This window comes from Oikopleura dioica, chromosome 2, assembly GCF_907165135.1.
Source record: "Oikopleura dioica chromosome 2, OKI2018_I68_1.0, whole genome shotgun sequence".
Taxonomy (NCBI): domain Eukaryota; kingdom Metazoa; phylum Chordata; class Appendicularia; order Copelata; family Oikopleuridae; genus Oikopleura; species Oikopleura dioica.
In genome coordinates this window covers 662,064-718,631 of record NC_137292.1, presented here as the reverse complement: position 1 = coordinate 718,631, position 56,568 = coordinate 662,064, and the positions used below count along the sequence as shown (strand labels likewise).

Sequence of the window (56,568 nt, the reverse complement as noted above, 5' to 3'; positions counted from 1 at the left end):
AACTAGGGGACCCCCTGATTTTTTAATAATATAATATTATATAAATAAAAAAAACTTCAAAAAATTTATTAAGAAAAAATAATTATTTGAAATAATTTATCTCTAATATTTCTTCTAGAATCTTTGTGTTTAAAATTCATTTTCTCATTATACTGTCAGTTATACCTTGATGACGTAACGGTGCGCCCACTTTTGTCTATTCAAATAGCAGAAACACATAAAAATCACGGCAAAAGAAAGAGAAAGAAGAGAAATCAGAGTCACGCTAACTTCCCCAAGACGCTTACTTCCCCAGACGCTGACTTCCCCAGACGCTAACTTCCCCAAGGTTGTGCAAATTAGCGTTTTGGGCAAGTTAGCGTCTTGGGCAAGTTAGCGTCGAAAGTGCGTGGGCGATCCGTGGAGCGTTGAATGGCTCTTTTACTGAATGCTGAGCATGTCTTAGTCTAGTAGACAGTCAGTTCCCTCTTAGAATCTAACCTCGACCTTTCCGTGTGAAAAGCGGTCATATTTTCCATTTCTTTTGAGCAAATTTAGTTTAACGTTTTGAAATAATATTTTTTGTACTCCGAGAGTACACTCATTTTGACAGTCGATTTCAAAATTTCTAAGCTCTTATTATTTATAATAAAATATTTTTGATTATTTCGAAGCGTCATTATTAGAACATTCATCCCAAAAAATGCCTGAATTCTCAAACCTCTGTCTAAATTACTTAGAAATAATGGCTCATTTAATTTCTGAATACTGTATTCAGTGTTCGATATAAAAATTTCGAGAAAAAAAATATTTTTTGCAACCGGCAACTTTGACGCTAACTTCCCCAGACGCTAACTTGCACAATGTTGGGGAAGTTAGCGTTTTGGGAAGTTAGCGTCTGGGGAAGTTAGCGTCTTGGGGAAGTTAGCGTGACTCGAGAAATCATGGAGGGCGGATACCAATCGCTCGATATTTTGCTGAGATTATTTCTGCTGGATTGTTATATCAACATCGCTGGTTGGGCAGTGTCCGCTGTGGCTAAAACACACAAGACCTACGATCTCGTTGGATCGATCGCTTACTTGACTTGCTGTGCTCTTTCGCTTTATCACTCCGACTTGACGGTTATGAACATCGTCCAGGTATTCCAAGTCAAGAAAACGCTTTGTGAATAAAATTCCAGAGCAGCTGTATCATGCTCTGGGCATTCCGCCTCGGCTCGTATTTGTTCTACAGAGCAATCAAACGCGGCGACGCTAGAATGGAAAAGTACGACAACGCACCAATCGCTTTTCTTGTCCCTTTTATTCTTCAAATCATATGGGTCTTCGTCATGTCCTGCCCGACGTATTTGGCTAATCGGACTCCGCAAACGGAAGTAACTCCGTATTCTTACGTTGGATGGGCGATTTTTCTTGTTGGGTTCATTTTCGAAGCTGTTTCCGATTTTCAGAAGGCGAGATTTCTGAATGACGAATCTAAACGAGGTAAAATATGGCGAGAAAAACTGGGCTTGGCAAAAGAAACCTGAGTCAGGGTTTTGAAGAAGGCCCTGACTCAGGTTTTCTGACAGGTTGCGTATCCCAGGATCAAACCCCCCCCTCCCTAGGGGCCTAAGGCTAGGGCCTTCAGAATCCTAGGTTTTCTGAAGGACATAAATTTTAATTCAGGTCAATTCATCAAAACCGGCTTATGGAGCATCTCCCGCCACCCGAACTACTTTGGTGAAGTCCTGCTTTGGAGTGGCCTCTACGTTTCCGCTGCTGGGTCGTTCACCTACTGGCCTGAATTTCTTTCCGGCTTGTCTATTTTCTTCATTTATGGACTTCTACGATTCGTTTCCGGAATCCCGATGTTGGAGGAAAATGGAAGAAGAAAGTGGGGAGAAACGTTGGAATACCAGCAGTACTGTGAGAAAGTACCGGTTTTTGTCCCCTTTGTGCCAATTTATAAATAAGTTCTTATTCCTCAAATTAACGGATAACTGCAAGGATGATTTATTTGAGCAAATAAACCAATTTTCATTTTTGTATATATTTTATTCAGCTTCGAACGCAGGTTGGCGATAAGATTTTAATTAGAGCTCATAAATTAAATATCATAAAATATTCTGTTTTATCTTCGTCCTCTTCTTCGTCGTCTCCGATTTTGCCTTCTACTCACTCTTCTTTCCACCCCTCTTTTTGCTGCTTCACCGCTTCCATGTTTCTTTTTCCTGTGACCGTTGACGCAGTTTGCTTTGTAGCAGAAACAGAAGTATGACCCAATCTACAAATGATATGAAAAATCCAATCAAACTTGATTATGAAAACAAAGTTTGAAATCTTTCCTGTGTGTAAAGATGGGATCCGATATAAATCCAGTCTTCCGGGGTAAAATCGTATTTGTTTGTAACAATCCAGTAGAAATTGCAGTAAATGATCACTGTCGACAGGAAAATTGTAATTACACTAGAAATTGTCGTTATCAGTAAAATATCCGAGCATTACCAGATGATGGAGTACTCAACATTTACCGGAAAAATTGCAAATCCGATAAATCCAACGGGGACTGAGAGAACAAGATAGATGATCAAGGTGATATTCTTCTTTTTAATGATATCAAAATTAAGGAACATCATCAAAATGACACTTATGATCAAATTCAGAGCCACTCCAGCTTCAGCAAAAACCATGATCGCTGAATTTCGTCCAATTTTATGTGAGCTTGAAGCTTCATTTACTGAAAGTATTTTGAACGCAGGAATTCGCCTTTTCGCACCATTTTTCCATTTCATCTGACGTATATTTTCCGCTCGAGCAATCGTATTTCGCCGCTCTTAAATTTTTAAGCTCATGAATATTTTCTCAAAAATCATACTCGCAATAAGTTTTGACCTCGCACTCGGTCGAATCGTCGATCATACCAAGAAAAATTCCAGATGAAAGCAATGCGATCGAAACAAAAAGGACTGTCACGATTTAAGTGACGATTGGATGGAGAATAACAGGTGCAGGCTTTCTTCTCATGACATGCTCGCAGCAGCAAAAATATCCAGAAACGAACCAGAGAAGTAGAAGACAAGAAGTTATGAGAACCCAATAGAGCCACCATTCTCTATTGGCAAGAGTTCCCATTTGGATAAAAACTTATTTTTAGATTGCTTTACTTTATAAAAATTTACCGATTAAGCAGACTTGAACCAAGAATAATCGTCGATTGTCCTCATCAAAAGCGCCCTCCTCGTCTTCCTCGTTGATTTCATCAATCGCCGTCTCGAAACTCGTGCATTTATCTCTGCATCGAAGTTTCCGACTTGTTCCTTGGAGCAATTTATGGATATGGAATCAGCGGCGAGTTCTTCCCCCGCTTTTGGAATATATTGCGCTTCTAGGTCAAAAGCTGCGTTCTCTTTGCCGTCCATTTTCTTAGCTGACCCTTATTTATGAGAGAAAAACAGCGTAGAAATATGTAAGTTGGCTTGATATTTGCTGATCATAAATTCAGTCTGGCGAACAAGTTTCCCTCATTTTCCTTGAAGAAGAATTTCTTTACGAATTTTGCTTTAATTCGCATGATAACTAAAATTTAAATAAAATTAAATTCCGAGCAGAATTGCGAAAATCAACGATAAATATCATCGTTCCTCGTTTAGATTCTTGTGTCAAATGTCAATTTTTTCTGTCCTTAATCACGGAACCGGCGAGCAATAGTATTTACTTTGCATTTTAAAAGTTTATATTCAAGATAAAACAGGCAGATTCTCTCGTAAGACCGTCATTCGAGCAGAAGTATGTTTTTTACTTGGTTTTTTGCACTTTTGTGTATTCTTCCGAGTGATCCAGTTTATGGAACGACGGTTTTTTCCCGACTGCTTGGACAAAGAGATGAGTTATGCATGTGAGTATGCAAAAGAGCGATTTAAGGACCCCCGTCAACAATTTTCCTCAAAAACTCGAAAATTTTAGAACAGCCATATTTTGGCTTCTGAGTGTACCTGGAAGTTTAATACATCAGATAAACTTGTTCGGAGCAATTTTTGCCCAAGAAAAACTGATTTTCTAGCGAAAATAGACCATTTTCATCATTTTTCGTCAAAAACTCCAATTTTCAAAGGCGATTTTGAGGGTGTTAGAGTCGAGATAGACCCCCAAAAAATGAAGCCTCAAAATCGTTTTTTTACCCGTAGAATCCATTTCCGGGGTCAAAATTTTGAAATTCCGAAAATAGATTTTTCGAAAATTGTTGACGGGGGGGTCCTTAATATGAGGTCTTGATATTAATGCTTGTTAATTAAATGCTTGTAAATTTTTATAATTATTAATTATTATTATTATAATTAAGTCCTCTTCAGTTGGGGCCTCTAAAGATGGAAAAAACTGTTCACACTTATTTTAAAAATATATTATAGGCTATAATATATAATTTATAGCGATCGGCCTCTCTATGAGGAATGCTTGGCAAGTTGCAGAGTATCATACCTGGACTGTTTATCCTCATGCGACTCTTCCTTATGTCACTCGAATTGCCTAAGCAGTTTTTCCGGTAAAGCCGATTTGTACAATAAAAAGGCAAGAAAGTCTTTAAGCTTGCGATAACTCGTGTCCTTGCGGAGGTGACTGCCAAACTGGATGCGTGGAATGCGGTGAGCACCCCTTATGTCTCGGACAATGCGAAGATGCGGAGCAAAACAATGCCGAGTACAAATCATGTCTCAATGACTCTCTTGATGAGCTGGTTTGATTTAAAGTTATCAGTGAGCTGATTTGCATTAAGACTTCCTGCATGAAAATTTGTGAACCGACGGGACTTTGTCATGAAACTTGCTGTTCTGGACATCAAGAAAGAATGGCTTCTTGTCCTTGCTTTCAGTCTCAGGTTTCTCTAAATCGGAATGAATTTTTCGCAATTGGCTTCTAGGGATCAGGGACCTCGACTGTCTCTCCAACTACTCAACATCCGTCTGATCCGGTAGTTTGTAACTATTTCTTCTTAAATAAAGTATATTTTGAAGAACGGAATGTTCATTCTTGTTGTACGCTACTCGATCACAGACTCATACGTTATCTCGGGAGACGGAAGCTCACAACTTTCCGCAAAATCTCAGCTCCTGCGGATAATTATGCTAAAAATGCACAACATGCGGTTATTGAAAATCAATTTTTTATTTTTGGTGGTGATTCTGACAAGAAAAAGGTTTGATTGAGCGAAAAATTGTAATCAATTTACAAAGATTGCCGTTCTTGATGGATGTCAATTTGTTGAATCATCCGTCAGACTTCTCAATGACATCGATTATTCGAGTGCTGCACTTCCGATTGAAAATGATTCTCGAGGTAAAGATCAATATAAAAAACCGTTGAACAAAGTCGTCATTTTTATTAAAGCTCTCATCTGTTTTTCTGACGGAACCGACAAAAGACATTGCGAAATTTTTGATGGTTCGAGTTCTTCTCCCGCTTCTTCAACGATATGTGGACATAAATCTGGGAAGCTGGGCATCTACAAAAATCAACCGACAACAGTTGGTTCTCATGGTTTTGGAGACCTCAGAAAAGTCGAGACACTCACACAAAGTGGATGGAGTGTTATTGGAGACCCTCCAATAAGGTTACTGAAATTTAAAAACGTCTTGAAAATTATTTTTTATAATAATTTTTCATAAGCGATATTCGTGCACATGTTTTGGTTGGACTTGAAAGCGGAAACCTTCTTTTGCTTGGTGGGATCGCAAACGGAAGCACAGTTCTTAATCACATTTGGCTCCTTTCTGAAGACTCATGGTCACGATCTGGATCACTTAAAAGCGTACGTTATTATTTTCTCTATTTAGGCTTGTTTAAATTGAGTTATATATCGGAAAAATTGTTTGCTCAAAGATTTATCATCATAAATAGTATTGCCGTTATTTATCTTCAATTATAATTATTATTAATAATATTATTCAAATTTCAAAATTTTTCAGGCTGTTTCGCAACATTCTTCGCTCAAAATTAATGATTCTATCTTTCTTGTGGCTGGTTATAACTATGGCAATCCACTCCAACGTCTTGAAGTAGAAGGAGATCAAATAAAAAGCTCGGAAATTATTGGAAGTCATAGTACAGGCGAGTCAGGTCCCGTTTTATTTCAAGTCTCTTCAGGTTACTGTGCTTGATTTATTTTTTCGATAATAAAAAAACAATTGATTTATTTTTTCGATAATAAAAAAACAATTGATTTATTTTTTCGATAATAAAAAAACAATTAAAGACAAAATGTATGTTCGTAACTCGCATATACCTTATAATTTATAAGGTTGTAGTAACAGTTTGAGGCTTGAATTAGCGCAGAGTTAACTGTTATAACTCAAAATTTCCTTCAGGGGAAAAAGAGAAAAATAACAAGAGCTTTTATAAAATTCTCCTCAAGAACTCGTAGTCATAGTGCAAATAAGGATCCCTGAAAATATTGAAAATTTTGGTCAAATTTGACGGACTAGAAACAATATTTTTACTTTAAATTTTGAAGAAAGCTCTTGTGAATAGTAAAAACAAGGATAGATCTTCAACAAAGGCATAATGCCAATGAATTTCAAGGACTTCGTTACCATTTACAGATACCGAGGAATTCAAGCTCAAAGTAGGGCTCAGCGATGACTTTACCCTTAAATTCGTCGAAACGAAGCATTTTGATCCTAAAGTAGCTGCAGTTACCATGCAGCATATTTATCATTTTTACTGCATTTCAAGTGACTACCAGACGGTCTGGTCGGGTGGCGGGCGGCCCCATTCGAAATCGGTTTTTGGGCCCATTTTTCGAACAGCGTTCGAAATTTCCGAAAAATCTTGACCTAAGAATGAGCTTAAATCAATGTCATCGTGTAAGTAGATGAAGTTGACTTACAGGCGCGGAGCGCATACGAGCTCATTTTTATAAGCAAATTCAGAAATTTTTCGAACGGCGTTCGAAAAATCTCGAACGGCGTTCGAAATTTCGAACGTAGCCGCCCTACACCCGTCTGGTCCAGAAATTAAAGACACTAAAATAAATAATTTGCAATGGCGTGAGAAACAATTTTTAACTATGGTTTAAGAAAAATCTCTGCGGAAAAATTTATTAAATATATTCGGCTTATAAGGTCAGATTTTTCGTTACGAATAGTCGCATTCTCGGCGTATTTTCAATTTCTCATATCGAGTTGGAAGTCTTCCAAGCGCCTGCCTTCTTGCTTTGCAAAATTTGTTATTCACGAAATTTCTAAAAAGATTATTTTCACCTCTTCGACAAGCCTTTGATTTTTCATAAGCCCTCCAAATTCTCTGTATCTGATTGTTCACCGAGAACGGAGAAAGGGCAAAAGCCCCGATAAAAAATAATCCTAAAATAAAAAACTTCATTTTTTCGACTTTTTTAAAAAATGTTTTAGCTTTGTTCGAGGCAAAGTCCGCATTATTTATTGAAGTTAATGCTTTTGCAGTTTCTTTTTATTTTTTTGACGCAATTTGCTTTCAAGCTAATTGATGAATTAAACGAGCCGGAAATTCAATTTTCTCATGCAGTTTTGATGAACTTTTCGAATCGAAAGTCCTTGTTGATTTTCATAATAAAAAGGTCGCATTGTAGGCGGAACTCAATTAGCAACGAAATCACGAAAATCAGCGGCTTGAAAAAATACTGGAAAATTTACGGATAATTATTTCTTATCATTTTCTTTTTTTCGATTCTTGGTCGAATTTGAATAAGTAGGTGAACGGTTGAGTGAGTCGAGCATTTCCTGACGAAGAAGAAATGCGCGGCGCGCGTATTCCTTCCTGAGTGTGGTGTTGGTGCGCGGTGTGGTGGTGCAAAAGTGCGTGGGTGGCCAACACTCCTACGCTCCTCCGCGGTCCAGCGCAAGAAGAAATTCACATTTCCTCATTTTCCCGGAAGAAGTGAGATTCTAACGCAACAGATTCAATCAGAAATCTTGTTTTGCCAAAGTGCTTTACAATTTTTAAACTCTCTTGTGGTGCAAAAGAAATAACATACAATAGTTAAATATTCTAAGCTTTGAATATAATTTTTATTAAGGGTACTACCTTCGATTTCCACAACTTTAACCGTTGAATAACTCTAAAAATGTCAATGATAAACTATCATTGATAGTAAGGGTCTGTGGTTAAAAACGATGTTTGAAATGTTGACGAATTTCGGGAATTTTCAAAAAACATAACATATGTAAATCGCCAGGGAAACACTTGCAGGGCAGGAAATAAAGAAAATCATTCTTCTAAATCATATTGATCAAAATTTTCTGAAAATCATCGGACTGATGCAATTTATGGTCCTTCTCAGTTTCTCATTTATTGTTACGAAAACGCGGTTTGTCTTTCAGATCAAAATCTGTGAGATTCTTTTATAAAGGAAAAAGGAAAAAAATTCTATTTGTGACAAAAAAGGATCAAGACTGAAGAAGTACAAAAATTCTCGTTTTTAAGCAAAAAGTGCGAATTGTGCTTACGCCTGCAAATTGACTAATAGTAGGTCGAAAATTGCGCCATAGGAAAATTGCTCAGTAGAATTGAATCGGCGCAGCTCCGGTGTGGTGGTGCTGTGCGCGCTGGTGTGGTGCCGAGGAGTCCGTATAGACGCCGCGTTCGGCCAAACTTTCACCCACGTTGAGCTCGGCTCTTCCTGCTTCATGGCCATGCTCATTTCTATTAGAAAGCTAAAATCTAAAAAAAAGAAAAGAAAAGTCGAAAATTTTTCGATTTTCAAATTCGCTCTTCAAATCCACTAACAACCAACATTTTTTTTAACAAATTAAAAAATCAAATAAAGAGAAAAAAATGGAGAATATTTCCTTTGAAGTGCCATGTGTGCCGACAGAGATAGACCTCGAAAATTGTGACATAAGAAAATTCGCCGAAGAGATTTTGGCGAAAAAATTCGACACAGACTCGAGCGAAGAGGATGAAATCAGCCCGACTCATTCGCCGAAACGAGCGAGGTAAATATAGGCAACGATGTTTTATCTGTTTTGTTATCTTGTAAGCTGAAGAAAAGGGTAAATAAAGGGTATCTTATTAGGTTAAACAAGAAAGAATGAACACTTTGACTTGGTTAAAAGCGAGACAAAGTTTATTTGAGACATTTCTTTTTGAAGAATTTGATTAAGGGTACGGGATTGGGTTACGAAATAAGGGTAGGAAACGGATAAAGACAAGGGTAGGGCATAGGGATTAGGGTTAGGGGGTAAGGGTTGTCTTTTTGAGAAATCTAATGATTTTTTATTGGTTGAAGGGGCGAAGATTATTGATTTTTTATTAATTATTTTTATTTTTGGGAAAAAATATTTTATTTTTTTTTGTTATTGTTTTTAAGTAGAAGTGAAACGGAAAATATCTTTTTTTTTTCATCCTGAAAGCCTGTTTTTTTGTGCTGTGCTTTCAATTTCGCGCGTAATCCTGTTCACTTTTTCAAGCTCAAATTCAGGTGCTGGAACGACTCGGGTGTCGAACTTGCAGAGAGCGATAACTCCGCACGTCAAATCAGCAAAAGCAAGTCGCGAATTCTCGCCAAGCTCGCCGCCGATCCAATTCATCATAACACCAATCGTTTTCCCAGGTAAGCAAAAGCCCCAAATAACCCTTTTTTCAATAGCCATTACAAAATCGAACGGTCTAGCGCGTGTTTTCGCCGAAACAAGCGCTAGAATGAACCCGCCTGGACTCACAAAAGTTAATCTCGTTTCACATTGATCAATTATTTATAAAAAACATGAAATAATTCCGTTTTTTTGGAAAATAACGATATTTTTAGTCATGATTCTTACGATAGCGAGGATAGTGAGCAAAATGATGTAACCCTAAGATCAGTGCATAACAGATACAATGGTGGAAACAAAACTTGGTACAAGGTAATTTAATTACATTTACAATTACAATCGCATGTTTTTCATCATAAATATGTCTGAAAGACATTTCTTAGCATCGTAATTTGAAGTTATAATAATAATTTATTGTTATTAATAATAAATTATTACCCCTGCTTTAAGTCTTAAGTTGGGCGGTCCCTTTATCAAGAATAAGGGGTAGCTCTCATAATAATTAATTGATATTTATAATTTATTAATTAATTTATTAATAATAATTATAATAATAACTTAATATAAAAACAACCCCTAATTCTTAGTTAAGGGACCCCCCACTTAGGATCTTTAGCAAGGAGCTTCTCCGCAGACACCCTTAAAAATGGCCCAAAATGGGGTTTTTCGCGAGAATCAATGTTTTCAGTCCGTCTTTTCAAGGTGTTTCCCCTTATGAAAATTAATTTCTGTACTAGAGTTTGTTCATTAAGAAACGGGCTTCAAAATGAGCCCTCATACTTGTAAAAAAACTCAGCCCTAAAGAAAGTAGTTCGAAGTCAAAGTTGACGAAATCGGGGGAGGGGAATCCCTTAAGTCTCTTTTCAATAATTTTTGTCTACAATTGAAACTAGTAGAATGAGAAAAATTTTGTTGATGAAAAACATCATCTTTTATCAACATTCACTCAGAATTCAGGCGTCTAGTGGCTGTTTACGCCGTCAATACGAAGAGATTCGAACCGCAAAGCCAGCTGGTTGTTTCGCCTTCTCCCGGGCGCGGCCAAATCAAGTGCGGAATCGCTACTCCGATGTCCCCTGCTACGATCACACTCGCGTCAGACTGGAAGACACTCGACTTTCTGGTAGAATTCGTGAAAAACAACTTTCTTTATCGAAAAAATCAAGAATTTTTTTTTCAATATTTTCATTTTTTTCGAGAAATTCAACCTGTTTTTAGACGAAAATGACTATATAAATGCTAGTCACTGTGACGGCTTTGAAATGAAGAAAAAGTACATCTGCACTCAAGGCCCAAAAGAAAACACGATGGCGCACTTTTGGCAAATGGTTTGGGAGTCGAACTCGAGGGTGATTGTCATGACCACGAAGCTCTTTGAAAACGACAAGAAAAAGTGCGATTTGTACTGGCCGCTCGAGGGTGAGCGGAAGATTGCCGGGCACTTCGTGCTTTACAATCAAGACGAAACGGTGGAAGAAGAGCATTTTACGAGGACAACCATCCAGATTGAATTCGAGTGCCAGACCAGGACAATTTATCACTTTGCCTTCAAAAAGGTATGAAAAAAATCAAATTTAAGCAAATTTTTTTCGATTTCATGCGGCTTTTTCTTCGACTTTTTTCTTCCGAAAGCCGCGAGCGGCTTTTTTTTCATTTGAAAGCAATTATAATGCCCTAACTATCGATTCTAGTGGCCCGATTTCGATGTGCCCGAATGCCCGGAAATGCTCCTCGACTTCCAGGACCAAGTAAACGAGTGCCACGCTAGAATCAGAAGCCAGCTGATTTCGCCCTACGGCCCGCCAACTCCTCCCGACGAAGACGCCTTCGAAATATCCCCTATTGTTGTACACTGCAGCGCTGGAATTGGCAGAACTGGTTTGTTTCACTCCAGAATTTGCGTTCTGGCGCTTTCTGGAAACGGTTTTTTGAACAGAGAAGTAATTGGTTTTTCCTAGGAACATATTTGGGAATTGATATCTGCCGAGCCTGGCTCGATGTTGACGTAGAAATCGACTTGTACGCGACTATTAGAAGGATACGAGAGCAGCGCGCGTTCTCCGTCCAGACTCACGCTCAATACCAGGTAAGCCCCTAACCGTATTTTCAAGAAAAAAAAATATTCAAAAAAATTTTTGGAAATTTAAAATTTTAGAAATTAAGCTTATCATTTTAGTTCTGCCTTATCGCCCTACGCGAAATTCTCCGCCGCAAAGTCGTCGCTCTTGAAGCCACTCAAGAAGCTGAAATGCAAGATTCTGACGAAGAGGAGTAACTCCAACCACGTGACTAATCATCAGCTAATAAGATAAAATCTCAAGGTGAAAATCTCGTTAAATTCGACAAATTCAATTCCAGTCGATGTTTAACGCGACTAAAACCCAAGCTTGCTTTGTACACAAATAATTTTTTCCTGCTCTCTCTGAATTACTGTTAAATAGAAGTTCTAAAAAAGATGAATCTCTTTTGAATCGCCCGGTTTCGCGGTACACTTTTACCTGACCGGGGTCCTCCCGAATTCGCATCCTCCGATTGACGTCATTCCGTCACGTTGTTCCGTAAAATGTACCGCACCCTGCATCTACTGCACTTGGCGCTAGAATTATGTAACGCGTTATTGAAGCGAAAAGAAGGATGAGCAATATAAAACGTTATACGAGACTCATGAACTACTCTCAAACCCCACTACTCAGTTAAAAAAGTCAGCTTTTTTTAACCTCTTGCTCACTTCATCGCATTTTATTGGAATTAGAGAGTTTTAGAGATAGTTGCAGATCAGGCTCAATAAATGATTTACGGTTGCAAAAGTCATTGAAACAATTTAAATTGCACAGCTCATGATCAAAATCTATTCTCTGAGGGGCACCATCTTCATCTCTGACTGTGTCTCCTTCCTGATAAAACGAGCATCCAGTTTTTGTTTGATCATTACTCGTAAGACAACCTTTTGTGATAGTTTCCACTAAAAATAAGAATCATTAGACTCCATGAGTGAATGCTATTTTTTTTACAATATCCGCCGTCGTAGTTTTCGGAAAAATATATAAAATCTTTCGTATAGCATCCGATATCGCTTTCACACGAAGAAATATCTTCAAGTTTCTCAATGGAGCCGCATGTATTGACACCGTTGTACGTGATTGAAGAACACTCGTAGCATTTGAAATCCTTTTCAGCTACGCAACTACCGAGGGAAAAAATAATCGCGATTCTCTGACTATGTTTTATCATGTTTTTTCAGAAGTGCAATTTCCTTGACATTGGCTTTCTTCATGGACTTGAGCTCTTCTGACCAGGGCTCGAAAATCTTTAAGAAGCGTTGGTTCGGATATTTTGATGCAAGTTTTATTCGTAATTTTAGGATAGTTCAACGAAGATTTACAACAGTAAATTTTCTTAAAAGTATTTTTCTTTCGCATCATTCGCTTGATCGTTAATCCTTAACCGGTCGAAAAGAAATCTAAAATTAATGACGAGACAACCAAGAAGAACCACAACCATAGTCCAATAGATCTAAAAAAGCTCAAATGCTTGCTCAGTTTTTAAATTTTCATACAATAGGGTGGATTCGTCGACTTTTTCATCCGCAATATTTTCCTTTCTTTCGATTTTTCGTGGATATTTTTCTTTGCAAGCCTCTCGCTGACAAGATCCATCTTCAACCAGAATGTATTCTGCTCTGCTCCCGCTCATGACTGATTTCAAATAGACGGCAAGGTGAAGTGCAGGTCTTTATTTTAAATATTATTGCGCTGGTAGATCAATGTCAGCAGTTCGAGATCTTTCTATTTATTCTTCTTTTTGGAAGAGCAGATCAAAATCTTCATATTAGCCATGAAAGTATAAGGGTAGCGTCTATTGTTGAGTCGAATTAATGAAGTTCAAGGAAACGAAACATTTGCGCGATGAAAATCATTTGTTAAAAAAAGAAGATGGCACAGCTGATTCACGCTCTTGATCCCTTTTTGTCACTCGCTCAAGGTGAGGAGGCGATAACGCCAGGGACTCCTGGCCGCAACGTACTTTTTATTTTGGCCTCACTCTTTTATCAACTCGGGTAATAGAAAGATTTATATTTCATTTCACAGAGATTGGCGTTTCTAGGGAGAGAAGAAGTCACAAAACAAAACAAAAAAGATGCCAAACCTGAACACCGCTAAATACACTGGGGATGAGGAGATGCCCGATCTCTCCAAGGAAAGGTCCAAAACGACAGGCTTTTTTTAATAAAAATAGAAATTTCCGCCAATTTTGAAAAAATGTATAATAAAGGCAACATTTTTGCTTGAAAATCATTCTCCTCAAATAATGATTTTTCTTCCTTGATTTCACTCAACAGAGCTCATTTTTCGACCTTGTAAAAGCACAACAACTGGATGTCAAAAGTCATGACCCCTGAGCTCTACAAGCGAATGCGAGCCCGACAGACCAAATCCGGCTTCACCATCGACGATGCCATCCAGACTGGCGTCGACAACCCCGGCCACCCATTCATCATGACCGTCGGCTGCGTTGCTGGCGATGAAGATTCCTACGATGCCTTTGCTGAATTCTTCGATCAAATTATCGAGGGACGACATGGTGGATACAAGCCCACTGACATGCACAAGACCGATCTCTCCGACAACCTCGTCATGGAAGAGCCCTTCGATCCCGAGTACGTCTTCTCTGTCCGAGTCCGAACCGGCCGATCTATCCGAGGATATGCTCTTCCTCCATGGTGCTCCCGAGCTGAGCGAAGAAAGGTCGAGAGCATTTCTATCGGCGCTCTCGATCGATTCGACGGCGATCTTAAGGGTATCCCCTCAAATTATATTTTCTCTCTAATCATTCTTCTAAGGCAAGTACTTCCCCCTCTACGAAATGACCGACGCCGCCCAGGAGCAGCTCATCGCCGATCACTTCCTCTTCGACAAGCCCGTCTCTCCCCTTCTCACCGCCGCTGGTATGGCTCGAGACTGGCCCGATGCCCGAGGAATCTGGCACAATGACAACAAGGACTTCTTGGTAAGCCCGAAAATTTCATTCGTCCCAAATTACCTGTTTCTAGGTCTGGATCAACGAGGAAGATCATCTCCGAGTCATTTCCATGCAGAAGGACGGAGACATGCAGTCCTGCTGGCGACGATGGATCGACGGACTCAACAAGTTCGAGACCTATGTCAAGGAGCAGGGAGCGGACTTCATGCACAGCGACCATCTTGGCTACATTCTTACCTGCCCATCCAACCTTGGTAAAACCCTTTTTCTCAACTTGCGCTGACAGTTTTTTAGGAACTGGTGTCCGAGCTGGTGTCCACATGAAACTCGAGAAGCTCTCCGAGCACTCCAAGTTCGACGAGCTCCTTGGCAAGCTTCGACTCCAGAAGCGAGGAACTGGTAAGTCATCAAGCTCTAGAACTTTTCAAAACACTTGATCCAGGCGGCGTCGACACTGCCTCCGAGGGCGGTATGTTCGACATCTCCAACGCCGACCGACTTGGCTTCTCCGAGCTAGAGCTCGTCCAAATGGTCGTCGACGGTGTCAACACCCTGATCGCCATCGAGAAGAAACTCCAGGCTGGCGAGAACGCCGATTCTGACATCTCTGCCGTCGCCCAGAAGTAAAGTTTCCTACCCTGATTTGTAACGACATGTAGTCTATCCTCTCTCATCTCACGTGATTTTTACTGTAAATACTCATCGAGTGATTCTGTATCTTAGAAAAACGATCGTAGGGCGAATAAACGTTTATCTCTCTCTTAGCAAAATTTGGTAGAAGAATCAGAAAGCATGCGAGTTTACAGGATATCCAGTTGTTCCATGGTTATAAGGTGTCGCTGTATTGAAGTCTTTGAAAATTTGACATAAACGAATCGAAAATTTTTTACCTGAATTATAAGCTGTCGAACCCGCTACTGGATATTGTCCATAAGGAGGAGGATATGCAGAAGCTCAATGATTATATGGAGCTGAGGGATTGAAAGTAGGGTCTAAAGAAAAATTTACTGGAAATTAGGCTCAACAGAGACTCTACTTGATTGATGAAAAGTAGACGCAGGTGTATTTTGTTGTGGACGCCTGTTTCGTTCTCTGTATTCGCGGAGCTGTCGAATCGCGAAAAATGAGCCGCAACATCCAAAAGCGCAAAGCCCAAGAATAGTCAAAAACACAATTGCTGCAATTGTACTGCTGATCGCGATAATGATTTTTCTCGAGGTGTCGAACTCCGAGTCAAAATCTTCCAAAAAGTCCTCACGCCAGTCGCTCATTTTTATTTCTCTTGAACCAAGAGTCTTGGTTCTTAATTTATGAATACGAGACTTCAAAACAATAAAAAGATGGACACAATGAGATAGTCAGCGTGAACTCATCACGGTTGATTTAACTGCAGGACAATTAGCCTACGATGCGTTGTCATGATAACATAAAAACTCGGAGACCAATTTTTCAAGAGCAAAAGTGTAGAGCAAGTCGTATGCGTGCAGAAAATAGGTAAATTTATTGAAGATGGGTATTTTGTTGCTTGAGTTCAGAGGAAAGAAGGCATTTTCGGTGAATTTAAAAGTCCCATTCAAAAGTTTCAACTTCTTCTCCTTCTTCCTCCTCAACTTCCCGACATTCGAGTCGCTCACAGATATTGTTGGGACAATAATTGGCAGCTTGGCAAGAAGAATCCCGTTGCATGTTTGTGGCGAATCGACTATCTTTGCTTTTTCCTGGCTTGATAGTTGAACTTCAAGAATTTGAGGAAATTGAATTTGTCAGAATTTGGAAAATTGAATTTACCACCTTGCGCAACTTTGACAAGCGGTTCACGAAAGATTCAAGAGAATCTTCGAACTTACGCAAATTGACCGCAGAGCTGGGGCGCGTTTGGCCCGCGAAATACCTTTAGCGGTTTCAGCTCGGTCTCTTTATCTGTTCTAAGAAGAGTGGATACTATCAAGCCTCTTTCCTGCAGTTCATTCGGATTTCCTCGTCGGAGGCTTCCTTGTCGGAAATGAAAAGTGCTGTTCCTTCGGGACAGCTGATCGAGCAGTCATAAGTGAGTTCAGTCGAAGCGAGATCTTCAAGTTCTTCAGCTGCTGACGCCGGGATTTCGACCCATTGGCACTCGCCGAGGTTAACATTCGAGCTTGAAAAATGTTAGTCTTCAATGATTAGCTATGGAACTCACTTTTTGTTGAAGTATCTTTGAATAGCCTCACTATCTTGTGGCCATCGACGTTCGGCAATTTGACTGAACGGGTTCATCAACTCTTCGTTTTCTTCAAATTCCTCAATTTCTTCTTCCTCGATCAAATCTCCATCGTTTTGGGCGAAGAGTTTGTCGTTGCAGTTCTCCAACCCATCGGCGTGGTTCGTTGTTACGGCTTCTGGAGCGTTGAACTCGTTCGTAAACCAGCCAAACTCGGAAAAGAGGACCTCTTCTGCTTCTCGGCGATTTCGAACATTGGAGTTCTTGAGAATCGACTCGATCGCGGAAACGATGACTTCTCGCTTTTCAAGTGGGATGGCCGATCGTCGCCTTCTCCACCAGGTGTTTGAGTGTTCTGCATCTCCTCCGCTGAAGAATTGACAGAACCAATCACATTCTTCTTCCTCTCCTTCGTCTTCTTCTTCTTCCGCTTCATCAATGGCTGGTGATTCTGTTGAAGCTGGTCCTTCAGTGGTAGTTTCTTCACCAAGTCCGTAATCAAAGACGTTCTGGATTTTGTTCTCCCCGGCAAGAAGTGTCATGATATTGTTGTGAGCATTCACGCATGAGTTGTGAACATCATCGGACGTCTGATCGTTGCAGTATCCGCAGGTGAACTGGCAGTACTCGTTTGGCATGCCAGTCAACAGGATGCTAGCGTCTTCGTAATGGAGAGTCAGCTGATCCCATGAATCGCAAAGGCCGTTGTTGAAAACGTCCAAGCAAAACTTCGAAATGCTGCTTTCTTCGAAGGGGAAACCCTCTCGGCTCTCAAGTTCCTTCAGAGCGGGGAAGGAGTTCTGGCCGTTCTGGTTGCCGATTGTTGGCCACATCGCGCGGACCGGGGCGTTATCCTCGTAGAGCTTGACATGTGGCACCGGAATTCGATCGTAGCAAGCGCTGGAGGAGCATTGACCGCAGGTTCGATCGCAGCCGATGTTGGCGAAGCACTCGCCTCGGGTGTAGGCAGTGATACAGCTGAGCCAAGGTTTCGTGTCCTGAATATTTTCTTAAGAAAAATTTCCTTCAAACCCTAGCCTTTGAGGAATTCATAAAGAAAAGGACAAAAGACAATTTGACTGCCTTTCCAAAAATGACTGTATATCTCTGTACTTACTCGGCAATTGACGAGGTCTTGTTGGGCATCTCGCGCAGTTCGTGAGCCAGCCACGACGGCAGCAAGGGCAAATTTAAAAGCCATAGCGAAAAAGTTGAGTTTTCTCAATCACAAATGTCACTTGTGAAAATATTTCTCTTCCAAGCGTAGTATTACACCAGGAAAGGTCTATTCTCCGGGCGGCCCGCGCGTTGCTTATAAACGCGAAGGAAAGTGGGGGCGCTCGTACGAAGCACACTAAGCATTTCACGAGAAAAATTCGTTCACGTTATAACGAATCATGTTTTCTGTCGGAAAATGGAATCTTGTGATGTCAGAAGAACGATGATGTCAGAATTTAACTTGTGACGTCACGATTTTGAGCTGAATTCTAGTGCTGAAATCGAGTACTCAAAAATCGAAAAATATTTATATTTATGGGTCAAAATTTAAGGGTGTCAACAACGATTTTCACCCAACTTTTGACCCCCGGTTTGGTCCCAAATTTCAAAGCTAGAAGGGCAAATTTCGCATTTTTTTTCGGAATTTTATTGAAATAATCGGTAAAACACAGACTGTGGAAATCGATTATTCCTCCAGTATGTGTCCATTTACAAATAAACAAGAAGAAAGAAGGCACAAATTGCGAGATCAAAGAAACCGCCTTCCACAACCCAAGTTAATCGACCCTCTCTCAGAAGATAGAGCCTGATAATTGGAGTCCAAATTGAACAAGATTTGCGGGCACAAATTGAAGATCAAGACGAATGAATCGTGTGGGAAATCGAGGCTTAGCGGTACTACCGCAGTGACGATTTTAATTGAGCACGACTCTTGCAACTTGCAACTTGAAGATTTTTCTAGAGCAGAATTCTGAATCGGAATTGGCATCATTACGCTATTAATAACCCAATTACGTTTGTTGTGTTCTAGAAAGGTTGATGCGCGTTATCAACGTAAATAGATTCATGACGCCATTTTCTGCGAAGAAAAAAGAAACCGTATCGAAATCTACTTTATCACTCTTGGATGTCGCCAGGCACCCTTATCGCTCTTGCGTAATCCGAGTTGGTAAATCCGGCACTTAGTTCAGCCTTTCCATAATCATGTCGCCTCTTGAGATACATTTTCTTACGTGAAGGGTGGCTTCTAGGTTTTTCCGGTTATTTCAGAAGACGAAAATAAATTTATTTCAGGAAAAAAGTGGCAAAAAATCAGAAAAAGGGGGCTAAATTCGAGAAGCTCCAACAATCTTGGCGACGATGAAAAGGTAGAAAGAAATGAGAATCGTGAAGTATGCGTACCAGTGAGCATCGCCATCGTTTGACAGGGGCCAGAACATTGAGTGAACAACCATGCTTGCAGAAGGGAATAAACCGCCACCGGAAGAGGTCTATTTCAAGATAATAATTGGGTGATGCCAGGAACCGACAAAAAAATCGACAATTTTTCCGTGGAAATCTTGAACCAATCAGAAGCCTAAGTTCGGTTTACTTGCCAATCAGCAGCCGAGTAACCGCCCATGCAAAATTTGTCGAAATTTTTGTCGGTTCCTGAGACAACCTCAAAGTAATATTGGAGAATTTTATTTTTACTGACCATCTTTTAGCTCTTTGAATATCTACCTTTATTTTGTGAGAAAAATACGCTGAAAAATAGTTCTAGAATTTTCTCGGAAAAATGCATGAAACAAGCGAAAGTTTTTTCGTTTTTTTTTATTCGTTTATTGATAACTGAATAATAAGCGCTTCTTATGAACGCAGTACAAGAATAAAGATAGTATAGTTTTTTTTAAATTATAATATGTTAAAATTGAAAAATCTGGGCAGTGTACAGAATAATTTTTTAAAATATGTCTTAATGTTTTTTGTACAGATTAAAGTAAGGGTAAGTACGGTAATATAATATTTATCTAGAAGTTTTGTTTTATAACGAGTCCAGGCCAAAGTCCCATCCGAAACTGGGTCGACCGAGGACTTTTTTAGCGAAGTAGTCGTCGAAAGGTTGGAAGAGCTTTTTTGTGATATTCAACGAGTTAAAGTTTCATCGATTTTTTCGCGCTAAAATTCGATAAATAAGAAAATTCTTCGTCTCGATCACATTCCTTGTGAAGTCCAAGCGTGACCTCTTTATGAAATCGCTTGTCCAGCGTTCTTCCTTTTCCAGATCCCAGACAGTCCACTTGCTCTTTTGATTTTCCAGGCTCGATGAAGCAGGGAAGTCCTCCAGGATTGACCATGAAGTTGTCTTTTGTGATGTATTCTTGAACTCCGATGTACTGTTGAATTGCCTTGAGTGGTATCCACGGCTCAGTCACTAGAAAACGTTATGGTTTTCTTTATGATATTTTGACTTACAGTATTTCGATCCATCAAGCACAAGCATTTGTTCTTTGGGAAAGACTTCCATCCATCGCTGGTGGAAAACGGCGTAGAATCCGTCAGAAAGAATCAATTCGATTGGATCCTTAGTAGCGTGGATTCCGAATGGTCGCATTCGTCGCTTGAATCGGACAAGAAGAGCATTCACAAGACCTAAAAAGATGAAAAAGAAGAAAAGAGGGGTTGAACTGTACCTTCCATTGTTCCATGACCTTCATTTTGCTTGACATCTTCCAAGAAATCGCCGAATTTTTTGAGAGTGATCTTCAGATTTCTAGAAGAAAATTTCCTATAACGCTCAAACTGAACAGACCAACCTGTTGAATTCATCAAGAGTGTGACCAAAACCATCAAGCTTGTCTTCCTTGAACTTTTCAATTCCAACACCGTGTTGCAAGTGCAAAAATCGAGAAAGAGTTCTTCGGACGTTATCGCAAACGATGTTGACAAGTTTGACGGTTTCGTTCATTGCTTTGATTCGAGGCTGAGCGCGGACGCTTTTGTAGTAAGTCGGAGTCTTTTCGTAGTTCATCTGGCCGTCGTGAGTTGGGAAGCGGTAGAGGTTGAGGTACCAGTCGTAGCCGAGCTCGAGATATTTGTGGTCGTTGTTGAAGAAATATGTTTCTTGTTTGGCTTGTTGCAGGTCGGGGTGGTTGTGCAGGAAGTGCTAAAAGTAAATTTGGGATAAGATTTATATGTATGAAGATACTTGACGAAAATACATCAAGTCAACTCCATTAAAGAGAAAATCTGACGAAAAATATACTTAATGGGCCATTAATAATGGCTCATCGAAAATCACAATTGATAGAATGCATATATCTGAGATATACACAATTCCAGAAGAACATGAAAGCTTTTTCAGAAGAATAACTATCCACTATAACGGAGAACACTCAATTAGAATCACTGGTCCCTCTCAGACTTTCGTTAATTCTGGAACATACACATTTATAGACAAAACAATATGGCTCCTTTCTGAAGAAGACGCGATAAACGCACTTTCCTATAATTTTTGCCGTTTTAAATTCTTAAATGCCTTGGTGGACTTTCAAAAACACTTAAAACTTGAAGGCAAATTTTCGTTTGTGGATTCAAAAGTGCACGATCTTTCGAAAAGAAGAGAATGTATTTATGTTTGTTTCGGCTTTTCTTATCAGATCGAAGATGTGACTGGAATGATTGAGCTCAAAATTTGTGGAGAAAATCATTATACAGTTATTTTTCAATTCAAATTCGACGAAGATCAGAAAATAATCTGGGATGCAAAAATCAATAATCATTATAGCTATGAGTAAATTTTCTTCAATGTATAGTTATAAAAATATTTAGGCTTCAAAACAAAATATCTGAAGCAACAAGACCTCACTCTTACGAAACTAAAGGATCCCTTCTTCATTGCTTTTATCTGGAATGTTACAAGGATTTTCAAGAAAAAATCAAGTCACACCTTCAGGATATCAAAGAAGTTCATTCTCTAGTAGTCGCTGAAAAGAAAACATACAAAATTCTTAGCAAAGAGCTTGAGGATCTGGATGAGAAAAACGACGATTTACGATTATATATCGCTTATCTCGTAGACCAAAGGGAATCATTTAAAAGACTTCTGGAGATGCTGAAAGAAAAAATTAAAGATTCCGGCGAGTATATTGATAAACTAGAAAAAATTTACAAAGAACGCGAAGCAATTAATGAAAATAAGTTCTCTGAGATAAGAAAATTCTTCAAAAATCAAGAACACGATGAAGAAGATAACTTTTCTCAATGCCCAGTTTGCTTTGAAAAGTATAAAAAAGGAAAAATTCAAAGAGGATGCATCATAGTTTGCGGTCATCAGTTGATGGTTTAATAAAAAAAATTCAGTGTTCGGATAGTATAACGAGCTCACTTCTTAGTTAAAGAACCACATCGAAGTTCTGTATTGGCTGTATTTCAAAATTATCTGGATCATGTCCCACATGCCGGAAACCATTCAAAAACACGAAGCAATCAAACTTTTCTGATCATGTTCTTACCTGTGTCGCTCCTGTTCCACATTTCATCACGCCAACAACAATAAACTTGGGCAATCTCGGGTCGTCCTTCGGTATATCCGGCTGATTCTTCGCCGAAATCATCAAATCCGCATGATTCGCTCTGTCTCCCGCAGCTTGAGGTTCCTTATTCATGCTTTCAGCAACAGCAGCAAGTTCTGCAGCATCTTGTTTAACATTTTCCTCAATTTCTTCTTCCTCAGGAACGAGTTCCTTTACTTCTCTAGGGGCGTCATCCTTGATGTCTTCTTTCAACTCGACTTTTTTCTGCTCAACAGATTTTTCCTAAAAAATTTTTGATGGAAAGGACTTGAAATCAAGGAGGAATACCTTGGGAGCCGGATCAGCTTTGAGATCCTTGCCGATCTCGTCAAATTTCACGTGATCGTAGTCGAAGCCCATGAATTTGATGTATTTGCTTCGCATCGAGCCGTAGTATTCGCCCAATTGCTCGTCACTAGAATTTGATTTTGAAAATTTTTTTCCTCAGAAAGTTGTTTTATTACCCATCATCCAACATCCTCTCAGCCCGATTGGCATCGAAATCAAAGAAGGTGCCTAATCCAATAATCAGCAGTCCCATAATTATGAGCTTCTTCGCAGTTAATCTCATACTGAATCTTGACGGGGATGAATTTTTTAATAGGCGTAAAATTATCCATTTTGGAAACGAAATAGCAAGATTCTTCCTTTTCCTTTCGTACTTCATCTTCTGCCACAGGTTGTACAGACATAGTGTCGTGATGGATACCAGCACGTAGCCTGAAAGAGAGAATTTTTAAAGAGCCTTTTTCGGCAAGAAAAAAATATTAAAATGGATAAAGGGACTTCTGGTCAAAAAACAACTCGATAGAAAAGCAAGCTTATTTATGCTTATCCAACCTTATTTGCATAAAACAGCCCTTATGGGCTATAAAGTTAGAGGCTCTAACGCTGAATCTTAGGGTTAGGGTTAAGGTTAGGGTTAGGTTTTTGCTTTGTTGAAAAAAATTTTGCCCGATTCATAATTTGAATTCATAATTTTTATCAAAAATTTCACAAATTATTTTTTTTTTCGAATTTTTATCGTCAAAAAACCATTCTTACTTAAAATTCTGACCATAAACTCCACAAAATCGTCTCTATCAAAACTCCACTTCATTCAAAGTCAAACTAATCCGCCTCCCCTTGAATCCTAATAATCGTAAAAAGAACCCTTTATCCATCATCATTTCTTTCACCAAGCTCGCCGGCTATTTTTAGATCGCGTTTTTGAATTGAAGAATTCAAGAGCGCCGATTTTCATTTTGACTCACTGAGAAATCTCATCTTGTCTTCTCAATTCAGCTGATTGTCTCTGATGCCAGCTTAGTGAACGTAAATCAAGAAGGCGAAAACGGTGTGTTACGCTTAACCTGGAGCTCGAGGAGCGCGGACCGGTAAAGCCCGCGCGCATTGGTGCTGCTGCAGATTCAAAACCACCCGCGGCAGGTTCGATGTGAACCACCACCACCGCCGCGGGAGATTCACTGACTCAGCCAGCGCTTTTTGACCTCCGCATTATGCGAAGATCCTGGGGGATGAAGGAGCGATTTTGACATTCCGTTTCGGCATTTTCAAGATGGTCCGATGAAGATTGAAATCAATGAAGAGACTCACTTCAAAATCGAACTGCTGACTTACTTAAATATTTTCCAAAATGAAACAAAATCTTGAAATGGATCTAGGCATATTGCACAAGAATTGTCAATAATATGTGAATAAAAATACGCTGATTAAACAAGTTAAAATGATCTACTCCAATAACTCTACTTCGTGGATAGTTGAAAAGTTTTACGATACCATTCAAAACTGTGAAAAATGATTTAATAAACATAAAATGATCACAAATTTTAAAAATTGTTTCTCATAGATGCAATATTAATTCTTGAAAAGATGCACAAAGAGAGAGAGAGAGAGAGATCTCAGTTTTCAGGCAAATACAGTTGTTTTAAGGGACACGGGCGAGCAGCGCGGAGCCGAACTTCACGCGCTCGCCATTATTCTTGAAAATGAGATTTTTCAAAATTTTTTTGCAAATATCATCTACAACTCTTCAGCTTTCTATTACAGTTCTCAGTTTGTCTCTATCATTACTGACTGACGAGCTAGCGAGAAAAAGAGACGCGCAACTTCAAAAGGCATCAAGTCCTTCAATCTTTATAATAATTTCATGAAATTAGCACCATTGAAAAGCCCATTAAATTCTGAGCAGATCATACGTATAGCGCTAAGCTGAAAATATACTAATTGGCGATAAAGATCAGATAAACAAGGTAACCTAGCGCGCGCCCAGCGGGAATCATGTCGAAAGAGCCCAAAATAGTTAAATCGGAGCGCCCTGCCGTGCGGAGCGCGCTAAGTTCCTAGGTTTATCAGCGCGTCCTGCGCAAGTAGTGCATTTTCAGCTTAGCGCTATACGTATGATCTGCTCAAAATTTAATGGGCTTTTCAATGGTGCTAATTTCATGAAATTATTATAAAGATTGAAGGACCTGATGCGTTTTCTAAGTTGCGCGTCTTTTTCTCGCTAGCTCGTCAGTCAGTAATGATAGAGACAAACTGAGAACTGGAATAGAAAGCTGAAGAGTTGTAGATGATATTTGCAAAAGAAATTTTGAAAATCTCATTTTCAAGAATAATGGCGAGCGCGTGAAGTTCGGCTCCGCGCTGCTCGCCCGTGTCCCTTAATATACTGAAAAGGGCCTGGCATCCTGAGTAAAAACCTGAGTCAGAATATTGACCAATTTCAATAAGAAATTATTATTGAAAATTGGTCAATAAATAAGATATTGAAATAAAACTTACGCGAAAAAAATCGGTAATATCGGGAATATTTCGAATTTATTACGTCACAGCCTCGGTAGCTCGAGAGGTTGACAGATGCTCAGAATGAAAAGTTTTGGTCCTTTTTGAAGTTCAGTCATGTGCTTTGACGTAATAAATTCGAAGTTTTCCCCGTACTACCGATTTTCTTGCATATGTTTTTGCGCACTTTTTAATGAGCATAAGAAAGGAGGTAAGAGTTCGACTCGGAATTTGTAATGAAATTCGTTAATATTCTAACTCAGGTTTTTTCCACGGGATGCCGGGCTCACTTCAGCCGGGCCAGATCTAGTGAAGTTCAGCATGAATTGAGCCATGAATTTGAGTCTGCGCGCCAGAGCTCAGTATGTTGGGCGCGGCCAATCAGCGATCATAATTTTTCTGAGAAAGGTAGCTTTGTGGTGTCTTTTTGCGCTGATTAGAGAAGTTTGGAAATGAAGTCGCTCAGAGTCTATTTTTATTTCTAGACAGAAAGTTTAATTTTTCATTAGTGAGAAGAATCTTCTCGAAGAAAAATCAATACAAATGTTGTAAAAATTATATTTTATTCAGATAATAATGGTCGACTCAAATGGGCAGATACCACCTTGAAACTGTCTAGAAATGAAACTACAGTCGGTTTCTCTTCTAGCAAATCGGAAATAGAGAGAAAAGAATGGAGAATAAAAATGAAAAGAAGAGGGCAAGAAAAGTCACTCTTATTGAAAAATTGAGAGACAGAAAAAATGACGGAAGAAGAATGAAATACAATGACAGATGGGCAATTCGGTCAAAAATATGCAAAAACTTTCAAGATTCTCTTTTCTAAGATTCGCGCAAATATATGAACTCTTTCTCAGATTCGATCCGCAAGCAAGTGCACAGTTGTGCTTGAGAATCTGCGTAGAAACCTGAGTCAGGGTTGGGAAAGAGCATGAAGATTTGATGGAAGCTCTCTCGGTACGCTGACTCAGGTTTCTGTACAGGTTCTCGAGTCTAGCGTTTGGGGCTTCGAATCTACGAAAATAATCATTGATTTGCTCGGAGGCGGAACCCGCCTCTCGATTTTCGAAAATCTTATTTGTTTCAAATAAATAATTTTGACCGTATAAAAGATTTTCGATCACAACTTCAGGTTCCAAAAAGCTCATGAAACGAATCAACTTATGTTTGAAGAAATTTCCTTCACTCAATCGACCATGAAGCCGACATCAGATATCCTCGTCATCGGTACTTGCTCTCCTCAATTTCATCTTCTTCATCCTTTTTAGGCACGACCTGTGGGAGGCTGAATTTGATGAAAACAACGCGTTTCGACAAACCTTCTTTCTGCGCAAGAGTCAATATTTCGCCGACTGAAGAAGGAAGCATCTGCGTCTTGAACATGGAATGGATTGGCGACTATTTTCACTCTTTGCCACGGATTTTCAAAACAAAACTAAAACTAAAAAAACCTAAATTTCCATTTTTTATTTTTGAAAATCCCTATCTTCCAGTCGAACCTGTACTACCATCGCTGGGACCCGACTGCGCTCTGCTTCAACAGAAAAATCGATCTCACCTCTTTCTCTCAATGCCGACTCAACTTCATGGCTTCTTCCGTCTCGCCCGACGGAAACCTCGGCCTCTTAGCCGGTTACGCCGGCGTCTACTCGCTCGACTTTCGTTCTGGAAACGACATCATCGATCTTTCCCACGGAGCGCAACAGGAAAATCGACAGCGAGTCTACCCGCCGAAGATCAATTCCGTCAAGTTTTCTCGATCCGGAGCACTTTTTGCGATCACACACGAAAATGAAAAGCGTCAAAATGCGATGAGCGTTTATGATCTACGGAACTACATGAGACCTTTATATACTGCACAAGTTGAAGACTCACTCGGTAAGAGGCAATTTTTTCGTAAAAAATTACATGATCCCCTAGATGCATCGTACCCAAACTCGATCTTCTGGGGCCCATCGGACGACTACATCTCTTTTACCTCCTTGTGCAAGTATGAGTGCAACTCCTGGGCCAGAGTTCGACTTCAAGGGCGATTCGCGTCCAAAACGCCGAACATCTTCTTTTACCGAAAGAAAAGCGACAAGGACGAGCTTGAACAATTTGACTCCATCGAACTTGGTGAGCAACTTTTCTGACAATTTTTAGAACGATTTTATTGGGCCTGTTTCATAAATTGAGTCTCATTTTCAGGTTTCTGGGGAAAAGACAGCTTGGGCGACTTCGAACAAAGAGTGAAGCTTCTTGGGAAGGATTTCTTCAGTATCACTGGCAGTAGATCAACGCAGATTTACAGATTGAGCGATAGAACATTGTTTCAAGATTTGAAACAGGGAAAACACAAGGTACTAACGAGAGAAGGCGCTTACGACACCCTTTTAGGATCGAATCTGCGGAATCGAGTATGTCGAAGGCGACCGCTCCCTGATCACTTACGACGATCTCGGCGACATCTTCCGCTGGAAAAAGACGATAGAAAGTGTCGCCGATCTAACAAGCTATTCTTAATAAAAAAGGGCGAAATCTTCAAGTTCCGCGGCGCCATCTTCCCAAAGAAGAATTCATAGAATTTCAAATTTTCAAGAATCTTTTTCAGTTATGCATTTTGTTACAAATCTACAGCTCGTTCAGTTACATTTACCGCTCTTTCCTCGTACCGTTAATAATTATGTTCACTTTATCAATATGTATTTTACGAACATTCGAATCTGGGCTCGGCAACCTGTGTTGAAAACCTGAGTCAGGGTCTGAAAGATCTTAATAACCCTCTCTCAGACCCTGACTCAGGTTTTCAACACAGGTAGCCGAGTACACATTCTAATTATTTTTTGTTCCCTGCAATGTGCTTCTTTACGGATAGAAAATCGTCGAAATAAATCTCAACAAAGAATCAAATTAAAAGTCTCTGATTTGAATGTATTCGATCCCCAACAGACAGGTCTATTATAAGAACACTATGAGGCGATCAGAAAAGCTGCGTGAAAGATGCGAAAGAGTCGCGCCAGAAGTACTCATGGAAAAAAATCCTGCGAATGATGGAAAAGGACGCACTGTCAAAGAGATCTTTGAAGCAGAAGCGAAGGCGCTCGGAGGTGTTCCAGAAGACATAATTCCAGACTCGTGCATCACTATTTTTTACCACATTTCATTCTTTCTCGAAAGCGATTTTGATGAGAAAAAACCCTTTGATACCACTTTCACATCAAGGTAGGACCCCAGCCCAGCCACTTTTCCAGTATCATTCTACCTTTTTGTAAACTAGAATTCTAGTCCTTCGAAATATCGAGTCGGCCAGCAAGAACTCCCGGGCCTCGTTTCCTGCCTTCTTCAACTATCCCTCGGCGACTCTTGCTACGCGATCATTTCTCCTGAAAAAGCGTTTGGAAAGATCGGCGTTCCTCCGAAAGTCCCGCCGAATTCAGAGCTCTTCTTGCAGCTTGAAATTGTAGACATCGAATCTAACTTCATCCCCCGTTTCTTGGCTCATCCGCCAGGACTGACCAAGTGCATCGGCCCCGAATACGTCTTTCAAGAAGTTGTCGAGTTTGCCGAACGTGCCAAAGCGTCGAAAAATCTAGCAAACTTACAGGTTTGTCTTTATTCTCTCCTTCTATCTACCCCTTGTAAATTAGAAATCCGTGACCGTCCTCTCCGAGCTTGAATCTTCCCCCGATCGTGACCGACAGCTCCTGATTAACATCCAACGAGTGATTATCTTCGGCAAGAAAAAGCTTCCAAATCAACAGCTTATCAAGCACGCGAAAAACGCACTCGCCCTCGACCTCCCCTTAGACGATCATTTCCTCGTCAACATCTCCCTGAAGATTCGCTACCACTTGATGGACTTGTATACTTGGAAACACTTCGATGACTTCAAGAAAGCGCGAGAGGTATATAAAGAGTTTGAACAAAGATGCGAAGATCAGGATTTCAACTGCTTGGTAAAATTGACTGCAAAAGAAGATCTGGAAAAGATGAAGGGGCTCGTTGAGAAGCGATACAAGAAGTACAAGAGCGACAATTATTTATTTGCTGAGAACTGCTAGAATTTCTCAGGAAGCTGCTTGTAAATCACTGCCCCTTTTCCATCCTTTAAAATCGGGTTTCTCTCGGCTAAATCGTGGAATTAACAAATTATATCTATAAGAATGCATGAGCGCGAGATTTTGACTGGAATCGAAGAAATTCTCGCGGAGAAAGGCAAGTTCTCGCCCGATTTGGACCATGAAACGATCAGAAACAACAACAGAAAACTTCAGCGCGTGAAAGAAAACGTCTTCCGGAAACAAGTCAAAGAAGTGTGGAGTAAACACGGGCCCCGTCTAATGGCACAAATTCGAGCAGCTCAAGCGTCGGCAGATGTTGGGGCGAATATGAATGGAATTCTGCAGAATCAGTATCGAGGCACTCCGAAAGCGTAAGATCAGGTTGTTGATCGCGTTGGTCATTGAGTTTTCTAGGGTCAATAAAATGACAAATGGAACTCCCGTCAGTCTGGATCGAAAAAGAAAGGAGAAAAGCGACGACGATGATTTTGAGGTTTGTTTTTCGGGATAAAAAGTAGAATTTCGATAATTTTGAAACCTTGAAGTGGCATTTTAGTAACGGCAATTGGAAACCGTAAATCAAGATTAAATTTTTGGAGAAAACGAATTTAATCAGCCTTTCGCTACGAATATAAATTTCTACCTCGACTAAAGCTTATGTCAACGACCGGACATATACCTTTGACGCGCTTTTTTTAAGGTGGGCCAAGTTATTTCTCCCACTTTTTCATTTTAATACCCGGATAACTATATATATTTAGAATCAGTGAAAAAAATCTCGTAATTTGACCTTTTTTGTTTCTCGAAAATCACTTCCGGTCGCGATTCTAGAGCCGGAAGTTGCCGAAATTTATGTGAATAGCATATATTTAGCATATCAAATTGAAGCTTAGAACATCTTTATTCATATAAAGAAGGAATTTTAGCAAACCGCGGTCATACCAGCCGGTAAAAATAGAAAAAAAAATCATCAATTTATGCCTCTTTTCATAGTTTTACCGGTCGGTTTGATCGAGATTGGGATTGTTTTTTCTAGTGAATTGATGATGAAACGACTCCGAATCTTCTGAGCATCAATTTGATAGGTCACACTTTACCGTAACTCCTAAATTTATTCAACTTCCGGCTCTAGAATCGCAACCGGAAGTGATTTTCGAGAAAATAAAAAGGTCAAGTTTCGAGATTTTTTTCGCTGATTCGAATTATATATGGTGGTCCGGGTATTAAAATGAAAAAGTGGAAGAAATAACTTGGCCCACCTTAAAAAAAGCGCGTCTTTGTAAATGATAAAATATCAAATAATATCGACTTGATGAGTGATTATTAGATGATCGTCTATAACATGATAGTATCATGATGATACCTATTAAGACTTTTATAGGATCAAGCGCCAATCTCAAAACTGCGCCGCCTCAGAAAAGACAAAATCGACCGATTCTCCGCCGAAGTCCCCGAAGAAACATTCTCATCTGTCGGCGGCTTATCAGAACCAAAAGAAACGATTCTGCGGCAAATGATGCACCTCCACGAGCCGCGAATTTACGCGACTCTTGGCGTCCGGCCACCGAGCGGCATTCTAGTGCACGGGGCACCTGGCGCCGGGAAAACGCTTTTGTGCAAAAGTTCTGCGGGCGAGATTCAAGTCAAGATGATTTCAGTCAGTACGCCAGAACTCGTCTCGGGCGTCAGTGGCGGCTCAGAGAAGAATATCAGATACTGGGCTTGAAAACCCATGAACAAACCTGTGTCATGGTTAGAGAAGCCGCTTGCTAGATAAAATAAGTCGCGCGTGGTGGCTTCTAAAGCCCTGACTCAGGTTTCTACGCAGGTTTTCAAGCCCAGATCAGACAATTGTTCGAAAACGCGAAAGAAAACGCGCCCTGTATAATCTTCCTCGACGAGCTCGATGCGATTTGCTCGTCAAGAGATGAAAACACGAAAGAAATGTCGAATCGAATCATTGCCCAGCTTCTGACGTGCATGGACGACGTCGATAGCAATGAAATTCTAGTGCTAGGGGCGACCAGTAAAGTGGAGAACATCGACAGCTCGCTGAGAAGAGCTGGAAGATTCGATCAAGAAATAGCGATTGGAATTCCAAGTGAAAAAGAACGACTGGCGGTGATGCAGGTTGTGTGCAAGGATTTGAAATTATCGGGTGAGGAATCGACGTCGTGAACTTATCAAATTATTAAAGCGGCGCTTTTTAAACCGTTTACTTCAGCAAATTGTGAGCTGCGTCTCTTGGCGCGCCTGACGCCCGGCTATGTCGCAGCCGATTTAGATGCACTCGCTCGGGAAGCGGCCCAGGAAGCTATCGATAGAATTTGTCAAGCAGAAAATGAAACTGGAGAAGAGAAAAAGTTCAATAGAGAGAGCGCTTGGGAGAGATGGAAAGAGATTGATTTGTCGGACGATGTTTTAGGAAGGGGATTTAATAGACCGTTTGGTAATCCTAGTACTTTTACTTTAAGTATCATTTAATCAGGTGCTCGGGAATAATTTTTTATTAAAATCTTAAAATCAAGACTGAAATTATGGTGTTCACGAATCCCAAAAAAGAGTCAATGTCAATCGAATTAGGCGACTTCCAAAAGGCTCTGAAAAAAGTCGTTCCAAGCGCTAAACGAGAAGGTTTCGCTACAGTCCCTGATACAACTTGGGATGATGTTGGTGCCCTGGAAAAGATTAGAGAAGAGCTGTCGATGTCGATTCTAGCGCCGATCAGAAATCCAAGGCAATTTGAGAGGCTTGGTCTGAGTCGACCGAGTGGCGTTTTGCTCACTGGCCCACCAGGTACATTGACCATTATTTTCGTTAATTTTCACTTGTTTAGGATGCGGAAAGACTCTTCTAGCAAAAGCAATCGCGAATGAATCCGGCCTAAACTTCATCTCCGTCAAAGGCCCAGAGCTTTTGAACATGTACGTCGGAGAATCAGAACGCGCGGTCCGATCAGTTTTCACCCGCGCCAGGTCTTCCAAGGTAATAATTCGGCCTTGACGATTTCTTTCAATTTGGCCTCGAAAAGTGAAGGCTGCGAAATGGCAGTGATCTTTGCGAACCTATAACATCTAAGATTCTGACTTTGATGGAGAATTTTGTTTCTCAAAGCGGCTCAGAATACATTTTCATTAATAATTTACGCTACTTTTAAGCCGTGTGTTATATTCTTTGATGAAATCGACGCACTGACGCCCAGAAGAGCAGAAGGGGCGAACTCGGGAGCGACCAGAATAGGAAAACGGTTTCTTTTCGTGACAGAAAGGGGGAGAGAATAGATGAGAATCAGGTTGACCTAGAAATAAAGCTGGGAACTGGGTCGATTATTTTTACTGATAAAAAATCAGGTTGATCAACAGGTGAGATTTTTCGTATAAAAGGAGCAATTGTCAGTTGAGATTCGAAAAGAACAAAATGAAACTTCTGTTTTTACAAGTGAAAATGCTCGCTCGCTTAAATTTTTAGTTGAATAGCTTTTTTAATGAAATGAAAGACTCGAATATCAAAGAAGCACATCGAGAATAGAAAATGCACCTGAATCAAGATTTTTTAGTGCTAGAAAACTTCTATCTTCTGAAATTCAGATTATCAACACCCTTCCTTCTATCTGTTGATTGATAAAATGACAAACCAAAACCTCTCTCTCTTTTAACATATCCGATCAAAATGTATTTAATTTCCATTTATTTTCAAAATAAAACAACCGCCAAAAGTGAATCAATTGTTAACAGAACTCGACGGCCTAGAAGACCGAAAAGACGTCTACATCATCGCCGCAACAAATCGGTACGAAATCATCGATCCCGCCGTGTTGCGCCCTGGCCGTCTCGACAAAACCGTCTACGTCGGTCTTCCTTCCAAAGAAGACATCAAGCAAATCATTTTGAAAGTAACGAGAAACGGTGTGAAGCCGCCTTTTGGAAGTGATGTTGACTTGGATGCGATTATCGACAAAACTGTCAATTATTCCGGCGCCGATGCAACTGCGCTTGTGAGAGAAGCAGCACTGATACGAGTTTAATTAATATTAGAAGTATTTCCTCAAATCTTGTTTTAAAAAATTCAAATCGAGAAGCCGCTTGCGGCTTCGAGCTGTTAAAATATCAAAAACGCGCGAAGCGCGGCTTTATTCTTGTTCTCGAAGCCGCATGCGGCTAGCTTCGGCAATCTGGGTGAAAAACCTGAGTCAGGATTCAAAAGAGTTAAATAAAAAGCCGCGGAGCGTCTTCGATTTTGTTCATACCGTTGTGCGGCTTTTTATTGACTGTTTCGAACCCTGAGTCAGGTTTTTCACCTAGTTTATCGAAGCCAGCCGCATGCGGCTGCTCTTTAACTTGTAACTCGAGATCCTCTAGTTGAGGTTGCTTAATGAATTGTCCTTTATTATCTTCATTAAATAATTTACAACGTTGAGTACATTGATACTGAACCTGCGCCAAGAGCCGGAGAAAAACGAGGTTATAAATCGATTTTTGAAAATTAAACTCTCATTTCCGATCGCCGCAAAAGAACTGCTCCTTTCATCAAATCATGTTTTTGAAGAGGAAAAGATGGAGGTAGAGAAGAGCGAAAACAAGGAAGAAGAGGTTTTCGTCACGATGAGCCACTTTGAGCGCGCTTTGAAGAGGATAAAGAGCTCGGTGTCTGATCGCGACTTAAAGTACTACGAGAGTATGAAGGCAAAGCTGGAAAAAGAAGAATAAAAAATATTCTTTATCTTGAAATTCATGCATTTTTTATTTTCAACGAATTTCCGAATAAGCTTGATTTCGGGAGATTTCGTTTGATTTGGTGCTCCCAGGGGAAGAATATTTAATTAAATCTGTCCTATTGTTTTAATCCCGTTTCCCAAGCGGATGATCCCCTTTGCCCATGTGGTTTTCAAGCCCATCCGGGCAAATACAGCAGTAGGAGACCACAGAGGTTGAAAACACAAAGCACAAAAATTAGATTAAGCCGAGTGATCTGTGGCCACCTAATCGGCTATTTTGAGTGACAGGGCTCTTTTAGGAGAGGAAAAATACAACCACGAGGATCATTTGAATTCATTTTTTTTCAACAGAGAAAATTTTCAAAGAATTTATTTTTTTCATCGATTCAGGAGTTGTTCAATTTCAGCCGTTATGGGTTCTTTTGCGAAATATTTTTGCTTTTCGAAATAAATCGATTATTCCTTTTTGTGGCACCATTTTGAGGTGATATGGCGTGATTGCCATTCAAATCGAAAGAGAGAGAGAGGGCCAATCCAATGTCAACCCTTTTCAAATTGAGAGAACAGAAAAGATGTTGCAAAAACTTGCAGACTCATTTTCTTTTAGAGGGTAATTCCTACAAGCACACTCATGATGATTTTACTTATCTTGGAGAAAAAGATCTGTTTAGCCAAGCTTTTGTCTGATTTTTTTCATTCGATCGTAAAAGTTAATTTGTACAGTATGAGAGTGTAGGAAGGAATGTTCAACTGAAGCAAAAAAGATAGAGAAGACATAAAGATAGATAGAGAATAATGATGTCCGAAAAGGGTTGACGGCGGGAGTGAGTCTTTGTAAAGACTGAGTCTTCGCGCAAAGACTCAGTCTTTTTCTTCGGGCAGTGAGTCTTTTTTTTAGAAAAATAAAAGACTGAGTCTTTTTCGAGCAATTGTTTACGTCTCTAGAAAAAAATTTGTTGTCTCTTCTGAATCATTTCTATTCATCAGTTCCTTATTTAACATGAAGGAATAACCTAAAAGTCAACTTGAAAATGACATTTCAAACCATTTTCTGACCGTTTGTGCGCTCCGCGCTTGTCTTAGAGAAAATTCATTGATAAAACGGGTTATACGTTTACCGCTTCGACTATATTTTCAAGTTGAAAAAGTTTCTAGAACAAAGACACACTCCCGCCGATACCGCGCGGTGACGGCGGGAATGAGTCTTTACAAAAAGACTCAATCTTTACAAAGACTCACTCCCGCCGTCACCCCCGAAAAGCAGTTACTTTTATCAAAAATTTGATAGATTTCGTGATGATACACTGTCGTCAATCACCAGGCCCACTTGTGAGCTGTGATTGCGCACCTTGAGAAACAATTGCGATTATTTTTTATGTCAAATCATAATTTATAAAATCGACAATCGCGTTTCAGAACCCTGACTCAGGTTTCAGTAGAGATTTTCGAGTGCGGGATATTAGGACTTTATTATCACTCTCTGTGCTTATTTATTAGCTTCAATTTGGAATGTTAAAAATAACCCCTGTTTTCTTTTCAGAAATGATTTGTCCTAATTTCACGTGACGATGCGTCCCTGGCTCGAGTTCTCGCTCCTGCCTGCTCTCTGCCTGAGTTGTCTCACTTCGCGAAATGTCCTCGACACTGCCGAGCGATTATTCTGCGAGTGGAATGGGACAGTCGACTTCTCGGAGTTTGGAATCGGCTCGTTCGATTCTAGCTTCTGGAAGTGTGAACCTGACAGTCCCAAAGTGATCCAGCCCAAGTTTTTCTATTATACGAAGGAAAGGCAAAACGAAACGCAGAAGTATGAAGTTCTTAGGAAAGGATTTAGATACAGTCTTGAATACTGTCAGTCTGAGCACGGCGATCTGAGACTGGGTCCTACAGGTTTAACAAACCCTGACTCAGGTATCTACACAGGTCGCCGAGCGCAGCTGTCAGTTCTTTTCTTTATAAATATCCTTTCAAAAAGCGATTACTGGACAAACGGCACTGAAAAATTTATTCAAAAAACGGACTTTCCCGAGAAACTGGTCGTCTTTACCCACGGTTTCGTCGATTCAATGGACAACGGTGAAACGACCCGGTGGACTGAGCCTGCTAGAGCTGATCTCTTCAACCTTTCTCGACCTCCGAGCGTTTTGGAGTTCGACTGGAGTAATGGTGCTGAGGACTTTTGGAACTATGGAAGAGCTGCGACAAATACGCAAGGTAAAGTTAGTTAAAAAGCTCTTTTTGAGGTAGATTTAGTTGCGGGCCGCCTTTTGGGTAAATTTCTCTACGACGTAAAGCTCAAAAACCCCTCGCTGAAGATTCACCTGGTCGGCCACAGCCTTGGCTCCCACGTCTGCGGCCAGGCAGGCTTCTGGCTCCGCACCATCTCGAACGGCAGCTTCGAAGTCGACCGAATCGACGGACTTGATCCGGCTGGTCCATATTTCATCAGCGACGAAGCCTTCAAATTATACAGTAAGCCTGAGCCGCTTCAGCCTTCTACAACCACCCTCGCGCCAGAAGACAATTCAAGCGATTCTTCATCGAGCTTTTCTTCCTGGAGCGAAGGATTTGAGAACTTTGATATCAAAGCTTGGTTCAAAGAATTTCAAGGTAAAATCAAACAAAGAGACGCAATGAGATCATTTTTCGTTTTTAGCTCAGTTTTATGAAGACAAGCCGGTACAAGTGGAGATTTTCAAGGATCAAGCGGCTCCAGTTGATTCCAGACTCGATCCAACGGACGCTAAGTTTGTTTCTGGTAAGTTTTTCATTGCTTTAGCATTCTTCGAAGCAGCTTTTCATCCGTTCCTCAGTGATCCACACAAACGCATTTGGCTTCGGCGTCTTCGAAAACATCGGCCACTTGGACATCTGGCCTGACGGCGGCCGCACCCAATCCGGCTGCCAAAAATTCGACCTTCTCGATCAATTCTCCAAGTGTTCCCATCGCCTGGCGCACGATCTGTGGCGCGTTTCAATTTCCAAGCCTATCGAAGTCACAAATCTATGCCCAAAGAACACTTCCACGACTGAAATCAGCTACGAAAATTGCCCAGAGACGAAGAGACACAAGAATTTCCTCGGATATCATGCGATTCCGACGAAAACGAAAAGATTTTATTATTTCAATACAACCCATGTTCAAGGCCTACAACCCAGGTAAGATAACCAGATATTACCAGACATTGATTTAAATTTAGAAACGAAGCCGAAGTAGCCGTGCGTTCAACTTCAATCTTCATCCCCCTCCTTATCCTCGTTTCCATGACCCTCTCCGTGCTTCACTGTGTCAAGCAACGCGGCAACAGGCAAGAAGGAGCACTTCCCGACGTTGAGCAATTCGCCGATTCGACCGTCTACGCGGAGGAACGCATAAGCTTGAGCCCGCCTGTTCAAAAAGCAGACAACTGACATGAAGAAAAATAGAACAAATCGACACTTTTTATTTATATACTTTCAGACCCTTAAAAATGTAGAATGAGGATCCTGATAAAACGCCATACTTTGTACATTTGCTCTCTTCACTCGCCTTTTTATATCTAATTTAACCTGTCTGCGCATATCGACCAATTTATGGCCAAAAAGGAAATCGGCCCTAGAAATGGTCGTGACGCGTAAACAGGTTAAAATCACCGGTCTAGCCGACAAGTTTTACCTTCTCAGCCGAATACTATTCTAAGTTTCTATTTCCACCACCTAGCAATAATCATTCATCCTTCCTCTTTTCAAGCTGTACATACTCACTTCCCAGAAGGATAAGAACTGCTTATTTTTTCATTCCTCAGTCACTATTTTTAAACAGAAACTGCTCACTCCATTTCGGTGTTCTTCAACTGCGCTGATCTCTCATGCCAAAATACAATACAGTAACTATTCACTTAAAACAAAGAAAAAGAAGGATTCAAAAATTCTTCTTCTCATTTGGTTTCTTTCGTCAAGATCTTTATTTACACAGGAAATTCTAACATTATAAAACAAATTATAAAAACAGTTAATCGGTTAGTTTAATAATAAGTTTCGTTTTCGACCCATCCGCCAGGATTTCTTCGGATGAGGAACTTTCGGATTTCATCGTAGAGGAAGATGATCAATGAAAATGGCTGAAAATTGTTATCTTTATGCCTGTCAGTTGACTCAGGTTTACCATAGGAATGAGCCACCAAAGCCACTCAAGAGGATACATTCGAAGAACATCAGTTCCGGGAGTGTAGGCCAAGAAAGTAGCGAGGATAGTTTCTTCGATGAGGCCGTAGATGAGAACGCGGTTCTCCAGGATTCCCTGCTTGAAAAGAGAAAGTCGTCGGGTCTTGCAAATGATCACATCTGCCCACTGGACGATGACGATCGCGGTGAAGAACATGGTGTGGCAAGTGAACTCGAGGATCTTTCGCTGAGAGTACGCCCATTGCTGGCCGTAGGAATCCGTGACCGACTGTTTGAGCGTTTTGGAGAAATGATCATTGAGAAGTTGAGTCTTTTAAAACACTTTCCTGAGTATGTTTGTCGTCCCAGAAGGATCGGAGGCCGAGGAGGTCAGTTGGGTGGAAGCCGTTGTCTTGCATGATCCAGACGTAGCAGACGAAGCCGGCGAGAGCTTGGATGAAACCGATTTGACCGTATGCCATGGAGATAAGGCGCTCGTTGACAAGTCTGTCAGTGAACTTGTTTCGTGGGTTTCGCTTCATGATGTCAGACTCTGCCTTTTCGTAAGCAAAAGAAATCGCTTTTAGGAGTTTTTATTTGATGTTGATAATGTTAGTTCTATCTGATAATGAATTGATGATTGAATCGTTCAATCAAAATTAAACTATGTTCCTGGAAGAAGATCAGTTCCCAAATCAATGCAGAGGATCGTAACAGTTCCAAGGGGCAATGGTATCTGGAGCATCATAAACACCAAAAAGGGGGTGATCTCTGGGATGTTGGAAGTAAGGGTGTAAGCGATGGATTTCTTCAAGTTGTCAAAAATAAGTCGGCCTTCCTCGACACCAGTGACGATGGAGGCAAAGTTGTCGTCCAGAAGAATCATATCGGCAGCTTGTTTTGAAACGTCTTTGATCGGGTTGAAAATCAAGGAAGATAAAGTGAATTTTCCATCGAATTTTTCAACCCGTTACTGATCCAGCAATACCCATGGCAACACCGATATCAGCCTTTTTGAGCGCAGGTGAATCATTGACTCCATCACCAGTGACAGCCACAACCTGTCCGGCTCGCTGGCATCCGTCGACAATGATGAGTTTCTGCTGGGGAGAGGTTCGGGCAAAGACGATTTCGTCGTGATTTCGGAGAATGTTGTCAATGTCTTCGTCTGTCATGTCTTTCAGCATAGTTCCATGAACAACCTAAAATTCCTTGTAACAGCTCCCTTCCTTGATTATTTCACCTTAGCTCGGGCTTCAGATGGATCAACATCTTCGACAGCACAACCTCGCTCGGCAGCGATGTCGTCGACAGTCTGACAATTGTCGGAAATGATTCCGACGGATTCAGCAATCGCCTTTGCTGTAATTGGATGATCACCAGTGACCATGATGACCTTGATACCAGCAGATCGGCATTTGGCCACAGCATCTGGCACAGCAGCTCGAGGAGGGTCGATCATCGACATCAAACCAACAAAAGTCAAACCACTAGCAAAAGGTTAGTTTGAGTAGCAGAGTCTGAGTGTGTACCTGTTGGGATCATTTTCCAAATCTCCGTTGGGAAAGTTCATGGCGTCTGTGTCGAAGTTGAATCCTTTAGGGAAGGCATCAGCGTCAAGCCAAAGGTGAGCAAAACCCAAGACTCGTTCACCCATACCACCGAGAGTTTCATAAGCAGTCGTGAATTTTTCCTCCCACTCAGAGCTCATCGCCTGTTCATTGCCTTTGATGAGAATTTTCGAGCAGCGGGAGAGAATTCGCTCTGGAGCTCCCTTCATGACCAACAGTTGTCGAGATTCGCCTTCGATTTCGTGGATGGAAAGCTGCCACTTGTTTGTAGAGTTGAAGGGGATTTCGGAGACCTTTGGGTTCGCAGCTCGGTAGTCCTCGACAGAACCCATCATGATTTCGCAGCATTTGAGAAGGGCAGATTCAGACGCGTCTCCAGCAGTTTCTCGTTTTAGGATTGGCCCATCTTCGCCAGCAAGGAAGACAGCTCGATTGCAAAGAGCAGCGGTTCGGCCGAGAGATTTCCAAGTAGGGGCATCTTTGTAGTCGCAGTTTTCGCCAGTTTGATCTTCAGTAGTATCCGCTTCCTTGATTTCATCATCGAACCACATGTGAGCGACTGTCATTCGATTTTGCGTCAATGTTCCGGTCTTGTCGGAGCAAATGGTAGAAGTTGAGCCAAGAGTTTCGACAGCTTCGAGGTTCTTGACCAAGCAGTTCTTTTTCGCCATTCGCTGGGCGGTGAGAGTCAGGCAGACAGTGACAGTAGCGAGGAGACCTTCGGGGACATTGGCGACGATGATGCCGATGAGGAAGATGATGGCTTCGATGACGGTGTAGTCGAGGATCATGGCGAAGATGAAGAAGGTGACGCCGAGGAAGACAGCGACGGCGGTGATGATGTGGATGAATCGCTCGATTTCCTGAAAACTTTGGGTGTGGGCGTCTTTTTTGAAGTGTTACCTGGGCGATGGGAGTATCACCAGAGTCGACGTTGGAAGCAAGGGCAGCAATTCTACCCATAACAGTATTATCACCACATCGGATGACAATTCCCCGGGCGGATCCTTCAATACAGTTGGTCGAGAAAAACGCAAGATTTCTCGACTCAAGGACTTCCACTTCGGAATCTTCAGCATCGCGCGGCTGGGGCTCAGACTCGCCTGTAAGCGAAGAGTTGTCGACTTTCATGGAAGAAGCGGAGATGATTCGCAAGTCAGCGGGAATTCGATCGCCTCCTTTGACCTCGACAATGTCGCCAAGGACGAGTTCACGAGCGGAGATGGAGGTTTTTTCACCGTCTCGGAAGGCGAGGGCTTGCTGGGGCACGAGGTTTTTGAAGCTGTCCATGATCGCGGCGGATTTAGATTCTTGCATGTACTTTTTTCGAGTTTTGAAAAGGTTAAGAAAAAGTCTGTTTTGAATAGAGTTAAACTCGTGCCTGAAAAACGCCAGTAATAATAACAACAGCGGCCAAAACAGAACCAAGGTAGAGATTATCGGGAAGAGGCTCTTCTTGAGTATTGACTTCGAAGCCGTAAGCGATGAAGCACAAAATGGAACCGATCCAGAGAAGGGTTGAGAAGCCACCGAAAAGATTCATGCAGAACTTGATCCATTCAGGCGTCGTTTCGGGGGGAGTCAGCTCGTTGTACCCGTCGCGCAGTCGTCTCTAGAATTCTTTTGAAGGAAATTTCTTTCAAAATTAAAACATCGAAAATCATTTTTCTTTTGAATTTCCATTTCTTACCTCTAGAACTTGTTCCTCGGTAAGTCCTTTTTCCAAATCGAGCTCAAACTGCTCGGCAACTTTTTCAATCGAATCCTTGTGCTCGGTCATTTCGACCTCCTTTCGGAGATCCGCATCGTCTTCTTTCTTCCCTTTACCCATCTTCTGAGGCACTGCTTCTTTTCTCTTTAAATTTGTCGACTTTTTTCAACTGCAAAAAAACGGGGATAAAATATGAAACGAGTGAGGCCAAAATGAGAATAATGCCGGTCAAGCTTCGCCATCTAGAGACTTTTTGCTTATTCCAGGAACTAGAGATTCGAGAGTTTTTTTTGCGACGATTTCGCTAGAAATTTTTTTTAATTTCACTATGTTGTGTCAGAGCTTCTGACATTCAAAAAGAAGAAAGACGGAATTCAAACTGTCAAAGTCTCAAACAAGTACCACTGACGAGGACTTTTATCAACAAGCGCTTTTTCGTTTTTCCTTCAAAATAGTCCTTTTTTCTCTATAAGAGATAACTCGCTATGGTTATCGAAGAAGCAAAAAAGAGAAAGAAAAAACTTTGTTTTCGAGCAAAAATTCAGGTAACTAAACTTTTGCTAAAAAAGAAGATTATTTTATAAAAGTGTCTTGATTGCGACTGCATCGGCGTATTGAGGAAAAGGGGAAAGAAAGTTTACTTGTTTCCGGAAAAAGTCTTGACGACCCGAAGCATTCACACTCAAAAGCATCACATCCAAAAATTGAAAACAGAGAAGACATGGAAGAAAAAAGTGTCCGCGCAATTGAGCTTTGCCAAGCACGGATTTTCGACCATGCTTCAAATGGGCTCCTATCTAAGTATTGGCTCGCTGTTTTGGATAACTGTGATGCTGTTAGGTATCTTTTTATTTTGTCATTATCCAAAACATTTCAAGCGAATTTGCATTCTCTGAAGAAATCCCGCGCGGTGACGACTTTTCTGACTTCGACTTGCAATCGAAATTACAAGGAATGCGTTCGAATCGCCGAAATGGACTACTGCGGGCATTTGATGAAGCTATGCTTTGAAACTCAAGAATTTATCCTCCCGGAACCGGTTTCTCTGATCGAACGCGCCAAACCTGCGCCGCTTGACTTTTCCGAAGAGGAAAACGAAGTGAATCTCCGACGCTGTCAGAAGAAACAGTTTTACGACCAAAAATCTGCCGACATCTCTGCTCGGAAACGCTTGTTTTGGAATCAACGAGGACTTACCCCATCACGCCCTGTGAGTCGATGTGTTTTCGATTGACAAGAGCTTCGGAGGGATCTGGAGAAATTTGCCCATTTCAGAAAAATTGTCCAAAAGGATGCCCCTGTCCTTATTACGTGTGCGAGAAGGTTGAATCGCGACAGAAAATGACTCCCGTTTTCGATTTAAGAAAAAGCGCGATAAACACGGAAATATCGGACGAAGAGATCTTTAGTTCAAATGGTGATATTGAGCTTATAACTGGCCGCTTGGAAGATCGAGAGTTGTTACAAAAACAAAAGTTTCAGATAATCTTTTCCGATTTTTATGGAAAAACCAAACAAAATAATGCTTCAGATTATTTATTTCCTTATGAACGTTTTTCTCGAAAATTCAAAATTTTGGGGTTAAAAACTGATTTTTCGAAAAATCTTGAAAGTCTACCGGCGCTACTTTCCTCAATGGCGAACACTATTTAGTCGATGCACTGGGAAACTTCATCAGATTAACAGAGCGTGGCACTGCCCCAATATTTATATCCAATCGACGCAAAAATCTGTAGGTTATTATATCATTCGTAGCTTTCTTCCATATTTACAGCGGCTTCTTTGTTTTCCATTTTGGATCCTCGATCGGGACTCATTCAATCGAAATTTTATTAAAGCAAAATGACAGAAAAGTTTTTCCAGTGATTGTCATTTGTAAAAGGTCAAAAAAATGAGACTGTTTAAGGACCCCCGTCAGCTCTTTTCTTCGAAAAATGGAAAATTTTCAAAACACCATATTTTTGGTTTTTATTGCGTCCTCAGAGTTAACTTGCTTCAAAAACTTGATAAGAGCAATTTTAGACCAAGAAAAATCAATATTTTTGGCAAAATTAGGGCAAATTCGTCATTTTCCGACGAAAAGTCCAATTTTCAAATGCGATTTTAGGGGTGAAGGAGTCGAAATAGACCCCCAAAAATGAAGCCTCGAAATCTTTTTTTTTATCCGTAGAATCCATTACCGGGGGGTCCTTAAAAAACAATGAATGGGCGAGCGACAATTTTGACCATTTCAAGCCGTCCAACTGGACGAGAGGACAAGTGCTTCTTCTACGCTCCGGATTATAATCTCAATCGTTTTGAAGAAGCTCAAGGTTACATAGCCAGCAATCACATAAGCGGGAAAGTTTCATCGATCAGCTTCAAGGGAGTTTTTTACTTGATGAGCATCAAGCTGGGGGATCATTATATTAAGTTGTCGACAACGATCGCTCTGAACAGAATACGAAAACAGGAGGAATTAGAAAAAGGATGGAAAAAGGGCGATTTTCGTCTTCCAGTGGAACTAGCAGAACTTGATCCTGTCCACGTGGTTCCTCTGGAATGGGTCTATGCAAACTTTAAGTTGAAGACATGTTCATTTTTGACCCAAGAAAGATCGACGTAGATAAATTTCTTTTGATGATAGTGGCAAGAAGTATTGCTCTCTCAAACACGCTTTATTCTGTGCTGCTCGAGGAAGAAGGAAAATTCTTGAGTCTTGGCCGCGAGTGGATCGGTTCGCTTGCAAAATATGAAGATACTTTTGATGAAAAATCCGTTTGTTATTCAAAATTGTTCGCTTCCGATGGCTGGTACACTGGTCCATCGGGCTATAACAATGACGAGTGCGAATACTTTGGAAACGGCATAGTTCACGATGAGAGAATCTTTATTCATAATTATATTTTTGATTTTTCGTTTGAAGTCAAGTTTTTTTTTGGAAAGGATTTAATTTAATGTTTTCTTAATTAAAAAATTAAAATGAATTTTTCAAATTCTTCAAAAAGACATAATCGAGCTCGAGTTTGTGAAGCAGCCATCGAATAAACAAATGCACGTCACGAGCAATCCCTCTTTTTCATTTCACGACAACGTTTTTCCTGGTTTCGTCAAAAACGCTGTTTCCCAACAACGCTACCCTCCGAGTTTTGGCCGAGAAACAATCATTCCGGATAAATTTTTTACTTCTCTTGGAGAGTTGAATCACATTTCAACTCTTGAAATGAAATTCAATCAAACCGAGAGCTTTATATTCAAAATAATCGCTTCGGAGGAAGAAGGCATTTTCGAAGAAACAAAAATTATGGAGTGTAGCTTTTTCGATGGGAGTTCTCTGCTTTCTTTTGGAGCTTATGATAATTATTCTTATTGGATAGATTCTGATTCAGAGTTGCAAATTTGGCTTTATTTTCGCTGAGCTGAGCTGAGCTGAGTGAGAAATTCTCTGAGCTGAGCTGAGCTGGCTTATTTCGGAGCTCACTGAGCTGACCTGAGCTGAGCTGGCCATTTTCAGAGGTCATTGAGCTGAGCTGAGCTGAGCAGACCTTGTTTAAGGTAGTTGAGCTGAGCTGAGCAGACCCTAATTAGAGCTGAGCTGAGCTGAGTGAGCACATTTGAGCCAATTTTTACTGTTTTTTAGTAGTGAAATTGTGTTAAAATCATTGAGCTGAGCTGAGCTGAGCTGAATGATACTTGTCTGAGCTGAGCTGAATGATACTTGTCTGAGCTGAGCTGAGCATAACAGATCATGTTCGAGAATAATTGAGCTGAGCTGAGCTGAGTGATTATTGTCTGAGCTGAGCAGATAAATCCATTTTCGAAAATCAGTGAGCTGAGCTGAGCTGAGCGACTGCTCAGCTCACTCAGCCAGTTCAGCTCACTCAGCTCAGCTCACTCAGCTCAGCAAATTTGCAACTCTGTTCTGATTACTTAGAAGAACGGTTATTCTTCCGGGCGAATGTAACAAAATTGTCGGAATGGGAATTATATTTCAAATCATCGGACTTGAATGATTCATATGTTTTAGAAGTAAACGAGGGACAGTAATATATAAGAATAAGTTTTTGATAAGATCCGTATTACTGAGCAATAATAGAATTTGCAGACATACAAAAATACCTTAAGATTCAAAATTGACGGCCTCAAATTTGTCGGAAACGAAAAAATACGGATTTTTAAATTCGATAGTTTTACAAAAATGAAAAGATTTATTCACAATTATGAAAGGGCAATTTTGGTTATGGGCGAATACATAACAAAAGAATGGATGGTTCGAAAACGAGCAACGCAGCAATTGTGTCGCCGGATATCTTTTATGTCGACATGCGATCGTCAAAAACGAGCTGTTTGCTTTTGGAGGACACTCGGATCTTCGAAAAGTAAAAAAAAAAAAGATAATTCCCTAAAATTATTTTCAAGGTGGCGAAACTTGAAGGATGCATATGGAAGGAAATTCCGACTCAATTAATCAATAAATTTTCCAATGGCGGAGCTGCACTATCCATCGAAAATGGAGAAAAGGCATTAATTTGCTTTGATGTTTTCGACAAAAACAAATGCGAAGTCCATGATGGAGAATATTCAATGTCCACCTTTTCTTCCCGATTTACGCATCATGGAGGAAAACTTGGTTACTTTAGAGGAAAACCAACAACAGTTGGAGGTTCTTACGGACGGTTTAGTTACGGTTCTTGTTACGAAAGGAATAAAGTGGAGAGTCTTCATTCTTTTGGCTGGTCAGGACTTCCCGACTTCCCCGAAAGGTAGTTTAAAATCAATTATTTATTTTCACCCTTTTAAGACATATTTCGCATCATGTTTTGGTAAGCCTTCCCAGTGGGAACCTTTTGCTTGCTGGAGGATCGTATTATAGATGTGATTGGCCTCGTACAACTCATTATTTCGATTCAATTTGGCGTCTCACGAGCGAGACATTGGATTGGGAGAAAATCGGAGACCTCCAAAAAGTAACAAAAAAAAATTTAAATGAACCGCGAATCGAATCAAAAATCGAAAGAATGGAGCTAGAAAGTGCAAATCTAGAAAGTCCGCAAAAAGAAGTATCACTGATCAATAATACTGTATCACACGAAAGCTTTAAGCTTATTTATTTTGAGTTTTTGCAAATAGTCAAGCGAATAAATTTGCGTTTTATATTTTACTCAAATTCTGAGAAAAATCTTCTTAAAACCATGACTAGTTATTTTATTTTCTAAATGAGGCAACCCTACTTAAAAAAACACTTTCAAGCTTTCTTTTTATACTCTCCTACTCCACACTTTCTTTGTTTCGTTTCGTTCCTAAAATTATCAAATCAATTAAGGCGGTCTCTTCCGGATCTGCAATAATGATCAAAAATGCAATTTTCATCGTCTCTGGCTATCGAACCCCCTATACTATAGAACGACTTGATTTCGAAGGAGACGAACTGATCAATAAACGAATTATCGGAAATTCTGTTGAGTTGGGTTTGATCCCTCTTCTAATGGAAGTTCCCGCTTACTACTGTTCATAAGTTATGAATCATAATAAGAGACTAAATCTTGAAAATAGCGCGCATTGCAAATAAAAAATCTCAAGTAGAAACACAGTTTGAAATTAATTATTGATCCCTATGTAAGATAACCTACAGCTGGAATTGAAATGATCTTATATCATATAAAATAACTTCCAATAGTCTCCAGATGGCCAAGTTTTTTGCTTTTTCGTTTTAGTTTTTTTTTAATGTAAGAAGCTCTGCTTTGTCGCCTTAATATAAATATCATCGATTTTTAGCAATTTTCTAATAAAAAAAAATTATTTTGAAAAGATACGAAATTTCGAGAAGAAAACAAACTTGCCCTAGAAACTCTCTTTCCCGGTGATTTTCTCCAGAGAGAGAAACATTCTCAGCTAACTGATAATTTCAAAAAAATTTTTGCGGGTCCGGAAATCATAAAAAATCTGAAAGTGCAGTTTTCTTGAGCTCGTCGAGACGAGTCGAATGATGGGTCAAACTTTTGATGACTCCAATGATTAACCGGTTAGCCGGCAATTTCCCGGAAAATACATTTCCGGTCGCCGTTTTTGTTCTAGAAATGCTAGAATGACAAAAAAAGCGGGAAACTGGTCCTTGAAGTTAGTTCTTCTGTGGGTGAAAAAATGAGAATCATATCTCTAACCATAAGATGCTAATCACCAAAATTCTATTTTCTTATGAAAATGGGACCGAAAATTAGGAAGGTGCAGCAACAACGAAATATATACAACATTTAGAATTTTTATCGTTAAAAAAAGTTTCGCTATATATTTGACCAATATCTTTTTGCCCACAGTAGAACTGACCATAAGGATCAGTTTCCGGGTTCATTCATCATCCTAGCATTTCTAGCACAAAAACGGCGAGCGGAAACGTATTTTCCGGTAACAAGCCGGTTAACCGGTCAATCCTTGGAGTTATCAAGAGTTTGACCCACCATTCGACTCGTCTCAACAAGCTGAAGAAAACTGCACTTTCAGAATTTTTACGATTTTCAGACCCGCAAAAATTTTTTTGAAATTATCACTATGGTAATCGTTATCGTGGCGGCTCCACATGTGAGGCGAAATTGCGTGTAACGATTTGGTGCTGGCGGATTAGAGCTTCTGAAATTCGACCAGCGATATATCATTTCAGCACCGTGAGACGCTCTTATTCCGGCCAAGGTGCCAAAATTACTTGAAAGCGCACACACAAATTTCAGTTTTCATTCATTTTATTCACGGCTTTCTTCTGTTTATTTTCGTTACCAACATTCATCACGTAACAATACATTCATCATGTATTGTTTGAATGAAAAAATCTGAACAGAAGGAGTCTTCGCTGGGACAGGTGAAATTTTCAGCAAGGTTTTCGGCATGAATCATCGATATTAAGCCGTCATTAAAAAAGTACAGATCGCATGCGAGATCCCGCAATAAAACAGTTTCGTTTTCTTTGAGACTCCGAGTAAAATTGTGAAAATCAGCTTTTTCGGCGATTGAATACTGAATTTCAATCGTGTCGAAGGAGGCATTTTTTATCTCGCCCTGATCAGAGTTGCAAATTTGGCTTTATTTTTGCTGACCTGAGCTGAGCTGGCCTATTTCGGAGCTCACTGAGCTGAGCTGAGCTAAGCTGGCCATCTTCAGAGGTCATTGAGCTGAGCTGAGCTGAGCAGACCTTTTTTAAGGTAGTTGAGCTGAGCTGAGCAGACCCTAATTAGAGCTGAGCTGAGCTGAGTGAGCTGGGTTGAGCTGTTTTTTAATGTTTTTTAGAAGTGAAATTGTGTTAAAATCATTGAGCTGAGCTGAGCTGAGCTGAATGATACTTGTCTGAGCTGAGCAGAACAGATCATGTTCGAGAATAATTGAGCTGAGCTGAGTGATTATTGTCTGAGCTGAGCTGAGCAGATAAATTCATTTCGAAAATCAGTGAGCTGAGCTGAACTGAGCGACTGCTCAGCTCACTCAGCTCAGCAAATTTGCAATTCTGGCCCTGATAAGGTAATCGAGGAAAATGTCCGCACTTGTTTAAATTTTGTTTTGACCAGGTTATACCACCAGGAGAAGTAAACATCTCTGCCGCGCATTTGTATACGGAGGAATCAAAATCTTCATGCTCAGAAAGTCGAGATTTTTCAAATTCTTCTTTTGCTGCGTCAAAAATCATTTTTCTTGAAAACCTTAAAAATTTCATACAATGATTTGACAAAATCTTTAGCTGAAACTTACGACCCATGCGAAGTTTTATCTACGACTGAAATATCATAAATGTCGATTTTGAAGAAATCTTCGATTCTTGACTCGAAATCATCATTTGATGAAAAGCCAAGATTGATACCGCTGATGTTTTTGAAGATATACTTTTTGAGCATTTTATGAGTATTCACAGATATTCAGCATTTTGAATACTGTTCCTGATAAAGAGAATCGAACCGAAAATGATCTACCCCGCAAATGAATAAACAAACTAAATCACAGCCTTTCAGAAATTTCTATTTTAAGTCCTTACATGCTGACTCATCCAACAAACTCTCAATCGTCAGTCTGTCTTCGCTGCCGTTGACGAAGAAATCTCCAAGATTCATCCTCATTGTCGCGTTAAGAATCGGAACCTCAGTCGAAGCAAATGAGTCCACATCTTCAACTAGTTGCCCTTTTTCAGAGGCTCTCTCATCCAACAATTTTCCAGCAGCATCGTCATTCATTCGCTTTAGATGAAAAACAATGCCCAAGATGCACGCAAAAAGTACACTGATTCAAATGTTCGGGAAACAATCTCTCTCCTTTTCTTTCAATGAACAACTAAGACATTTTCCTGATGGCAAAAATCGCAAGAAAAACAGCCTTATACTCCCGAATATTCATCTTAATGAAAATCATCATTTAAATTTTTTTATATAGATTTGTTCCAACTTAAGCTATGCTTGAATGAGCATGTTTCGTCAGCCATAAATAATTTTAACGAATATTGTCAGTTTATTATTTTCTGAAAGTTGAGGCGGTGACAAAAGGTTGGAGCGGCGTCAGGAAGTGATGAGCTCAATATTAGTCTTTGGCGGTATTGAATACCCTGTTCGATTTTCTCCGCTGCTTACGGTAAGAAAATAACGATTCCAGAGCTTTTCTTTTTACACAGATTTTATTCCAACGTGCCTTTTTTTCGAAAAGCAGCAATTTCAACAGATTTCGAGGGGCAAAGACGTAGCTAAATGTAGTGGTTTTCCTACTGTTTTCGCTTCGAAATATGGGATTCTAGCGCGCGTGGTCGACGTAATTATGCTCAGTGAGCCGTGACGTGCCCAACGCCAAGGCTTTCACTCCATCATACCTTGACAGCTCGCCCCTCTCTATTCCAGCGTTGGCGATATGGCCAACGCCGAGTTCATACGACCAAGTCTAAGTCCGTGCCACCGATGGGTGGTGTCCTACACTATAAAAACGACTGTACCTCTATAATTTTATCATTCTTTTCCCTGACTTCACAGGTATAACATAAAATATAATATATATATTTTATTATTTTCTGCTCACACCTATCAGGGTTAATAAACTTATTCGAGATTGATTCCCGTGTTCCAATTATATTCAGTATAAAACCACCATATATTTTGGTGACTGAATTAATCGGTACGCCCAACAAGAGAGATATAAAAAAGATACAAGAGATAAAACATCCGTAAATTTATCAATGACGATCCGTGAATACATACTTATTTATCATTTTTTATTCGATAAAACGGGCATTGTTTTGAATCCTTAGGCAATTTTACCCGATTTTCTCGATTAGTATGATAATAAGTTTTACTTCCGGAATAAAGTTGATATTTTTTAATTCGAAAACGGAATCTCATTGCTCTCAAATCCGAAAATCGAAAAAATCACCTCAACCGGAAATCAAACTGATGATCAAATCCCTGAAAACGACAACTTAAAATCAATGTGTTCTTCATGATAATAACCAATCAAATGATCGCTTATCTCAGAAGAAATCATGAAGGTCGTCATGTTCCAAATCCTGAAAGAAGAAATTCAAAGTTCCTTGATTTTAATTATCATTCCGGGAAGACTTTAGATTTGAATTCACATAGAAACTCATTCCAAAGAGGTGCCGAAATTCGTGTACGGTTCTGCTATGCAAATGAACCTCGGCCCATGGAACTGGTCAAACGGGAAATAATATTGCTCAATCTTCGAAATATTTCTCAGCGTGCTACAGAATGATCTATTCTCATTAACAGAATATAATAGGCGCTAATGATCAATCAAGAGTTTAAAGCTCAAAACATTCACAGCTCTGCTCGAAGCTCGAAAAATCGTCTTTATTGCATCTAATGATATAAAAAGAAGATATCAAAAATTATGAGACGAAGAATTAACCAAGAAATGATGAAGAAAAATGACGGACATTTCATCACAAGCGCAATACAAATTTGGTTTAAAACAATCTTGCTTAATGGACTCCGATATGCTGCTCATCAATTTTGGTTGCAGTAGAACAAGCATCCGCTCAGATGTTCCCGCTCTTCTACTTGCACCTCTTATCAAGAACCGTCAAATGTGCCACAAAAGTGTGCAAATTTCGACTCACTCATTGAGGCCACACTTCAATCTTCATCACCAAAGTAAAGCTGAACCTGCTCGTCGTTCAGAACCTCACATGTCCAATAATGTTAACGATCCCTGCTCATCAGATGTAATCAGAACGGAAAAATTGAGACTCTGGTAGAAATTATTATCTTACGTATTAACGGAAAGATGATCTATGCTCCAAAAAAATGCCTTTCCAAATCTAAGATCTTTAGCTCTTTAAATAGGCAAATTAATAAGAGTTGATTTATAAGTGGATCAGAAAGAAGGCTATCTCAGCTCTAAGAAGCTCTTAGATAGAAACTGGACATACAAATTATGGCTACTGCTCGCAATGCCTGTCTACTCACGAGAAGTTTTTAACTCAAATATCACAAGCTATCTTTTCTCGTGATCAACTTGTTCTCCAATAATTGCACGTTGACGATTGAAAACGATACTTGCACATTGCTCACGCTAGAAATCATTAGCCAGTGCAACTGCTCAGAAGGTTTTTCGTCAATCATGGAAAGAGTCAGAACAATCACCTGCTCGTGTGATATACGCGTCTGATTACACCGCTCAAAGAACTTCGTCGCTCGCTCATAAGGACAGAATATTCGCTCAATTACCCTTAGAAAAAGTCTTCATATATCAAGTCGATTATGCACAAACTGATTGCAATTAAATATCCATTCACGAAGAAAATATCGGCGTCATATCAGTCTGATTCGACCGCTCAAACGAAAGACTGCCTTAAGAACAGAATTTATCAAGGAAGATGACGTGGCCGAATCACAAGGGAAAGTCCTAAAAGACGAAGTTAAGAACAAGTCTAAAGTTAACTCTCATAAAGATCAACCGCTCCTTGTTGATAGAGATGAGATCATTCCTGCTCAGAAGAATGAAAAGTCAAAAATTAGCTCTCATAAAGATCAACCGCTCCTTGTTGATAGAGATGAGATCATTCCTGCTCAGAAGAATGAAAAGTCAAAAATTAGCTCTCATAAAGATCAACTGCTCCTTGTTGATAGAGATGAGATCATTCCTGCTCAGAAGAATGAAAAGTCAAAAATTAGCTCTCATAAAGATCAACCGCTCCTTTTTGATAGAGATGAGATCATTCCTGCTCAGAAGAAAAGAAATTCAAAAATTAGCTCTCATAAAGATCAATCGCTCCTTGTTGATAGAGATAAGATCATTCCTGCTCAGAAGAATGAAAAGATGTTAACGAGTCATAAAGATCATAAAGAGCCAAGTGATAGAGATGACTCAGCTCACGACAACAATTGGAAAGATCGTCTCCGCTCATGACGATAGTGTTGTCCTGTGATTAGCTGCTCGACTAATCCTTATAATGGTCTAGAAGTTTCGCTCATAACTCGACCTGTTCACAGATAGCTGCTCGACTATCTCGCTCTCAAATCGTCACATTTTCACGACGTGGTGGTGCTCAGATATGCGTTCCCATTATCTAGCCACCGTTCACTCATATTTGGATTGCTCGCTCACTCTGTAGTCTAAAGACCTGCTCTCACGACATGCATGTCAAAGGTTTAATTGGTTCCTCACAACTTCGGCGGTTCAATGCACAACTGGAAATTGGCTCACTAGAATATTAACTCCCCCGATCAAGCTCAAATGGGAATCCAGCTTACTGGTAATGCTCAACCAGACCGTTATTACGAAGTTTACATGCAGGCCTCTGTGGATTTTTGTTCTCATGACCCAGCTAATGTACTTATTAATTGGCCACACGATAAGTACCTCTTTTCTGAACTTTGGTCCAGCCTTCTGCAGATGTTTGGCAATGGGTGCAGTTGCCAAAATCACACACAGAAAGTCCATTTATGAATAATTAGGCATCTAACTCACAGGTTCCGCTCAAAGCTTTGCTCAATAGCTTTACATATTCTTAAGAATAGGGTAATTACTCTTTATCAATTCTAATTCACGCCCTGCTCGTAGGCCATATAAATCCCTATTACAATACTTTCACGAAGTTAACCTTGCTCAAGTAACCTATCGTTCTGTTCGCAGCAATTTTGCTCTATTGCTCTACTATTTTAATCACATGCCTAAAAGTTTATTGGAAGCAATATCGCTCACTTGCTTCAAAGTTTATCACAAGAGAGTATTTGTTATTCACATTTGCTTAAATATTCTAATCACAAGCAAATTATTCACAATCTCACAGCTCTGTTCACAGCTTTATATCACTCATAATGTAACACTCTCTTCTTGTTGGAACTCGCTCTTAGTTCTATATATAGTCTGTTAAGTTCTACTAGATTACTGGTCCGATAACAGGTACAAATTAACGATCACCTGCTCGTGATGATCAAATGCTCAATAATTGGCGCTCATTAACGATCTCCTGCTCGTGAAGATCATCCGCTCAAAAATAAAAAGGGGAAAGAAGTAAACAGAAAAATACCCATCACAATAGGCCCGATTCACGACTTTGACTACTTATCACTGGTCACAAATGTTCACAAGAAAAGACATCGGAATGACCTCACAACGTCCGGAAGAAACACTCGATGGCGCATTCTAGCCTTAAAAAATGGTTCTGAACGGAGTACTGGTTGGTCCAATACTCATTTTTAAAAGAGAAAAAATCGAAAATGACCTCTCTTCAAAATGATTTCTTCGTGCTCAACGACGCTCCTCCAAAGCGGCTCATTCAACGCTTTATCATTCCTGCTCTCTTTGATGTCACCATTCCAATCCACTTCTTACCGAACTCAATTTCAAAAGAAAACTTGCAATCGCTGCTCGACTTTTTGCAAGAATTGAAAACGAAGCTAAGTCCCTTAAAGATCACTTTCACTTTGATATCAATCACCTCCAGGAATTGCTTTTTGAAAATCATGACAGTTTGCTCAACTGGATAAGTGAGACAGCAATTCTCTATCAGCTTTTGGTCGATAAAAACACTCGCATCGAATTGATGAGACAATTTCAAACAATCTATGAAAAACGATATTACACCTCAAGGATCGCTTTCAAATTTCTAGAAGCCGATTCAAAATCGTTTTCCGACCAGCTCGAATACGCGAGAACTCACATCAAAATTTTCACAAATGATCTTGCTCACAAATACTGACTTACCGAATCAATCATGCAGAAACTTCACATTCGGAATCTCTACAAGTCGTAAACTCCATCCAGCACGACTCTCTACCAGAAAATGTTTTCGACTTCATCGAAAATCACTAAATTTCTACGCTCAACGGACGCTTCGCTTCAAAAATAAAAAGGGGAAAATATGTAGTGGTTTTCCTACTGTTTTCGCTTCGAAATATGGGATTCTAGCGCGCGTGGTCGACGTAATTATGCTCAGTGAGCCGTGACGTGCCCAACGCCAAGGCTTTCACTCCATCATACCTTGACAGCTCGCCCCTCTCTATTCCAGCGTTGGCGATATGGCCAACGCCGAGTTCATACGACCAAGTCTAAGTCCGTGCCACCGATGGGTGGTGTCCTACACTATAAAAACGACTGTACCTCTATAATTTTATCATTCTTTTCCCTGACTTCACAGGTATAACATAAAATATAATATATATATTTTATTATTTTCTGCTCACACCTATCAGGGTTAATAAACTTATTCGAGATTGATTCCCGTGTTCCAATTATATTCAGTATAAAACCACCATATATTTTGGTGACTGAATTAATCGGTACGCCCAACAAGAGAGATATAAAAAAGATACAAGAGATAAAACATCCGTAAATTTATCAATGACGATCCGTGAATACATACTTATTTATCATTTTTTATTCGATAAAACGGGCATTGTTTTGAATCCTTAGGCAATTTTACCCGATTTTCTCGATTAGTATGATAATAAGTTTTACTTCCGGAATAAAGTTGATATTTTTTTAATTCGAAAAACGGAATCTCATTGCTCTCAAATCCGAAAATCGAAAAAAAATCACCTCAACCGGAAATCAAACTGATGATCAAATCCCTGAAAACGACAACTTAAAATCAATGTGTTCTTCATGATAATAACCAATCAAATGATCGCTTATCTCAGAAGAAATCATGAAGGTCGTCATGTTCCAAATCCTGAAAGAAGAAATTCAAAGTTCCTTGATTTTAATTATCATTCCGGGAAGACTTTAGATTTGAATTCACATAGAAACTCATTCCAAAGAGGTGCCGAAATTCGTGTACGGTTCTGCTATGCAAATGAACCTCGGCCCATGGAACTGGTCAAACGGGAAATAATATTGCTCAATCTTCGAAATATTTCTCAGCGTGCTACAGAATGATCTATTCTCATTAACAGAATATAATAGGCGCTAATGATCAATCAAGAGTTTAAAGCTCAAAACATTCACAGCTCTGCTCGAAGCTCGAAAAATCGTCTTTATTGCATCTAATGATATAAAAAGAAGATATCAAAAATTATGAGACGAAGAATTAACCAAGAAATGATGAAGAAAAATGACGGACATTTTATCACAAGCGCAATACAAATTTGGTTTAAAACAATCTTGCTTAATGGACTCCGATATGCTGCTCATCAATTTTGGTTGCAGTAGAACAAGCATCCGCTCAGATGTTCCCGCTCTTCTACTTGCACCTCTTATCAAGAACCGTCAAATGTGCCACAAAAGTGTGCAAATTTCGACTCACTCATTGAGGCCACACTTCAATCTTCATCACCAAAGTAAAGCTGAACCTGCTCGTCGTTCAGAACCTCACATGTCCAATAATGTTAACGATCCCTGCTCATCAGATGTAATCAGAACGGAAAAATTGAGACTCTGGTAGAAATTATTATCTTACGTATTAACGGAAAGATGATCTATGCTCCAAAAAAATGCCTTTCCAAATCTAAGATCTTTAGCTCTTTAAATAGGCAAATTAATAAGAGTTGATTTATAAGTGGATCAGAAAGAAGGCTATCTCAGCTCTAAGAAGCTCTTAGATAGAAACTGGACATACAAATTATGGCTACTGCTCGCAATGCCTGTCTACTCACGAGAAGTTTTTAACTCAAATATCACAAGCTATCTTTTCTCGTGATCAACTTGTTCTCCAATAATTGCACGTTGACGATTGAAAACGATACTTGCACATTGCTCACGCTAGAAATCATTAGCCAGTGCAACTGCTCAGAAGGTTTTTCGTCAATCATGGAAAGAGTCAGAACAATCACCTGCTCGTGTGATATACGCGTCTGATTACACCGCTCAAAGAACTTCGTCGCTCGCTCATAAGGACAGAATATTCGCTCAATTACCCTTAGAAAAAGTCTTCATATATCAAGTCGATT

At 40.1% G+C, this 56,568-nt stretch overlaps 11 protein-coding genes and 1 long non-coding RNA gene across 12 annotated transcripts; 8 read left to right on the top strand and 4 right to left on the bottom strand.

The window, feature by feature from the left end:
• Positions 1-337: 337 nt before the first annotated feature.
• Positions 338-1,980, top strand: LOC145697270 (uncharacterized). The gene is made up of 3 exons (XM_081774450.1): positions 338-1,121; positions 1,163-1,466; positions 1,650-1,980. The coding sequence occupies exons 1-3, from the start codon at positions 924-926 to the stop codon at positions 1,934-1,936; spliced, it is 789 nt and encodes a 262-aa protein (XP_081630576.1). The 5' UTR covers positions 338-923; the 3' UTR covers positions 1,937-1,980.
• A 1,763-nt stretch (positions 1,981-3,743) lies between these two features.
• On the top strand, positions 3,744-6,175 carry LOC145698536 (uncharacterized). The gene is made up of 10 exons (XM_081775740.1): positions 3,744-3,858; positions 4,391-4,503; positions 4,547-4,695; positions 4,735-4,836; positions 4,879-4,929; positions 4,973-5,154; positions 5,192-5,294; positions 5,346-5,568; positions 5,625-5,766; positions 5,924-6,175. Exons 1-8 carry the CDS (start codon positions 3,752-3,754, stop codon positions 5,565-5,567), a joined length of 1,029 nt encoding a protein of 342 aa, XP_081631866.1. The 5' UTR covers positions 3,744-3,751; the 3' UTR covers position 5,568; positions 5,625-5,766; positions 5,924-6,175.
• A 2,324-nt stretch (positions 6,176-8,499) lies between these two features.
• LOC145699022 (tyrosine-protein phosphatase non-receptor type 9-like) lies at positions 8,500-11,978 on the top strand. Its single transcript, XM_081776272.1, has 8 exons — positions 8,500-8,929; positions 9,415-9,546; positions 9,742-9,838; positions 10,484-10,649; positions 10,745-11,082; positions 11,218-11,404; positions 11,485-11,612; positions 11,703-11,978. The coding sequence occupies exons 1-8, from the start codon at positions 8,769-8,771 to the stop codon at positions 11,799-11,801; spliced, it is 1,308 nt and encodes a 435-aa protein (XP_081632398.1). The 5' UTR covers positions 8,500-8,768; the 3' UTR covers positions 11,802-11,978.
• A 1,661-nt stretch (positions 11,979-13,639) lies between these two features.
• Positions 13,640-15,276, top strand: LOC145700716 (creatine kinase B-type-like). Its single transcript, XM_081778042.1, has 6 exons — positions 13,640-13,719; positions 13,887-14,323; positions 14,367-14,533; positions 14,577-14,760; positions 14,801-14,905; positions 14,949-15,276. The coding sequence occupies exons 1-6, from the start codon at positions 13,664-13,666 to the stop codon at positions 15,131-15,133; spliced, it is 1,134 nt and encodes a 377-aa protein (XP_081634168.1). The 5' UTR covers positions 13,640-13,663; the 3' UTR covers positions 15,134-15,276.
• Positions 15,218-15,812, bottom strand: LOC145700718 (uncharacterized). The gene is made up of 3 exons (XR_014134221.1): positions 15,543-15,812; positions 15,397-15,498; positions 15,218-15,357 (listed from the first exon to the last, which is right to left on the bottom strand). It is a non-coding gene; the product is annotated as an uncharacterized LOC145700718 (long non-coding RNA).
• Positions 15,813-15,982: 170 nt separating this feature from the next.
• On the bottom strand, positions 15,983-17,975 carry LOC145699104 (uncharacterized). Its single transcript, XM_081776352.1, has 4 exons — positions 17,824-17,975; positions 16,686-17,704; positions 16,466-16,643; positions 15,983-16,219 (listed from the first exon to the last, which is right to left on the bottom strand). The coding sequence occupies exons 1-4, from the start codon at positions 17,905-17,907 to the stop codon at positions 16,067-16,069; spliced, it is 1,434 nt and encodes a 477-aa protein (XP_081632478.1). The 5' UTR covers positions 17,908-17,975; the 3' UTR covers positions 15,983-16,066.
• A 1,847-nt stretch (positions 17,976-19,822) lies between these two features.
• Positions 19,823-23,603, bottom strand: LOC145700546 (uncharacterized). The gene is made up of 8 exons (XM_081777835.1): positions 23,512-23,603; positions 22,723-22,978; positions 22,547-22,673; positions 22,199-22,501; positions 20,501-20,850; positions 20,378-20,457; positions 20,160-20,336; positions 19,823-20,118 (listed from the first exon to the last, which is right to left on the bottom strand). Exons 1-8 carry the CDS (start codon positions 23,522-23,524, stop codon positions 19,838-19,840), a joined length of 1,587 nt encoding a protein of 528 aa, XP_081633961.1. The 5' UTR covers positions 23,525-23,603; the 3' UTR covers positions 19,823-19,837.
• Positions 23,604-26,511: 2,908 nt separating this feature from the next.
• LOC145697045 (uncharacterized) lies at positions 26,512-27,928 on the top strand. Its single transcript, XM_081774181.1, has 4 exons — positions 26,512-26,920; positions 26,963-27,160; positions 27,233-27,384; positions 27,422-27,928. Exons 1-4 carry the CDS (start codon positions 26,629-26,631, stop codon positions 27,545-27,547), a joined length of 768 nt encoding a protein of 255 aa, XP_081630307.1. The 5' UTR covers positions 26,512-26,628; the 3' UTR covers positions 27,548-27,928.
• A 51-nt stretch (positions 27,929-27,979) lies between these two features.
• Positions 27,980-29,123, top strand: LOC145696299 (uncharacterized). Its single transcript, XM_081773312.1, has 3 exons — positions 27,980-28,246; positions 28,310-28,628; positions 28,672-29,123. The coding sequence occupies exons 1-3, from the start codon at positions 27,996-27,998 to the stop codon at positions 29,083-29,085; spliced, it is 984 nt and encodes a 327-aa protein (XP_081629438.1). The 5' UTR covers positions 27,980-27,995; the 3' UTR covers positions 29,086-29,123.
• Positions 29,124-29,160: 37 nt separating this feature from the next.
• On the top strand, positions 29,161-34,355 carry LOC145696161 (nuclear valosin-containing protein-like). Its single transcript, XM_081773154.1, has 10 exons — positions 29,161-29,456; positions 29,500-29,578; positions 30,467-30,791; positions 30,926-31,243; positions 31,310-31,503; positions 31,614-31,881; positions 31,922-32,070; positions 32,244-32,325; positions 32,802-33,103; positions 33,633-34,355. The coding sequence occupies exons 1-10, from the start codon at positions 29,188-29,190 to the stop codon at positions 33,789-33,791; spliced, it is 2,145 nt and encodes a 714-aa protein (XP_081629280.1). The 5' UTR covers positions 29,161-29,187; the 3' UTR covers positions 33,792-34,355.
• Positions 34,356-35,367: 1,012 nt separating this feature from the next.
• On the top strand, positions 35,368-37,676 carry LOC145696160 (endothelial lipase-like). Its single transcript, XM_081773153.1, has 5 exons — positions 35,368-36,013; positions 36,053-36,409; positions 36,456-36,557; positions 36,613-36,958; positions 37,000-37,676. Exons 1-5 carry the CDS (start codon positions 35,368-35,370, stop codon positions 37,208-37,210), a joined length of 1,662 nt encoding a protein of 553 aa, XP_081629279.1. The 3' UTR covers positions 37,211-37,676.
• A 59-nt stretch (positions 37,677-37,735) lies between these two features.
• Positions 37,736-41,389, bottom strand: LOC145696158 (sodium/potassium-transporting ATPase subunit alpha-3-like; the record flags this gene model as incomplete). Its single annotated transcript, XM_081773152.1, is given in 9 exon segments — positions 37,736-37,899; positions 37,944-38,231; positions 38,284-38,524; positions 38,617-38,851; positions 38,910-39,144; positions 39,186-40,376; positions 40,417-40,833; positions 40,895-41,125; positions 41,204-41,389. Coding segments are annotated over 9 exon segments (3,120 nt in total), but the record flags the coding sequence as incomplete, so codon positions are not given.
• Between the last annotated feature and the right edge of the window lie 15,179 nt (positions 41,390-56,568).

What these genes read in the sequence shown, in the direction of transcription:
- LOC145699104 (XM_081776352.1), bottom strand. Translation starts at nt 17,907, where the DNA reads ATGGCTTTTAAATTTGCCCTTGCTGCCGTCGTGGCTGGCTCACGAACT. An exon ending in AAGACCTCGTCAATTGCCGA is followed by an intron (nt 17,705 to 17,823) that starts GTAAGTACAGAG and finishes GAAAATATTCAG; the next exon opens with GACACGAAACCTTGGCTCAG. An exon ending in AGGAAATCCGAATGAACTGC is followed by an intron (nt 16,220 to 16,465) that starts AGGAAAGAGGCT and finishes AAGCCAGGAAAA; the next exon opens with AGCAAAGATAGTCGATTCGC.
- LOC145698536 (XM_081775740.1), top strand. Translation starts at nt 3,752, where the DNA reads ATGTTTTTTACTTGGTTTTTTGCACTTTTGTGTATTCTTCCGAGTGAT. An exon ending in CTCAACATCCGTCTGATCCG is followed by an intron (nt 4,930 to 4,972) that starts GTAGTTTGTAAC and finishes TATATTTTGAAG; the next exon opens with AACGGAATGTTCATTCTTGT. An exon ending in GTGATTCTGACAAGAAAAAG is followed by an intron (nt 5,155 to 5,191) that starts GTTTGATTGAGC and finishes CAATTTACAAAG; the next exon opens with ATTGCCGTTCTTGATGGATG.
- LOC145697045 (XM_081774181.1), top strand. Translation starts at nt 26,629, where the DNA reads ATGGCTTCTTCCGTCTCGCCCGACGGAAACCTCGGCCTCTTAGCCGGT. An exon ending in ACAAGTTGAAGACTCACTCG is followed by an intron (nt 26,921 to 26,962) that starts GTAAGAGGCAAT and finishes ATGATCCCCTAG; the next exon opens with ATGCATCGTACCCAAACTCG. An exon ending in ATTTGACTCCATCGAACTTG is followed by an intron (nt 27,161 to 27,232) that starts GTGAGCAACTTT and finishes TCTCATTTTCAG; the next exon opens with GTTTCTGGGGAAAAGACAGC.
- LOC145700546 (XM_081777835.1), bottom strand. An exon ending in AGGTCATGGAACAATGGAAG is followed by an intron (nt 20,337 to 20,377) that starts GTACAGTTCAAC and finishes TCATCTTTTTAG; the next exon opens with GTCTTGTGAATGCTCTTCTT. An exon ending in GCTTGATGGATCGAAATACT is followed by an intron (nt 20,119 to 20,159) that starts GTAAGTCAAAAT and finishes AACGTTTTCTAG; the next exon opens with TGACTGAGCCGTGGATACCA.
- LOC145696161 (XM_081773154.1), top strand. Translation starts at nt 29,188, where the DNA reads ATGCATGAGCGCGAGATTTTGACTGGAATCGAAGAAATTCTCGCGGAG. An exon ending in CAGTGGCGGCTCAGAGAAGA is followed by an intron (nt 30,792 to 30,925) that starts ATATCAGATACT and finishes GTTTTCAAGCCC; the next exon opens with AGATCAGACAATTGTTCGAA. An exon ending in AGATTGATTTGTCGGACGAT is followed by an intron (nt 31,504 to 31,613) that starts GTTTTAGGAAGG and finishes CTTAAAATCAAG; the next exon opens with ACTGAAATTATGGTGTTCAC.
- LOC145696160 (XM_081773153.1), top strand. Translation starts at nt 35,368, where the DNA reads ATGCGTCCCTGGCTCGAGTTCTCGCTCCTGCCTGCTCTCTGCCTGAGT. An exon ending in AGCTGCGACAAATACGCAAG is followed by an intron (nt 36,014 to 36,052) that starts GTAAAGTTAGTT and finishes AGGTAGATTTAG; the next exon opens with TTGCGGGCCGCCTTTTGGGT. An exon ending in GTTCAAGGCCTACAACCCAG is followed by an intron (nt 36,959 to 36,999) that starts GTAAGATAACCA and finishes ATTTAAATTTAG; the next exon opens with AAACGAAGCCGAAGTAGCCG.
- LOC145700716 (XM_081778042.1), top strand. Translation starts at nt 13,664, where the DNA reads ATGCCAAACCTGAACACCGCTAAATACACTGGGGATGAGGAGATGCCC. An exon ending in GAGGAGATGCCCGATCTCTC is followed by an intron (nt 13,720 to 13,886) that starts CAAGGAAAGGTC and finishes TTCGACCTTGTA; the next exon opens with AAAGCACAACAACTGGATGT. An exon ending in ATTCGACGGCGATCTTAAGG is followed by an intron (nt 14,324 to 14,366) that starts GTATCCCCTCAA and finishes CATTCTTCTAAG; the next exon opens with GCAAGTACTTCCCCCTCTAC.
- LOC145699022 (XM_081776272.1), top strand. Translation starts at nt 8,769, where the DNA reads ATGGAGAATATTTCCTTTGAAGTGCCATGTGTGCCGACAGAGATAGAC. An exon ending in AACACCAATCGTTTTCCCAG is followed by an intron (nt 9,547 to 9,741) that starts GTAAGCAAAAGC and finishes CGATATTTTTAG; the next exon opens with TCATGATTCTTACGATAGCG. An exon ending in GAAACAAAACTTGGTACAAG is followed by an intron (nt 9,839 to 10,483) that starts GTAATTTAATTA and finishes CTCAGAATTCAG; the next exon opens with GCGTCTAGTGGCTGTTTACG.
- LOC145697270 (XM_081774450.1), top strand. Translation starts at nt 924, where the DNA reads ATGGAGGGCGGATACCAATCGCTCGATATTTTGCTGAGATTATTTCTG. An exon ending in CGGTTATGAACATCGTCCAG is followed by an intron (nt 1,122 to 1,162) that starts GTATTCCAAGTC and finishes ATAAAATTCCAG; the next exon opens with AGCAGCTGTATCATGCTCTG. An exon ending in GAATGACGAATCTAAACGAG is followed by an intron (nt 1,467 to 1,649) that starts GTAAAATATGGC and finishes ATTTTAATTCAG; the next exon opens with GTCAATTCATCAAAACCGGC.
- LOC145696299 (XM_081773312.1), top strand. Translation starts at nt 27,996, where the DNA reads ATGAGGCGATCAGAAAAGCTGCGTGAAAGATGCGAAAGAGTCGCGCCA. An exon ending in GATACCACTTTCACATCAAG is followed by an intron (nt 28,247 to 28,309) that starts GTAGGACCCCAG and finishes CTAGAATTCTAG; the next exon opens with TCCTTCGAAATATCGAGTCG. An exon ending in AAAATCTAGCAAACTTACAG is followed by an intron (nt 28,629 to 28,671) that starts GTTTGTCTTTAT and finishes CTTGTAAATTAG; the next exon opens with AAATCCGTGACCGTCCTCTC.